This window comes from Phalaenopsis equestris, unplaced genomic scaffold, assembly GCF_001263595.1.
Source record: "Phalaenopsis equestris unplaced genomic scaffold, ASM126359v1 Scaffold001269, whole genome shotgun sequence".
NCBI classification, from domain to species: domain Eukaryota; kingdom Viridiplantae; phylum Streptophyta; class Magnoliopsida; order Asparagales; family Orchidaceae; genus Phalaenopsis; species Phalaenopsis equestris.
This window is the reverse complement of record NW_018165708.1, coordinates 70,267-140,256: the sequence shown is the minus strand read 5'-3', so window position 1 is coordinate 140,256 and position 69,990 is coordinate 70,267. Positions and strand designations below refer to the sequence as shown.

General features: G+C 31.5%; 1 protein-coding gene across 1 annotated transcript; it reads left to right on the top strand.

Moving 5' to 3' along the window:
- Positions 1 to 27,424: 27,424 nt before the first annotated feature.
- Positions 27,425 to 56,266, top strand: LOC110033731 (ubiquitin-conjugating enzyme E2 36-like). Its single transcript, XM_020737792.1, has 8 exons — positions 27,425 to 27,549; positions 27,717 to 27,744; positions 27,901 to 27,987; positions 37,801 to 37,859; positions 54,751 to 54,792; positions 54,872 to 54,945; positions 55,731 to 55,828; positions 55,984 to 56,266. Exons 1-8 carry the CDS (start codon positions 27,514 to 27,516, stop codon positions 56,019 to 56,021), a joined length of 462 nt encoding a protein of 153 aa, XP_020593451.1. The 5' UTR covers positions 27,425 to 27,513; the 3' UTR covers positions 56,022 to 56,266.
- The last annotated feature ends 13,724 nt before the right edge of the window (positions 56,267 to 69,990 follow it).

The window sequence follows — 69,990 nt, the reverse complement described above, 5'->3', positions numbered from 1 at the left end:
ATATATATATATATATATATATATATATATATATAATTTCATTAACATAATGATTGTTTTGGGGGTGATTGCTGTGGCAAAATTGCCCCCACTTAATAACTATTATTGCTTGCTTAATGATTGGACGTGTTTTAGTTTTCAGAAAAAAAAAATGGGCTTAATTCACTCAGGTAGCAAATGAGCTGAATGTGAGCTTGTTGGGTATTTTTTGTACTTGGTTTGTTGACTTTCTAAACAGGTCTTCTATCAACGAGCTAAGAAATTTTGTTCGAATTAGTTACTTTTTATCAGACTTGAATCTGAGCAAGATAGAATTAGGTCATTTGATTGTTAGTAAATGAAACAAATTTTCAATTGTTGGCTCTAATGGTTTGAAAAAGTTGCTCTAATTTTACTGTTGTTATTTAAAGTTTAGATAATATTAATGTACGTTTTTGAAAGTATATTTGGTAGCTCTAGGGGTGTAAACGAGCTGAACACGAGCGAGCCATGCTCAGTTGTGTTTGGCACGTATATATTTCGAGCTCAAAAAATGTGTGTTCGGCTCGTTTGTTTAACGAGCTGAACACGAGCCGTTCACGAATAGAGTACTTTTAACGGCCTTAATTATGTAGCCAGACAATAAGAGTTTGAGCAATATTTAAATATTATTATTTATATTAAAACATAATTTGAATTTAATTTAATAATTTTTATTCTATTTTCTTAATCATCATAAATTTTTGTAGTCTTGTAGTCAATTAGATTTTTTTTAAAATATTACTTTTATATATATAATATATATATATATATATATATATATATTAAAATATCATTCGAGCTGTTTTGATAACCCTAGGTAGTTTTAATGATAAAAATAAAGTTACAAAATAGTATAATTTACATTTATTTACCTTTTACAGAATGAATGAATTGAATATAAATAATTGTCGATTAGTGCATTAGCCTGGTAACAACAATTTTTTTCACAACAAAAAGTTCATGTGTCACAGCCTGAACTTTTCGAATTTTCCATATATTTGTTTGGGGCATTTATGTTCGTACGACATAATTTTTTATGTATTTACATGTCTAACACCTAAACTTTACGATCTATAACATCATCACTCATTGATTTATGACATCCGTGGTATAATTGCAAATATTAAATTTTAGGTGTTGGGCATGTAATTATTCCCAATTAGTTTCTTTGTTCTTTTTTGCGTTATGGATATGTAGACTCTTCAATTATATGGTTGTAAAGCTCAATAAAAATCCCCATCGATCAATTTAAGTTTTTATGATAAATATTATGTTCCTCTTATTTGTTAAGGATCAGAATCACGTTGTTTCAAAGAAAATAAGACCACAACTCGATAACCCTAAACAGATAAATAAAACAAAAGTTTTAACTCAAAGAAAGCATCAATAACTCAAAAAATTAACGCTCAAAAAAGAAACAAACCTATAACAAAAGCATGCTTCCAAACAAAAAAAAGCCCAAACAAGAAAGGCAAACCATGCTCTTACAATTGCTCCAAGAAAAAGAAGGAAAAACCAATTCGAAAGTCATCAGCCAACAAGGGATGAAGCAGCACAACAGCAGAGGAAGAACTGTAAATCCGCCAACCACTGTGGAGGAGGAATAATAAGAGACGGCAGACGAAAAATAGCAGTAGAAGTTTCAACCCAATTAGAGAAAACAAAACAAGAAAAAGCTATAACAAGGAACGTCCCAGGAAAAACTAAACCGGAGCCCCAACGCAAAACAACATTAGAAGAAATATACATAAAAAGCTTATTGCTCAAACTCACAGAGCTTAAAACTTACTTGCAAGAAAAATTATTAAAATTCCCTCAAACTATAATGAATGTGCTATACAAATATAATTGTTCAAATATACTATTCAATTATAATAAATAGCTGGATAAAATCATAGCTCATTTTAAAACGACAAAAAGGGAAAAAAAATGAGTAATATTGTTCATATCAAATGAATACCCAAAAAATTAGAAACCACAAAACAAGTGTCCGCAGAAGAAAAGGAGCTTACAATCAAGAAGGAAGGCTAAACAAGAAAGACAAACCAAACTTTTAACACAACTTCAAGAATAAGCAAATTCCAATTCGAGAAACACAAGTAACAACAGAAGAGGAACCACAAAAATAGAAGAATAATAGCATGACATTGACATATAACAAGAAAAAAAAAACATCAAAAGACAATAATCTTAAATCAGCAGAAGGTAGAGTAAACAACCAACCTAAATCAAACAAGAAAGTCAATTCCTCCTTTGACATAGAAGTTAATAAAATTCTCTCTAACTATGATAAATATCATATAAAAATATAAATATTCAAACATATGCTTGAATTTTAATAAATAGATGGAAAACATCATACCTCAACAGAAAAATGATAAAAAAGAAATGAATAACATGAACAATAGTACTCATATTAGAAGAATACCCAAAAATCAATAATCCACAAAACAAGAGTCCTTAGAAGCAAAGAAGCTCCCAACTAAGAAGGAAACCCAAATAAGAAAGGCAAATCAAGGTACCAACACTGCTTCAAGAATAATAAGAAGATCCCAACTCGAGAAACGCAAGACAACAGTAGAAGAGGAACCACTACAACAAAGAAGAACAATAATGAGAAAAAAAAAAGAGAAAGCAGTTTAATACAAGTAGAAGACAAGGGCAGACATCCAACCTAAATCAAAATAGGAAGATAAATTCCACCTTGATAGCAAAAAAGCCAAATCAAAGAACACAAAGCAAATGAAAGTAACAAAAAGAGAAAATCCAGGAAACTCTAAACCTAAGAAAACAACTGACCGACTTCTTTTTGTAATCGACAAATTCTTTTTGTAATCGAAAAATAGCAGTAGAAGTTTCAACCCAATTAGAGAAAACAAAACAAGAAAAAGCTATAACAAGGAACGTCCCAGGAAAAACTAAACCGGAGATAACTCAACCCCAACACAAAACAACATTAGAAGAAATATACATAAAAAGAAATTGAGTAAAAAACCAAGATAGTGCAAGCTTATTGCTCAAACTCACAGAGCTCAAAACTTACTTGCAAGAAAAATTATTAAAATTCCCTCAAACTATAATGAATGTGCTATACAAATATAATTGTTCAAATATACTATTCAATTATAATAAATAGCTGGATAAAATCATAGCTCATTTTAAAACGACAAAAAGGGAAAAAAAATGAGTAATATTGTTCATATCAAATGAATACCCAAAAACCCAGAAACCACAAAACAAGTGTCCACATAAGAAAAGGAGCTTCCAATCAAGAAGGAAGGCTAAACAAGACAGACAAACCGAACTCTTAACACAACTTCATGAATAAGAAGCAAATTCCAATTAGAGAAACACAAGTAACAACATAAGAGGAACCACAAAAACAGAAGAATAATAGCATGACATTGACATATAACAAGAAAAAAAAAACATCAAAAGACAACAATCTTAAACCAGCAGAAAGTAGAGTAGACAACCAACCTAAATCAAACAAGAAAGTAAATTCCTCCTTTGACATAGCTCAGAACTTACTTGAAATAAAAGTTATTAAAATTCTCTCCAAGTATGATAAATATCATATAAAAATATAAATATTCAAACATATGCTTGAATTTTAATAAATAGATGGAAAAAATCACACCTCAACAGAAAAATGATAAAAAAGAAAAGAATAACATGAACAATACTACTCATATCAGAAGAATACCCAAAAATCAATAATCCACAAAACAAGAGTCCTTAGAAGCAAAGAAGCTCCCAACTAAGAAGGAAACCCAAATAAGAAAGGCAAATCAAGGTACCAACACTGCTTCAAGAATAATAAGAAGATCCCAACTCGAGAAACGCAAGACAACAGTAGAAGAGGAACCACTACAACAAAGAAGAACAATAATGAGAAAAAAAACAAGAGAAAGCAGTTTAAAACAAGTAGAAGACAATGACAGACATCCAACCTAAATCAAGATAGGAAGATAAATTCCACCTTGGTAGCAAAAAAGCCAAATCAGAGAACACAAACAAATGAAAGTAACAAAAAGAGAAAATCTAGGAAACTCTAAACCTAAGAACACAACCCTCAACAAAAGACAACAAAGGAAGAAAAATAAGCTTGAAAGAAAAAAAAATCAATCAAAAATAAATAAATAAAACAGAAAACTCAAACCCAAATAGAGCATAACTAACCAGAAAGAAAAATTTTTGAGATTCCATCCTACTATGATGGCTATCAAACTATGATGACTATCAAAATAAATATCCAAACATGTGGTTGAATTTTAATAAAGGCTAGGAATTTCAACTTAAAAACAACAAAAAGGGAAAATAACAAGAAAAGCAAAAGGACAAACATAAAATAAAATTTTAAAAATAAATATAATAAAGTAAGAAAATATTAAAGAATAAATATAGTCAAGAAAATATTTCAAAAATACCAAATCAAAAGACACAACAATCTAAAGAGAAAAAAGAAAACAACAACCAAACAAAAATAAAACAAAGAAAACAAAAAGGAAAAAGTAAATAAGGAAAAACCCTAAAAGACCCTCTATAGGAATAAAACCACAAATAGGGACAAAAAGAGAAAACCAAAACCAGAAAAAACACTAGAAGCACAAAAAAAAGGAAAAAAAGTCATAGAGGAGCAAACCATTCTACCAAATGAAAGCAAAAAAAAAAAAAAAAAAAAAAAAAGAAAAAAAAACAATAACCAATAACCAATCAAAAGATAAAACCGAAAACAAAACCCTAAAACAAATAAACAAATAGTCACAATTATAAAGATCTTTAATATATAAAGAAATATAAATTTAAACTTTAATCTCCTAGTCTTCCATCTAATTATCACATGAATATTGCAAATCAATGTATCAATAGAATAACTTTTTTTTTTTAAATTCTATCATTCCTCTCTTTCCAAATATGATAAGCAATAACATGAACTGCTAACAAGCAAACTTCTTGATAATAATAGAAACTAATGAATTTGCTTGAGAGAGAGAGAATATGTAACATATTAGCACTTAAAGATAAAAATTCTCATTAAGAATACAAATTTTTAATAAAAAGTGAGCAAAATCACAATAAAAAAGAGATGATTATGATTTTCATTATGATTGAAGCATAAACATAAAAATTATTAATTATAATAGCTATAGCAGTCAAACCATCATTAGTTTTGAGACTATGATGTAAAATTCTCCGAGTGTTGATTACAAATTTGTTGGAATAATCTTTAAAACAAACAATTTTTTTTCCAACTAACTTAAGAAGAGCTATAAAAAATAAGACAAAAAATGAATTTATTGGCATGCTTATCATGGCCATTCTAAAGGCAGTTATTAAAACCCATTTTAATAAGAATCTCTTGAGTATAACTTAAATAAACATCAGGAATAATATAATGAGAAGAGAAATTTCAATTTTTTTTAAGGGTAACAACAACTGCTTTAGTAAGAGTAAGAAGATAAAAGCAATTAAAAATCTCATTACCAAACTCTTATAAAGAGAAGTGTCATTCAACAAATGATAAAAAAAAATTAAAAAAAAATAGAGAGAACTATTAGAAGTAAGTTGAAATTGCAGGAAAATCCTAATTTTAGAAGTCATTTTAACAAGATTTTTCCAAAAAGAGTATGAAATGCTCCTATGTTTAATCCAAAAGATCCATAATGATTAAAACACTAAGTATCTAAAAGAGAAGTAGAATTAAAGTTCCTCCAAGTAATTTTAGAATCTCACGGTAAATTAATCATATCAAGATAGGGCAAACCAAGACCACTATAAATCTTAGGTTTAGAAGCTTTAAGCCTTGCAATCGTATGAAGTTTAGAGTTAGAATAGTTATTAAACAAAAAATTATGACACAAGACAAAAATTTTCTTTCTTAAAACTTTAGGAATATTAATGGCACAAAACTTATAATGAATATAACTCTATATAGCATGTTTCAATAGTTCAATCTACTACAAAGCTTCCAACCAAGAAGCCAATTTTCTAATTTATCTAGTGACTTAGAACAATTAGAAGCGAGCAACTTAGAAGAAATAAAAAGCACACCTAAATAATACCAAGGTAAATGTTTTAGCGAGAAACCACTTAACTCACAAAAATAGTTTTGAAGATTAGAGTCAACAAACTTAGTAAAATAATTTATGTTGTTGTTTTTATTAATTCTAAAATGGGTATATTCATAAAAATTATCAATAGTACTATTGAGATTGTTAATAGCAATAAATTAGCTTTATCAAAAACTAGTAAATCATTAATATAAATAAGATAATATATACTATAGTTATCAATTATGTGATTAGAAGTAATAAAATTAGAATGTCGAGCTTCCATAAAGCAAGTAAAAACATCCATCATAATGGTAAAATAATAAGGTAAAATAGAACGACCTTGTTTAATTTCATTAGAAGAAGTAAAATAATCTGTCAATTCATTAATAATGATAACAAAAAATCAGGTCTAATTTTTCACTTAATATGAACTCGACTCTATTAATTTTTTGAAATAAACACAAAGAAGTTTGTTGAGTTTTTTTTTTTATGTTAAGCTCATTTATTGGAGGGTTATGTGGGCACAAACATGTACAAAGGTTGGTTGATGATTCTCAAATATATTAACTTCTCCTTTAAATATCATTGCTTTAAAAAGATTTTTTTTTATTTTAATACTATAATGTTATTACTGTTTTTTAAAATTTAAAATTTATTTTTTCATGATTTAAATTTATTTAGCAAATTTTAGTAAATATATGGACATTTATTTAGTTTATTTGAATGAGTTGTTTGATAGATTTATTAGAGTGATTAAATTTAATCAAAATGTTTTATTGAATCAAATTGGTCTATGAAGATTTTTTTTAATTTTTTTAATTAAAATGTGCTCTTTATTTTGACACTGATGTCAAGTTTTTTTATTAAGAAGCATTGTTTGTTCATGAGATTTGAAGACGTCATAGGTTTGAGAATATATTAATGGTGTAAACTAAATTAAGAGAAGGTTTTTTTTTAATTTTGGCATTTGATTGGATGAAAACAATATGTAATGTAAAATTTACCTTGTAATTTAAAGTTGGTGTATTTCAACTTCATTAGTTTTGAATTATTTTTAAATACAATGTAAATTGCATGCTATCAACGTTGTAGCACGCCAGTCGCTCGTTGTAGCCTGTCAGTCTGCTTTCTTATCTTCATTGTGTGCAACAATTTGTAATCTTTGTTGAATAATTACTAACCACAAGTTGATAATTAATAAACTTTTTAATTATCCTTAAAGTTTATTTAAAAATTACTTAATTAAAGATTATCAACTAGAAGCCTGGATTATCTTCATTTAAAGGATAATTAAAAAGTTTCCTTTAATTATTTACATCATAGGTAATTAATCATAACAGTTTATTACACCAATTAATTAAGAAGTTTATTTCCTTTAAATAACCCCAGAACAGTGCTTAACGTTGGAAGCCTACCATTGCAATCACAAGCTATAGTTGTCGGTCGTAAAAGTTACAACCACCAGTCATCACCACCACTATGGTTGAGCATGTTTCACATTGAATTTTTTTCAAAATAAATACAAAAATATAAATTCCTATGTTTTCTTTAAACCAAATTAAAAGATTTCTAAGTATTTAAAAGATATTGTATCAATTACACTGTATTCATTTCACATTGAATTTCTTTTTATCAATCTAAACAATCCCTTAAATTAAATTAAAAAAAAAATACATATACAATATGAAATAATAATAAAGTATGAACCTCCATATTATAAGTTTGAATTTTGTGCAAACTTTATTTGAATCTAATTCAAGCATTTAGATTTGAACCTAGGGCTCAACAACTGCTATGAAACAAATTTGAAATATATGTAAAAATTAGGTTTGAACAATGCTAAAACATTAATTTTTTTTTTTAATTTGAACCTTATTTCAATGAAGGTTTGAAGTGGGTAAAATTTTATACTATTTGGTTTAAATTTTGTTCAAACTACCTTTTTAAATTTATATGTCCATTATTAGCTTCAAAATAAGGATTGAAATTAGATTCAAATCTTGTTGGAATCTAATTCGAACTTAGTTCAGACTTTATTAACACTTAATTTTTAATAATATTCATAATGGAGGTTAAAAATTTGATATGAGCTAGAAGATCTAAACCTATTCTCCCTTGATTTTTCTATATAGAATTGATTCATTCATCTTGTTGAACAACTTATATAGTCAAAGTCTTCTTGTGAAGGGGGATTACATTCCAAGAATATTATATAAAGTTGAGTGGTATGGAGAAAATGATCAAAATGTTTGAAGCATACGATCTTTGTGAGAAGGTTAAGTAATGTCCCCTCACGTAGTGTTTCATTCTTCAGAACCTAACAATTTTTTGAGACCTTAATCCCTTAGGTTCTCTTAACTCCATCATGCTCTTCTAATTATTTTGAATTTAATTCTATTGATTGGCTAAGGTTTGGTGAATTTGTTTTTAATAAGAAGTTTGAGGAGATCATTACAGGGAAAAGATTTATCGACAATTGTCTAAATACTATTTGTAACTTCAAGAATGGCAATGATGAAAAAGCTTTTACGGTGTTCATAAGAAATATGTTTGAAATCTTGATCTTTGCTTCGTTGTTCATGTGCTTCTCCTCAATCTTGAGGATTAATGCTGACATTAAGTTTCTACCAATGGTTGAAAAAAGAGCTTTTTTTTTTGCATATCTATTAGGAAGATTATCATAAGAGAAGACACCAAGGGGTTGAATATGAACATAATTTTCACTCAAGGGAATGCAATAAAGGTGGAGAAGACAGTAGAAAAAAAAACTTGGAAGTTCATATGTGGCCAACTAATTTGTCATATTATTGTAATACTAAACTTGTATAAAATTTCAAAGCCTAGGAAGAAGTGAAAAAATATTTGGAGAGGAAGCTCTTTGGATGTTTAGCTGAAAAAGAAATGAAATGTTCAAAAGAAAAATGTTTTCTCGCGTCTTTTTAATATGTTTTAAATGTTAATTTTGATTAGTTATTAATGGGAATTACATCGAATGCTTTATTATTATTTTCTTTTTCATATGATTGTTAACCCTACACTAATACAAAGATATTATGTGGAAGACTTTTTTTTTTTTTATATATACCACTAATTAAAGTTATAAATGAGAAGGAACCATTACAAATTTTACTAGAAGCCTGGTGGTCAAGGTGGGATAAGCTAGTTGATCCATATGTCATTGGTCTTCTTTATTAAATAATTGGAGAACACTTACTTTTTTTAAAGTTTTGATCATAAGGGTTATATATGACTCGAATAAATGTGAGATTAAAGTAGGAAGTGATAGCACAAAATGATTGCAATGGATGAGTACATATTACTATGTTAGAAGATAAGCTAATAATTCTTATTATAAGAATACATGATTGTAGTGATTCAATATTCTTTAATGATATAATTGTTTATTATAAGATTTATTACCTTATAGTACATATGCAGTTTACTTTATAATAAAAGAGCAGTTTTAGCTTGACCTCAAGATGTTTTGATCAAATATTTCTGAAATTATAAAAGAGAAAATGTCAAAGAATATCTTCATATGACATGAGTCAGTGTTGATATTATTGGTGATAAAAAGTGATAATTGAGTTGTTGGATTGATATAGAATTCATATATTACAATGAATTGCAATAACATCCATTGGATAATATATGTAATTTTATTGTTTTAGAAGTCGTGACATTTTATGATTATAATCTCTCAATTATTGTAACTCTTGTGTCCTCTTCAAATGTTTCAATGTATTATTGGAATTTTTTGGGTTATTTGAACCTAAGATATTCTCTCATCACTGTGAAAATATAGGAGAGACATCATAGGTGAAGTATCTGTAGCAAGCGTTAGATACTAAACCTTTAGATTATGAAAGCTTACTCTTTTATGATCATGTATTATACACTATTTCAAAATCTTAAGTACCTGTAATACAATTATTTTATTATTTTACAGTGGAGATTTGATCCCGATTTTGATATGTAAGGATTTATGAAGTTGACACCACTACAGCGCCAAAAACTTGATCCTTATATGAAAAGTAAGTTAATCAGGGCTTCTAAAAGGCTGGCGCCTAGGCACCTTAATCGGTTTTTTCTCAAAATTCAATGTATTTTGATGAATTTTGAAGGGGAATTTGAAGTGACTCTTAGGGATTTTGAAGTTTATATTAAATGAGGCTTAGTGTCTCTTGAAGAAGAGGGAGGAGTGTGAGAGAGGCAAGTGTGTGTGTGTGTGTGTGTGTAAGGGGGAAAGTGTCTTTTAGAGTCTTGGTGACTTTTCGGACTTTGGAGAGAAGTGTAAGGGATGGTTATTTGCTATGTAAAGAGGGCATAAATCTTCTATAAATAAAATTTTTAGACTCTTTTTGTTTTTTTTTTAATTATTGCAATATAATTATATGATTTTAATGTCATTTGCAATGAAGAATCCATGTGTTTTCTCTATGTTTAGTAAGTAGTTTTCCTTACTCTTTCTCCTTGCAATAAAAAATAATCATGTGTAGGATTAGAATTGTTTAAGACTTCTCTTATTCATACTTGTGATGATTCATTACTTCGTACTTAATTTACATAATCATTATGATCAATTGGTATGCTAAAACTTATTGTGAATTCACAATGATCTGAGAGGGTTATGCATTCCTCAACTAGTAAGAATCACATTAATCTGGTGCATGATAAGGTAGCCCATTGTTTAGTGCAAATAGATAAGGAGATAAGTTTTGATGGGTGTAAATTAGTAATTCTAGGGTGACAGGCTAGAACCTTAACCAATTTGTTCTAGAGTTTGGAACTTAAGGACAAGTTAGTCCAAAAAAGAGAGCACAGTGTGTAATCTAGAGTGACAGGCTAGAACCTACCCAACATAACCTAAGATTTAGGAACTTAAATCTTGGTTAGCTAATGTTCTTTATGCACTCAGAAGAGAGTAAAGAATAGGATTGCTCCTATTTGTCACAATGCTACATTTAAACCTCTAAACATTTGATTATTACACTGATTATGATCTCAATGCAAAGAGAAAAAGGGGTTTTGATTATATAAGAACTTTTCAAAATTTAACTAGCCTACGTAGATTTGGTTTTTATTTAATTTAGTTAATTTTAATTTTAGAATAAAGTTGTAAATTTAGGAAAATTAAACTTTTCAAAAATTCTAAACTAAAACCTGATAGTAGTAGACTAGAACTTAGCCTAAGGGATTTCTTACCTTGCTTTTACGTGGGATCAATACTCTGCGTTTTTAAAAAAAAATTTATATTACTTGAACAATATATGCACTTGCATAGAACCCCTACTGCATAAACTATAAATCAAACTCTAAATTCTATAACATAATCAATATGGTCTATTCGATACTCTGGGTCAAGTTTTAAGCCATGAAACTTAAATAGTTGTGTAATTGCGGGTCGCGCCATTGACTAAATGAATTTCATAAATTATTTAGTTTATATAATCAAGTTCATTGCCAAGTAGTGTGTCTATCTCTAGGGATAGTGTATTACTTATGTTGTCGTGCTCGATTACTTAAATTATTAAATAAATGAGATCTATCTAGTTTCATTTTTCAAAATTAAAATGCAATTTTTTCAAACTAAAATTATATACATATTAAATTAAATTATTTTCAAAATAACCAACAAATTATAAATGGAAATCGACAGTGCAGTGTCCCGGTGCATGCACGCTAGAATAAAGGTCTGGGTGCACTTGGTAAAAAGCTGCCTTAATTCACTTTAGTTCATCCTTATTCATTATAAAATAGCATCCATCCTATTTTCTACACAAATCATATAAAATACATTTCTCACGCATAACACCATTATAAAATATACAAAAAGTAAGGGTAAATATGCCAAAAATTCATCACACATTTCATCAATTTAACGTGTTGTAATAAGGTTGTTCATCCAATTATCTGTGACATTTAGAGTCTCTAAGGTGGTGGTACTAGGATTTCCTACTAATACATAACTCATCTACTCTCTTAATAGGGATCTTGACATTGAATTTATCTCAAAGCTGTCTAACTATCTAGAAATGGGGGCTACATGAGAGGCTCGGATATTCAAAGCATCAGAATCATGCACACTAGCCTTTTTTTTTTGGTAACTCGCTCAGAGGGCCATTAGAAACTACTGGTGGCCATTTTCTCAATCAATTCATATGCCTTTTCAAAGCATTTGGATATCAGATATCCCTCAGTGGTAGCATTTATATTGCAATATAAAGAACCGCCGACAAATTGTAAAAAGTTTGGATAATAAGCAAGGTATGTGTTGACCTCACTTTTGGTTGTGGTTTAGTTTTTTCTGCTTTAGTAGCCTAAGTTCTAGCCATAGGACTTTCCTATTGACTATTCTTAGAAAACTAGAAAAGGAACCCTCACCATCAGAACTTCTACCCTCTTCTCTACTCAACTTGAAGTTCCACATATTGATCATAACCTTCAGCACTTAGTAGGTGGGGTCATTATGGGGGAACTCAAGATCAGTCACCCTTAGGACTGTTGAACCTTAGGGTGGACCCTGGGTGTTGGTCTAGGGCTTAAAGTGCATACTTGCACTCATAATCACTCACAATCCTAAACTTAAACTTCTAGGCTTTGGTCCCTTGATACTTTTAAGAGACTCATGTAAGTGGTCCCCTAAATCCACTAGCCCTAGACTAGAGTTTAGCTAAGACCACTACATAGAGGACCCAAAATAGGGTTTCCATTGGTTCATGGCTTATTGACGGTGATTGGCACTCCAACTCTACCAACATACCCAACCTAGCATTTTCCCCTAAACTCCCTCAAATTACCTAGATACCCTTGGGACTCCAAATTTGGCTAAAATTTTCAAATTTACCCAAAATACATAAATTGGTTCAAAAGTCATTTCAAACACCTTGAAAATGCCCAAACTACCCAAAATCACCAAAATTTGGGAAATTACCAAAATACCCCTCCTTACCCCAAAATTCCAAAAATTCTAAAAAATCCCAAAAATTCCCAAAACCTTTTAAATATTTCCAATTTCATTTTCTTTCCAATTTCATTTCTTTCAACTACCACATGACCCAATTTACATGGCCCAATTTGGCCAATTTGATCATCTTTCATCAAAAACCCCAAATTGCCCTTTAAAGGCCCATACTTTCCCCAAATCACCTCAAATGTTTGTCAAATTGGTCTCAATTTACCCCAATTCCAATTATAAACTCAAATTTTCTTTTCATATGCCTAATATAAACCAAATCCAAGCCCAATTGGTCCATGATTTGAACCTAATTTTGATTTAGATCAAAACCCCAACTTTGGCCTCATGACTTGGTTCCACCAAATTGAACTCATGGCCTACTCAACTTGCCACAATTTGTGTCGAAAAACCTTCATAATATTCCCATACATCAAACTTGACCCTCAATTAGCCTTGATGAGGACTCAATTTCATTTGATTTCAACCTAAGTCCAAAAAGCCCCAAATTTGCCCCAAATTGGTCATGGCCCAAAATCTCACCAAATTGATGGCCTTAGCCCCATGGCCTTAGCCCCAAAATGGCCTTAGCCCCAAAATTTCCACTCTATTCCTTCATGAAAAATCTTCACAACATCTCCCTTGACCATTTGGACCATTAAATTTTAACTTAACCCAATGCTAGCTCAACCTAGACCCATGTCTAGCCCAACATGCCCAAATTGACCAAATTTCAAAATCCTTCAAATTGACCCTCCAATTGAATCAAATTGACCAATCCTTCAAATTGACCCTCCAATTGAACTCAAAATAATTTCAATTCTTCACAAAAGGTATTCATAACAATACTTTACATAATGTTGATCAATCAATTGAGCCAATTTACATGTCTAGCCTAGCCCTAAGCCAAGTTTTGATCACTTGAACCCATGCACTAAAGATGACCTAACTAACCCAAAGTCACCAAATTAATGACTCTACCACCATTAGTTGAACCTTAGTGGCCAGCCTAAACCTCTTAAAACCACCTAAACTAATCCATGGACCAAAGGTCCCCTAAATTAAATGATTTCATTCCATATTTGCTTAAGCTTAGGATATTTTTGCCAAAACAAAGCCTAAACACATTAAATTGCTGTGACATATTCCCCTGGGTTCCCTGAGCTCCTAGCCACCTCCCCCTATCATGGCCGGCTGGCCTAGTGGCTGGAAAATGGCCAAACAGAGAGCCACCCCCATGGGATTAAACTCAATTCAAATCTTGAGGCCACCTCATGCAAATTAAATGTTGCAGCCCCTCTGCCCCCCACCTAGGCAGCACATTTCACCCCCCAATTGGTCATGGCAGCAAGCCTTAAGACATTTTCTATAAAAGCTCCCCTCCACGGCCATGGAGGTAGAGCTGAAAATTTCTTAGAGAGAGCCCCCCAAACTCTCTAAGACCTCCCAGTGCAATCCAACCACCACATTGCCCTGAATCCCCTTGCCGGAGCCTACTTTTGAACCCTAATTTTGAGCTTGAATCTCTACGTCAAACCAGGACAGAGCTCATTACACTCCTAAACTCCACAAAAATTAAATTAACTCTACCCAGACCTTCACAACCAATAAAGAAGCCAAAGCCCCATAAAATCACCCTTCCACAGATCCTCTACCATAGCTCTAGACTAACACCCAAATCTTTGGTCGAATTCCTATTTAGGCTTTGTACCACAGCCAGAGGCTTAATACCTACCCTCCTTGGACCCCAATGAACATGCCGAGCACCTCTGATCAAAGCTTCACTTCTCATAGCCAATGTACTGATCTCCTCTTCCTCTCGAGCCTATTTTGATTCTCCATTTGATTAGGCTTGATTTAATTGTATGATTACCATATGGATATGTTCTTCTCACTTAGACGAGTCCATAGGATCAAACCATAAGTGATTTGGTTGAGTTTAAGCTGAGATCTTATGGTTTTAGTGTGGACGGTCACGAGATCACTCTATCAGGGACGATGACCAGGAACCGTCCGATCGCGCTTGTATTGGATGGACGGAGGAGATCGAGCCGGACAACACTTCCTTACATGAACCGCGGGCCGAGTCAGCAGCTACGCGGATGACGGTGTCCAACCATAGCGCGTCACGCGTGCCTTCGGAGATGTCTAGGATCCAGTCAGTGTCGCGCGTTTAAATAGATATATAGGGAATTTTAAAAATCAGAAAATGATCCCTATTTAAAAATTCATATCTTGGTGTAGAAAAATCATAAAAATAAAATAAAAATACCCTATTGCTCGGTGAACAGAGGAGAATAATGTGAAAATAATTTATAATGTGAAAATAATTTTAAATGTGAAAATAATTTTAAGTCCACATAATGCATATTTTTTTTTTAATTAATTAAACACTAATTTCAATGTTTTGATTCTCCATGCATATAGGCATATCACCATGGCTTGAAATTTTAGCATGTTGTTGCCTCTATCTTAGGGAACATCCTCTGATTTTTCCAAAATCAGAGGAGGTCCCTAGACAGAGATCCATATTTTTTCAAGTTTATGTCTATTATTTGTATAAATTAATCATGATAATTAACATGTTACTTAGAAAATTTTAAGAAAATTTTGGAAGGTTCACTATGACTAGAGGACCCTATGAAAATAATTTCATGAGTTAAGCCATTAAGAATGCACTTAATCTTCACCAACCCTAAAACACTAAGGTAATTAATTTTGGAAAATAAAAATATTTAAATGACTTGATTTTTGAGCTCCACTGTTGTAAAAAACATAACTCCAGAGAACTCGCCATAAAAATTTCAAAACATTTGGAGTTCATTTTATATCTCAAATTGATTTTTCAAGTTAATTAACATTTTTGTCATTAAAATGATTTTTAATAATTAAAATATAACTTAAAAAATTATAAAACTTGGTTTTCAGAGTTCTCTGTGATTAGATGAATTTTATAAAAATAAATTTGAAGTGAAAATAAAAATTTTATTTTTAGCCTATTTTAAATATTTAAATAATTAAAAATCCATAAAAATCACAAAGATAATAAAATTCATGAAAATGTTCTAAATTTCTTCCTATGCGCTTAGGAATAATTAAAATATTTTTCCTGATTTTCTAAATAAAGATATTGAATTTTGAAGCTTAAAATAATTTTTAAAGACTAAAAATGTTCTTTTACTAAAATAATTTTAATAATTAAAAGAAAAATAAAAAAAAATATATGAAGTTTCTTTCTCTGTGTCTATTGACATCAGAGAGATTTCATAAAAATATAAAACTTAATTTTCCAAATTTAAAATATTTTACAATTAATAAACACTCCAAAAATTAAAATAATTCTTAAAATTCACATATAATTCCTTAAATCATGAAATTTGGTCCTCATGCTTCTCTGGCCTAATTCTATGGTTTCTCTAGTTTAAGCATACCTCCAGTAAAAATTTCAAGGGATTAGGATTTACCTTGGTTAAGTTAGGAATTTTCTTTGAAAAATCCTATTTTTGAATTAAAAATAATTATATAAATAAATTAAATTTTGAAAAAAATCACACTTTCTCCTCTGATGTCTCAATTGACCCATGAGTGAGGTGGGATAAAAATTTCAAAAGTCATTTGGATTAAATTTGATGAATTATGAAGTGATAGAGCCTTAGGGGCAAATGTGTAATTTTGGAAATTTAGCCTTAATTAACATTTAGGCCTAATTTTAGAAAGGGAAATGAGAAATCTTTGATTTTAATTAACATATTTGGATGTTTGAAACACAAGGAGTTAACTGGTAGAAATTAGGCTCACTTGTCCTAATTAAAAAAGGATAAATTTGCAATTTCCTTAAATTACATAAATTTGGGAGTCTAGCCGATTAAATGATCCTAGATTTAGGGGTATGATTTTGGGTGTTAATAACTCACTAATTTAATACCCCTATTTGATGAACAAAAAAAAATATATGAATCATCACTATCACTTATAAGTAAATTTCATTTGCAATGACTAAGACACTCACCAAAGTCTTAAGGGCTTAGTAGTGACTTTGGTTAAATCAACTTTCATTTAGATAAGGATTAGAAAAGTAAACATCATTAAAACATCTTTTAAACACTATAAACCCAAGTCAAAATTTGGCTAAGTCTCTTAAACTTGTCTCTTTAAGGTTCTTCACCCACATAATTCTTAAATAAAACAACTCAAAAGTTAATCACAAACATCATTTTTAGGGATAATTGAGATATCAATGCTCACTGTGCACTAAGGGTATTTACATGATGAATTATTAAGCCACATAATTCTTTTTTATCAAATACTGACAATTTGGCAGCGAGAGAGTGGCACAGACCTGCTTCTTTCTCTAGATCTGTTGGATACCTCGGAGATCTACTAAACTTAATATGTTTTGCTTGACAAAATCATTCTTAATTAAACTCCTAAGGACCCACCAAGATATGACCTAGGGTTAGGAAAACTACCAAAACCTTACTTTTTTTATTCATATAAATTGCCCTGACATGCATTTTGAGTTTTGGGTGATGAAATGAGAAGACTCGCCAGGTACACTTTTATAGTTTTCAGCGTCGTCTTTTTTGTACTTTCATGCTTACACAAATTTTTATGCTAAACAAAAATGTCACCCTGCATGAAAACTAAAACTATCAGGATAACCACAAAATCAAAACCAAAACTAAAACTAAAATCAACCAAGATAAAATTCACCTCCACAACATTTAAAATATAAAAGAACTCAAAATTTAATCACAAACTTCACACAAAACTACAATTGCAACTAAATTAAGATGTCTCTATCGAATGATCGGGAATCCCTTAGAGGAGATAACCTACGGTTGCTAACGAGGCTTCTCACGATATAAATAAAATTATGGAACTCATTAAGTTGAGTTTCATAAGTTCATTTGGACTGAGTGAATCCAATAGAAAATAGTGGTGTCGGAACGAGAGAACCATAGAATCTTAATCGGTGTCGCTTTAATCAACTTTAACATGCCCTCATAAAATTTAACAAACTTCAACCATAGGGCCACCTGATTTGACATCATAACGAGACATACTAGAAAACTCAAACTCGTTACAGTGAGGAGCTTGGAGTTAGGATGGTGGGCAGCACGACCATCTTCAATAGTAAAACCTGTCTTCCCCAGCTAAATCAAAATTCCTTCCTTAGACTTAAAAAACAAATCCATAGGACTTTGAGGTTGCTTGCTTATGCAACGTAAATCCTCACCTTATTTTTAGGCCTTTGTATAGTCTTGTTATACAATATAAGCCCTAACTCGTCTTAGGATTTCGAGGTTATTGTCCGTCACGACCCAAACCCTCACATCTTCCCCGCTAATTCATGGAGAGATTTTTTCACATGAATATAAGCTCTAACTAATAAAATTGGCAGCATGAAACACATAAATATTTATCCTTAGAAACGAAGCCAAACATTAGGATAGCTTAGGAAGTCACTAGGGTTCTCCTCTGGATCCATGACATCCCCTAGTTCTTCCTCCTTTGGACTCTACAACAACATGTTTCAAATTTGAACCAATCCTCTTCACACCTCTACGTTCGATCTCATTGAAAAGTTCTACCATTTAAAACTCCTTGAAGATAGTATTTTCTGATTTTTATCAAGAGTCTTCTTAGGTAACTTTGATCATTTAAGATGTAATTAACTATAGGGGCTTGCCCTTATAGGAAGCATGTCCAAACTCAGCTTAATATAAACCCTATTTAATTCTTTATATTAAATAGGGGAACTTGTCTACAAATACAAAGGTTTCGCAAACCAAACAAATGTCATATATTCCTTAGTTTATTTGATCGAGCCTCATCCTCAAGTCTTGTGTTTATCCTTCGTAAATTTGAGGTACAACGCTCTTTCATTTAAATTATGAAAAATATGGGGTCAGTTTGATTTCATATTTTTCTAAAACTAAATATATATGTAAATTAAAACGTCCTTCCGAAGCGGGCGACGAGATTTTGATTTTGGTGATCGATAGCTTCTTACGGGAAACTCCTTCAACCAAAAATAGATAAGACAGCATGTTGTGGGCACCTTTAAGCAACTCCTTAAACCTCTCCCAAGGCTCATAAATTGACTCTTCATTTATCTGGGTGAATGCGGTGATGGCATTCCTAAGCATGATAATTTTAGATGAAGGGAAGAATTTATCCAGGAACTTTTATGCTAGGTTAGTCCAATTGATAAGGGATCCTCAAACTTGGGAGTTCAATGGCATCTTAGTTTTATCCCTCAAAGGAGACGAGAAAAACCTAAGTATAATGACATCACTAAGGATATCAATATACCTAAACATTACATATAGTTCTAGAAAGTTTGCTAAGTGAATGTTATGGTCCTATGTGGGTAATCTCCTAAACTGGTTGGTTTGTACCATTTGGATTATGAAAGGTCTTAACTCAAAGGTATTTGCCTCTAAATGAGTTAATTAATGCCCATATTGATCTCCTCCACTGATGGGTTTGCATATTCCTTAAAAAGCTTTATGGTGTTATCCTGAGGGTTAAAAATGACCATCTCTAAAGGTCTTTCTTACAGTGTTTGTGCTTTCCTAAGTCTTCTAAGGATTCACTCATTTTTTTGGATCATAGGGTACTAAACTGGGTGCTCAAGTCCTACACATACACTAAATGTTGATGAATAAGTGATCCAAGGCTAAGTTCAAACACAGACACATAAGTCTTTCAACAAGCAACACATACTCAACAAGCAAAATAAAAATAAAAAATGGAATGTTTTTTGTTTTTCTTGGCTTTTTAATTATTTTTTGCTTTTTGACATATATATGCACTTGTAAAAAAAAATGTAAAGCAACAATGCAAGTGTAATATAATAAAACACAAAGCAAAAATAGGGATAGAAAATAGAAAATATCAAACCTAGACTCTCAGCTATTCAACTACAATTCTTTCAGAGTCTGAATATTTCTTAATGCCTTTTTCCGACAACGATGCAAAAAACTTGATGGCCAAAAAATTATTATGAGGCAATTTAGCCAAGCACATAAGTATACATGTTAATTATATACAGATTTTTGAGTCTACGTCTCAATCCCACGAGGAAATGGTTTAAAAAAATTTCTGTAAGGTGAGTCTTTAATTTACTAGCCAAAAAATCCAAATTCAATGTGATCACAATTACATGAATAAAATTGCATAATCCTATGTGAAACAGTAAGTAAATCAAAGAGCAAGATCAGTAAATAACTAGAAGCGTGAGTTTTTTTTTGTCCTTCAAAGGGGATGAGGCTCGTGCTTTCGTGACTCAGGCATAGTGTGTTTTGGTGGTTCTCATAAGGTTTTTCCTATGTGATAATTTCCAACTAGAGAAAGAGTTCTTCTTGGTGTATGTTGAAAACCATAATATGTAAGCGGGACTTAACTATGTAGCCTTTTCCAAGACTCTTCATATTCCTTATCTAGGATACACAACCTTACTGGCAATATACCTATTCCATAAGATTCTCGTGTGTTAACCTAATTATTCCACTAGCTGACGGTCAGAAGTTCTTGATCATAAGTGTTTTTAACATTATAACTAACTAAATTAAGAGTAAACTAATTGCAAAAGGTTAACATAAACACATACATGCATGACATCACCCAAAATGTATCTGAGGAAATCACTTACATAGAGTCATTGAAAAACAATCTAATCTTACATCATAGAAGCATAAAAGAGGTTAGCTGTGAGACATTTAATGAAACAAAGAGAAATGATTCATCAAAATTGTTAAAGAAAGTCAAACACATGAAAGTAGAATATTACAAGCATAGATTTTGCTCTCCACACCACAACAATCCTCACTGTATAATGAATTTGCTCAGCAATCTTTCTCTCACACAAGTCACACATCTCTCTCACAAACTCCCTCTCAAAGTATTAAAAAAATCACCCCAAAAGCTTTCTTCCTCAAGGATGAAGGAGAGTAAACTCTAGGGCCTCTTTCTGTAGAAAATTCTAGGCTCCATCCATCAAAAGATACCTCACATCATCCTAAGAGATGTATTTATAGCCAAAGCTCCTTTAAAAATAAGAAATCTTCCTTAATTTGCATTTTACATATTGGGCTCGCCGACACATGTGCCCAAGCCCAATGCGGATGTTTTGGATTCCAAAGAAGTGGGGCATGGATCTGTCGATGAAGCTGTGTGGGTGCACAAACCCTTATCAGACGCAGGGCATGGGGGTGTTGGCCTATGGGAACTAGAGTGTTGGGATCACTTTCTAGTATTCCACTCACTCTGTTTCACAAACTGGTAATGTAGATGAGTGTGGAACTAGCATGGGCTTATTCTGGTATAGAAGGAGGTGATGGGACCCCATGTCTGGTCCAAGTGAGCCCGAAGACAACTATACCACTTTGGCTCCCAATTTGCCTCCTTTTCTTCCCTGAGAGGTTAAACCCTGTAACCTATGCAACATGTCAAAAATACATTTCTAAGTGTCATGTGATCATAAAATATGCAATAAGCAAAGATTAACATACAAAAAAATAACTCATATTTTATTCACATCAATTAAATCTCTTAGAAGGCAATTGATAATTATTATTTTTCATCTCTTCTATAAGTGTGTAGGCCTCCTCAAAAGATTTTATCAGTAAAGACCCCCTACTGTAACATCTACTATAGACCTCAATGATCCCACTAGCCCATTATAAAAAAAATTTGTATAATTAACCAATCAAGTAGAGAATGGTATGGACATTATTTATTAAGTTCCTAAAAATTTTGTCAGGCTTCATATATTGACTAACTATCCATCTGGGTGAAAGATGTAATGTAATTACTAAGCCTTGTAGTTTTGGATGGAGGAAAGTTTTAGCTAGGAATTTCTATGCCAAATCATTCCAACTTGTGATAGACATAGGTTATGAATTAAGCCACATCTCAGTCGTATCTCTAAGGAAAATGCGAACAAGCTAAGTCTAAGCATAATTTGATACACGGTTATATCCAAATGTTGCACATAACTCTAAGAAACTAGCTAGATGTAGGTTTGGGTCTTCAGTTGCTAAATCTCCAAATTACTTATTTTGGACCATTTGAATAATTGCAATTTTGAGTTTAAAGGTGTTGGCTTCAATGATAGCATTATTAATATCAAGATGAATTTCATCTACTATATAGTTATGTAATTTTCTATTTTTTTTTGACAATTTTCTCAAATTTAGGTTCAACTCGGACTAGTTCAATAGATTTAGTCATGCACATACAACCTAGCCATTAATAATATATATCACAACAGATAACACAAAATATCACAATATACATAAGAAGTGAATAACATACTTGTTTTTTTTTATTTTTAAAGAAAAAATTACAACAAATCTACACAAGTGAAACATAATTCGACTAACTAGTAACCTTAAACTAACCATTAATAATATATATCACAACAGATAACACAAAATATCACAATATACATAAAAAGTGTATAACATACTTGTTTTTTTTTTAATTTTTAAAGAAAAAATTACAACAAATCTACACAAGTGAAACATAATTCATAACAACTTTTATAATATAAATAAAATAAAAATCAAAATAAAGGTGTTGAAAAGTGTTGGCTTCAATGCTAGGATTATTAATATCAAGATGAATTTCATCTATTGTAGGGTTGGTAAAATCCCAAAGTGGTGTAAGTTGAATATTTCATTCCTTAGGGATTGCCATATATATATATATATATAAACTTCTCATAATGATATTTCTATATTTATGTTGTCTAGCATTTAGCAAGCCCATTCTGGGAGACCTCTAGGTTCCTTGTCGTAAGCTAACTCATCCCATTCGACAATATTTTGAGATTAAGCCAAATTGATAATTCAATTGACAATAGGACATCTATGTTCTTCAATTAAAGTATAGCATTGAGCAATGATTCAAGGATCAGAAGGAATATCATGCTAAATATACTTATCATAGGTTCAAAAATAGATTCCCTGCCCCATCACTTTAACAAATGTTATTCCTTCTCTAACACTGTCATAAGTGGTTGCATAATATAAATAAAATAAAAATAATAAATGACATGATTTTTAAACCTAAATTTCAAATCCTCAATTATTATTAACTTAAATTAAATATTAATGTTGTTTCCTAGCAACGATACCAAGAGCTTGATTTGCAGTGTGGTGAAGCACTTTTTATCATGTAATTATACATGTTGATTATTTAGTAAAATGAATTTTAAGTCTATGTATCAATCCCACGAGGAATGAGTTAATATTCAAATTATTGAACTACTAGTTTACTAACTTTAAGTTTAGTTCAAAGTGATTTAAATTTTCAAAAATTATTACAAGTAGTCCTAATTTACTAAAGTATGTACCCTTAACTCTAAAAGGCTATCAGGATTCATATTCTTCTATATGGTTGCAATCATCTAATGGTAATATTAACCAAATTTTTCTTCATCTCTACTGTCATTTCTCCGAAATCACAATCCGTTTTAACTTTTCTAGTGGCTATCAACAAAGTAAATGAAGTCCTAAAGGGTAACACATCAAAATATCAAATAATAGTTTTAGAAAATTTACATGAGATAAATAAACATTTCATAATACCATTCCAATAAAGTGAAAAATGTAGTTCCAAAACATTTGAATAGAAAATACATGAGATTCGTTGAAAGAAAATCGAAGCCTTACAAATGATAAAGAAAATATCACACCTGGTTTGAATCTCCTTTCACTCTAAGATGATTCTCCCTTCATTACAAAATTATTTCTTGATTCACACTCATACAAATGGACATTCATACACTAAAGCATACACATAGTTGCTTCCAAGTCTTCCTTAATGTTCCTCCAATGTCCAAGCCTATTTTACAATATCAGGGACTTTATACAAACAAGTGCTTTCATTTCCCCCAACGACTCTATAAAGTTGTTAAGCCTTTTTTTCCCAAATCATCAACAAATTGTGAAAAATTCTCTAAATCAATGGAAAGAAATGGGGTGTTAGTCAGGAGGCGTTGGTGCGCTGACAATAAGCATGACGATGTTGGTTTTGGGCGCCACATTTCACGGATCTGATTTGTTAATCTCAATTGTTAAGCACGATGACACTGGTTTAAGTGGTGCAACGATAGTAGTGTTTAACATTATGGTGCTTGGACCCTAGCGTTTTGGTATTCCGCTCTTTGTTTTTTAGACAAAAAATGAGCTGCTTTAGGCATTGAGGTGCTTATTGTAGGCGTTGGGCCGCTAGTCCATGCTAATCCTATTTTCTACTAAATAATTCTTTCATATTTATATATTACACAAATACACAACATATACCCACAAAAAGTATAAAAATAACACAAACTTGTATTAAACACAATTTAATACTACATCATATTTTAAACGTATCAGGTCTCTTCTATTAAACTCTTAGAATCTAACAGGTTGACCTTAATTATAATAGGTATACCCTAAACATTAAAGATAGTGGCACCAATATTAGAAAATAATTTGATATCTTTGTTAATTTCATTAAAAATATCTAATTTTTTTTAGAATTATTTTTGCTCTTATCATTATTATTGTTATTAAAGTTATCTATGATATTCATATTATAAATAAATTAGACATACACATAATATGGCATTCATTCCTAAGATAATAAAATAAAATTTATATGAAGTAAGTATAAGTTGGGATTAAACCATCATTTGTAGTGCTATATTATTATTTTTTGCATTTTTTTTCTCTTAGCAATGAACTTTTTGGACTTTGGCTTCCACTTGCTTAATGGTTGGTTTCTTTCTCTTATTTTCTTTATAAAGTAGTAGATAACCTAGATGATGGGTCTCCAAGCATTATTATGCAACTAAGGGAAAGCTATTTAATATTCTTAAATATTGTTTAGAGGTACTAGATAAATAAATATACATACCCTCTTAAAATTGATAATATTTAACGAAACAAAGAGTTCACTAGCGATATTATTCATTAATCTTTGCTAGAATCCACTATATAATTCTTAATAATCACCATTACTCTACCTTTATGATTTTCTTTTTGAGCTAAACCTTCTAGGTGAAGCATTCATCTATCATATTTTGAAGAATGTGATGGTATGGGCACAAATTAGGTTCACCACTACTATTCATTTCATTTAAATTTTTGTAAGCCTTGTTAGCTAAAAATAAACCTTCTTCGTCAAATTCCTCTTTATTTTTTAAATTATCTCTATCCTAAAAAAATAAGTCTATTTCATTCTTTCATTTAAAGTGGTTTAAAATTCTATTTTGATAATTAGCTTTGGTTGATGTTGTTATTTTATATTATTGTTGATATTGTAAGAGTTTCTCTAATTAAATTTTAATAAGTTATTTCGCCTTAACAAATATTTAAATTAACCCATGTTTTTCTTTCATGCCCTTTTAGATCTATTACATCCTATACTTTACTATAAGCTACTTCTCTAAGAATGATAATGCCAAATCTTCATATTGTTGTGCCACTAAAATCTAACTCTAGCTAGATTGGAAATGATCCCTTTTTTACTTTTCTCTATATTAAATATTAACTCAACTATTTGCCTAAGCTAGTATTACAACCATTGTGCTAAGTTTGACGCATCATCTTCCTAAGGAAAAAATTCTAAGTACCATCAATTTATTAATAATCCCTTCACCATGATCATCTAGTCTCAAAAGGTAGTATCTCATGAACAATTAAATCATTTTCCTTTGCATCAAACACAACCAGTGCCTCTACCATGAGATTATCCTAGAGTTTATTTACTTATTTAACATCTTATTCTCCCTATTTGATTTTTTTTTGGGGCTTACTTATAATTTTTCCAACCAGTGTATTAACTTGGGTATACTAATCTGCCAAAGCTAGTGGTGTTGGTTACAAATAAATCTCTTTTTAGATTTGCGGGACAACAGGTTTAGTACCCAAACATTTGATTAATTATTTTTTAAAATTTTCTTTCAACATTTTAATATCATTACTTCAGTTCTTCTAAAGATTTCTACTTTAGACAAACTGACCACATCAACCATTCTTTAGTAAGAAAAACTCTAAGAAAATGTTTTTTCCCTTGAGCGTCTTATTGTTGACAATAGTCAAAGGTTCATGATGATGAGAAGGTAATCTTGCAAGCATCCGTCTTTCTCTGATCTATAGAGATAGGATAAAACATGCTATCATTAAATAGTTAAGAAATCACACGAATTATTTATTCATGAACAATCTGAGTAGCTTCCATATCTCTCAATTTAATTCTCTCTCCTCTTATTTAGTGCCTCTTTTTGATTCTATGATTCTTATTACAATTTTAGGTCTTAGTGATAGCAGTAATAATAAAAGTTGAATCAATTTTAATAGTAAGGGTACAAATAAATCAAATAGACTTTAGACTATAAACTTATTCAATTTCTTTTCTTATGTATGAAAGATCCTGGAAAGCATAAGGGACCTAGAGATTGGAGCCAAAAGGGGGACATTCATTAAAATTTTCTTATTTAAAGTTAGGAAGCAAATGTTGCATCCTAATTAAGTTAAATTCTAGAATCATCTTCTTGCAAATTGCAACTTTATGGTAGTGAAAATAGTACCATCGGGCATCATGCTCCTGTTATTAAAGCCCATGTCTAATTTAATCATGTTGTCATCTATAAGGTTGGAATGGTCAATGGCAAAGTTGAGGCCACTTCCAAAAATGAAAATTAGCTTTTATGACATTTTTCTATAGTTGAATTATTATTATAATGCCAAACTCCTCGAAATGTTCTCTAAATCTTGTTTTGGTTTTATTTTTGATTGGTGGTTTTTTGTGATTTTAAATTAAATGATTCAGATCCTATCCTAACATACCCATCAAGCTGTAAATAGATATATAACTTCTACATATGTTAGGATAAGTGATGTTTAATGGACTCGGTGAGATTTGAATTTTGTATTATTTTTTATTATATTATGTCTAGATTGTTTAGGATTCTTTTTTTGATAAATCAAATGATCATTAGAAGGTATAATCACTTACTTTAAAAATTAAATTAAAAAACTAATGAGCCATAATTTTATTAAATTTTAGTGAGCCGAACACATCCCAAAATGTTCCTGAAGGCAAATTCTTGGAATGCTTACATATATCACTTAATTTTTATGTATTTCTATATTTAACACCCAATTAATTTCCGCACATATGCCATCTTACCTATATATGAAAAATTATATTTCACTGTTAAAAAAGTTAAGGTACTGTTATTTTTGACGTGATAAGAGAGATTTAAGTGATACAAATGTAGCAAGCAAAGTTTAGGTGTTAGATATGTAAATATATAAATTTGATTGGTATGTATGTAAATGTACAATTTTTCTTTTTGTTTTTAATAAATGTGTCAGCCTGCATTCATCTGCAGTTTTATTCGACGTATAAGCTTCCGGAGTCCTTCCTGCCCCCTCTCTCCCTCTCTCTCAACCCTTCACTTGCAGAGGAACAAGGATGGCAAACAGCAATTTGCCCCGCCGGATCATCAAGGTAATAAAATATTTTCCGATCTAACAAAATCTTCCGGTAATTGAGCGCATAACACCGGCAACTCTGCGTCTGCCTATTGCTATGACTTAGTTTTGTTTCTTTTGTTGCTTCCACCTTTTTTTCCGGATTATGACGTTTCCTGGTTCATCGATCTTGTATTTTGATAGGAAACGCAGCGTCTCCTTAGTGAGCCAGGTAACTTGTCTTCCCTTTTTATTTTTTATTTGTCTTCCCTCTTGCTTTATGTAGTTTTGGCGGTATTGAAGTCCTTTATTAGGGCTGTTGATGGATTTTAATAGATATGGTTTTTCTCCTCTTTTTTCTGTTTTTTGGTTTTCCAATATGCTGCAGCTCCAGGGATCAGTGCGTCGCCCTCGGAGGATAACATGCGCTACTTCAATGTTATGATCCTTGGTCCGTCACAATCTCCATATGAAGGTAGCTTACTGGTTCAGTTTTATTGATTACTTGTATGTTTATTTTGTAATGGAATGCTAGTCGAACTTGTTTCTGGTTTCTCTAATATGCTTTATTAGCGTAAACTCGGGCAATTAATCATCCAAGATTCATTAAAATCTTTTTGGCTCTTAAGTGAACTATATCTGTTTCAGCGTTTCCTTTTCTGATTGAATTGGAGTCCTTTTTTCCTGCAGAGCTAACTTTGCTTTTGAACAGTTAATTGTTTTTATACGAAATAATGTTAAATATCTTGTTTATGACTCATTCATCATATCCTCTTGCCCTCGTAATTGTTTTTATCGTTGAGTGGTTAAGTTGAATTATTTATGTTTTACAATGTACGCCTTAAGAAGAAATAATTTTTATTGAAGGCAACTTGAATGAATGGATATTTATGTACTTTTAGGTTAGGCTATGATCATTGCGGGAATTAGCTATGAAAGGATTCATGGCAGGGATAAAATAGGACTTAAAATGGCAGTGGGATAATGTATACTTGATTTCATCATAGAATAAGATATTTCAATAAAAAATTATGTATAAGGGAAAATCGTGGAATTATAAAAATATCAAATCAAATATTTCTTCTGTCATTGCCTATCAGGATATATATTCATGAATGCTAAGTACATTGAATTTTTGTAGTTAACCAAACCTTTTGTTTTATAAAAAATCTGGTTCCATTAAAAAGTCAGATAAAATCTTAAATTGTGGAAGTTTTGGGATATTCTAGAAACATATTGTTAGTTAGCAAGGACATTTGCTGTTAGAGTGTAGAGGCATGAAAGATTTTAAAGGAACAGATTGTGTATTTTTTAAGTGTTGCTGAATGCAAATACTATTGAGGTTAATAATGAATATAAACAACCTAAAAGCCCTACAAAAAAGGTTGCGAGTAAAACTAAATTTACAATTTTTAATAATTATGTCATATGTTTGGTAATGAAGAAGAAGAAAATGAGATATATTAAACATCCAGGGTGAGAGATGATATATATTATTTTTATCAAGTTAGTTACTTAAAAGCAAAGATATTAAGATCTTGGTTAAAGGCGAGGAAATTAGGGAAATATTAAATTGTTATTTTGAGATATTATTAAATGATAATTTTAATGAAGCAATTATTTCTGGAAAAAATGTTCAGTAAAATAAAGCGGTACGTGATGGATTGATCCCAAAAACATGAAGTAGAGTTTTCTCTATAGAATATTTATAGTAGAAGGTTTTAGGTTCAAACAATGTATCCAAAGATTTATAAGGAATTCCATACTGGTTTGGTTAACAAAAATAATTTAATATAATTATGATGTCTAAGAGGATACCAATTAATTTAATAAGAAGCATTTTGTTACCAAAATTTTAGAATAAAGGATATTTTAAAGGATATGTTAATCATGGCTGAATCAAACTTATGAGTCATGAAATGTAAGCATGATAAAGAGAGAGAGAGAGAGAGAGAGAGAGACTAATGGAACATAAAATTATAAAAAATACATTATTTTTGGCTAACTAGTTTAGTTATGTTAAGAAAATTCATTATGGAAGTTCATTTTTTTAATTGGACAATTAATAGATTAATATATAGAGCAAATAAAGGATTTTTGTATGGTTATTATTTGTAAAAAAATATGGTCAAGTATCACGTGGTTGATTTGGTACACATTGTGGAAAACTTTTATTTCTAGGCATGTTGAAGCTTTCAATATATATGATATGGCACTTATTAGTTTTTTAAATAGTTGTTGAGTGTCCCAATAGTTATTGGTTATAGTAAGATTGCATCAAAGATTATTTTGATCCTGCATCATTTTTTATTTGTTGTGAAGATACTAATGAAGGATTTCCAAGGTGACGTTCCTTGGTGAATGTTTTTATAGGTGATATCATTTTAATTGAGATACAACTATTGGAATAAGTGAAAAGTAGTAAAAAAAAAGAATATATACTTACAATATATTAATCCTGAGAGTAGAAAAATAAATATTAATTATAGGATTTGTAATTTTAGTGGATGTGATACTAATGATTATTACTCAATAATATTAGAAGATAAGTGATATATGCTATGATGGGTATAAGTATTATGAAATTATTATATGGAAGGCTATCAAAATAGATCGATGGGAATATAATGGGGGATGTCTAAAACGGAGAATTGTCTTGAGAGTATTTTACAATGCAACTATATCATGGAGACCTAAAGGTCTATTTTATAAATTGCATTTTGGATGGATTTTCTTATGGATACCAGTTTTGATGGTAAAAATGACATTGTTAGCAAGTGTAACATGATACTAAATAAATGTTAATATAGATGTGTGGCAAAATTATGAAGGATAAGATACATTGTTTATATTAATGAAATAGTCGGAATAGTATTTGCTGAATATAAGATAGTTGAAAAATAAAATTAGACTTAGTTAGTTTGCATTTCTACAGTGAAGGTTTAAAGATGCATCCATTAGACATGTAGATAAAATTACCACTGAAGGTGGCATAGAGCTGCACAATTTAATTAAATAAAAAGATGTGACTGGGTGTTAAAACAGAGAGACTCAAGGGAATAGAAGTGTAGAGGCATCTTAAAGAGAGAGCTAAGAAAAAGAAGAAACCATAATTTATGGAGTAGAAAGAGACAATCAGCAACTATTGTTGAGATGAAAATTCATCTAATTATCAATTATAGTAATCCATCATTTAAAAGATAGGATTGTATTTATATAAAAAAAGACCGTGAGAGTAATATCTATAAATAAGCTTAAGGGAAAATTATATGCAGGCCATTTAGATCATGCATATTTGCAAATCTAAAACCTGTATAAAAGATAAACTATAAAACCTATGTATTTTTGCAAGTTGCAAATCCATTGGAAATTTGATGGAACTGAAAATATTGTGTGTTTATTTGTGAATTTGATGAATGTAGGAATGTGGGTGTTAGTTTTGTAAATAAACCAGATTTTGAGTGGTATGTTTGAAATTGCTCCTGAACTTAAATAAATGAACTCTTAAACTTATAAAATTGATAATTTCAAATATATTAAAGAAGAGTCTAATATTTCCTACCACTAATAAAGGTAGAAAATGATTAATCAATCTTGTGGCGTTGATGTTTATTTGAAGTCGTGATTGGATGGCATTATCAACTCCCACGGGGTATGCAGAACTCTCTCCTTCAGGGAGTTATGATAAAGGTTCCATGTGAAAGATTGTGAGAGATGGGTTATAGCTTTTCATTGGCCATCCAAGAATTTTATGATGGTAGATGAAATTGGAACTGAAGTTGCGACTCTGGAAAATAGAGGGGGCTTTGCTAGTGGGAATACTGAACTTGACTTGCACAGATGCAAGAAGGAAACTTTGGAACCTTGAAAGTACTATATATGATAAGATATCTCAACATAGAAAACTAGATTAACATTATTGACAAATTAAGTACAAAATTATTAGATAAATTTTTTATTCTTATGTGATGAGGTTTGATGTTGCTTTAGATATTCTGTTACAGGTAGAATGCAAAATGCATACATGATAAATATCTATTAAAATATAATTTTTCCCACTATTACCTTAGACTTTAGAATGGACATACGCTATAGTTATAAATTTTTCTTTATACACGGTGAAGAAATATGGAAAACTTGTACTCTTATTTCTTAATCATGAAATTACATCTCTTCTCCTTATGTAATAAGGCTAGGGAAAACTTAATTCCTATCATTACAACTTACTAAATACACAATAACTAACAAAAATAAAGAAATGCAACATGAATAAAAGAGAATAAATCTAAAATAGAAAACTTAGAATTCCACACTTCCCTTAAGATATGCCATAGATGATGTAAAGACCTAGTTTGGTATTCAAATTAGTGAAGCTGCCTGAAATTAAAGATTTAGTGAAGATATCAATTACTTGAAGATGAGTTAGAATGTAGTTTAAGTGAATAATGTCTCCATTAATCTTCTCAGAGATAAACTGTTTATTAATCTCAATGTACTTGGTTCTGACATGATGCACTAGAGTTTGTACAATACTAATGAGAGCTTGGATGTCACATAACATCTTTATCCCAACTAATAAAGTAATTTTTGAATCCACATTCCATCATAAATTCCCAAAACGAGTACCCGGTACTCAGATTCTACACTACTTTTAGAGATCACAACTTGCTTCTTGCTTCTCGAAGTGACAAGATTTTCCCAGACATATGAACAATACTTAGATGTGGACCTTCTGTTTGTGAGTTCTCGCGACAACTATTTTCAATATAAACCTCTAACTCCTTGTTATCAAATTTCTTAAATAGTAACCCTTTGTTAGGGGTCTTCTTAGAAAATCTCAATATTCTGCAAACCATTTCTAAATGTTCTTCATTCAAACTATTCATATGTTGACTTACAATGCCAACAGAATAAGTAATATCAAGTCGAGTGTGTGATAGCTTGATAATATCCACCCTTTTCCACTAGTTTCTTTTCTCCCCCTGAATGCAACTTTTTTTGTTAAATTAATAGAATTCTTAGTAGGTTTGCACCACAAAATTACTTTCTCTTTTAGTAGGTCTAGAATATAATTTTGTTGGTATATAACAATACTCATATAGGACCTGACCACTTCCATGCCCATAAAGTATCTCGTCACTCATAAATCCTTAATTTCAAACTCAATTTCAAGGATTTTCTTAATCTTCCCAATCTTTTTTTCATCATCACCTGTCAGGATCATATTATCTATATATATTATAAGTGTATCCTTCCTATATACTTAAAAAATAAAAAAATAAAAAAATAATGTAAAATAACCACAGCCTTCTTTTATCCGTGTATGCTTTATGAATAACATTATTCTGCTTGGCATTGGATGTACCCATTAGATTTCATAGCTTTGACAAACTTGTCAAACCAAACCCTTGGAGATTGTTTGAGGCCATAAAATGACTTTTTTTAGTTTACAAATTAGATGTTTATTTGAGTCTTTTTTTAGTCCTGGCGGGATTGCCGTATAAACTTCTTAAGGTCTCCGTTCAAAACTGCATTATTGATAGTAAGTTGATGTAGTTCTCATTATTTGTTCACTGCCAAAGAAAGAAGAACTCTTACAGTGTTTAACTTAACCATTTGAGCAATTGTCTCTCGATAGTCTATCCTATAAGATTGAGTGAAACCTTTGGCCACCAACTTAGCCTTGAATCTCTTAATTCTCTCATGTGCTTTGTACTTGACATTAAGCATGTATTTGCTCCCAACATGCTTTTTATTTGGAGGAAGTTTTGTAAAGGTCTACGTGCCAGTTAGGTCAAGAGCTTGGATCTTCATTTCAACTGCATTTTTCTATTATGAACTTTGAAGTGCTTTATGAATAGAGTTGTATATCAACACAATATCCATATTAGATACAAAAGCTTTATAAGTTGAGATAACTTCCCATATACAACATAATATTGGATATGATACTTTGTGCACCTTTCTCTATCTTCTCCACCGGATTCCTCCTCCTCTGAAACTTTAGGGATGTGTAGATTCAGGTTTGTTTGTAAGCATTCATGTGTTTGCATATTGGTTTTGTCCTACTTAGTGGATTTCTTTCTCCTAGTATACACATGAAGTTCCTTGTTGTCACTCTCAGGTTGGATGTTCTCAATTGGCGAAACTTAGGAGACAAGATGGATAAAGGAAAGTAAAGTAAATTGTTGACTCTTGATCAATGTGGGTATGCAGAGTAGCGTAGAGAAGTGGGATAACTTGTAATGACTTTAGAGTAGTATCCCAAGTCTGATATTGACCTAAACTCCCTCTGAATATCAGATTTGGGGTGGTAGGATTGGTTTTAAAAAAAGGTATTATCTATGGTTGATATCATTCTTTGCAAGCTAGGATTCAATGTTAGAGTTGAAGTATTTATTCTCCTTTTAAGTTTTGAGAATTTGAAGTTTGCATTGGAATTAATTGAAAATCATGTTATGAAAATATTGAAAAATTTGTGCAGTTTCAATTTTCCTGCATGAGGAATATCCAACTAGTTGTAATGTTGTCATCAATAAAGAAGACACCATATGGTTCCATTGGTTTTCTTTTCATTTTGCTGGTCCCGAAATGTCACTGTAGATGCTAGAGAAAAGTTTTGAGGGTTTGTATTGAGATAAAAGATAAACATGAGTATCGTTAGCCAATTAGTTGTTTCACACTAATAAAACTCTGACTTTTTATTAATAATTAGATGTTAGAATTTTGCAACATAATGGAAATTGAGATGGCTCAGTCAACAATGTTATAACAAAATTTGACTTTCAACAGGCTCAGACACAACAGTCTCAGAACATGGGAGGAGGACGATGAAGAAAACATGTGTTAAAAGATTATCTTTCTTTGAGTAGGTATAAACCTTGATGCAATTTAACACTGTCAATCACATTTCTCGAATTCACCACTTGAAATTCATAAGAGTAAGAGTGAAATTTAGTAACATGGTCATGAGTAAGCTTGTTAATGGAAAGTAAGTTGCAATCTAATTGGAGAAAATATATGATAGAAGAAAGTTGAATATCTGTGGAGACTTTTACTTCTTTCCTAATTATTCTGGAGAGAGATTCATCATTAAGTCTAATAAATTTGGAGTTGGCGAGCTCTGGGTAGTGGGTAAGGGCATAAATATCTCTAATCATTTGATCCTAAGCACTTGAATCTATTATCCAAGGTTGAAATCAATCATTGTTAGCAATACATGATATGATACATTGGTGTATTATCAAGCTAGTAGATCGCTCAGTTGTGCCTAAAATAAGTTCCTTTAATATTACCAGTTGTTTCTTGGTTAAGAGGCTATGGTCAACTGTCCCTTCGGAAGGGTTAGTAGCATTGGCATTGCAGTTTTGGTCTTTTCTCCCTTGCCCAAGTTTCCAATATGCAGGTTTTTTATATAGTGTATAGCACTTGTTATTTGTGTGATCAAGTTTCTTACAATGTTCACTCATGGAACAATTCTTATTTGGCTTTGACTAATGAGATGAGTATGTAAAAGGCGGAGCTTTCAATATTAGATGAATCCACACTTCCTCCTATCATGAGCTTCTTTCTACTTTCTTGTCTTATAACTTCAGCAAAGGCTTCCTTAGTGGCAGGGAGAGCCTTCATTCCCATAGTTCTTCCTCTGACTTCATCCCAATTATTATTTAGGCTCAATAAAAACTTGATCATTCTCTTCTTCTCCGCTATTATTTTATACAACATAGCATCTTAAGGGCACTTTCATACATAAGTCTCATACATATCTAATTGTAACGAGTACTTTAAAAGTTAGTTAATGTATTAAAAGTTAGTTAATGTATTAAGTCACACTTGACTCTTCTTGTCAGAGCTCATACATTTGTCTCAATCTTAAACAATTCTATAGTGTTTGGTGTTAGAATAAGTTTCACAAGCTACTTTCTAAATTTCTCGTGTTGTTTTATAAAACAAGAAATTTTCTCAAATCTTTGTTTTCATAGAATTGATCAACTAAGATATTATCATATGATTCTGTATCTTCCATGAACGATGGTTAGGATCAATGAGCTCAAGAACTGTGTCCTCTCTGGTGAGATGTTCCTCTTTTCCTTTACCGCAAATGAACGTTAACACAAACTGTGACCATTGAAGGAACTTACGCCTAATGAATTTATGGTTTGTGATAAAGTGAGAGTTTTGGGGCCGTTTGGGTAGAAATTATGGTCTGTGATTCAAAAGTAACTTCCAAATTAGAACAACTGTCTTCATCTTGTACCTAGTCATCAACCTTAGCATGTTTAGGGATGGAAACAATTCTTGGATGTCGTGCTGCTGCTAGTTGAAACAGCGAATGACTTGAAGAATCACACGATGAGAGACTTCTGAAAGGTTGACCGGTGAGAAATGTCTAGAAGGTCGACAAAATTCTTGCGGCTCTTCTGTTTGCTTGGGAAGTAGTTTTGGTTGCTTGTCGGTGGGAAGGCAGGAAGAAATTTTTGGAAGGCTGGATGGAACGAGTTTTTACTCTTTTGCTTGCTACTTGAGGTGACTTTGGTACAAGAGGTGGCGATCGTCTACTGCAGAAGGAATTTCGACTACAGAAGGTGTGATAGGTTTGATGCTCTAGAAGGAACGTCTGTTGCAGGAAGTGATGATCCTCTGCTGTAGAAAGATTGTCAGTTGCATGTGGCGCGATAGGTTTGCTGCTTTAGAAGAAACTTCTGCTCCAAAAGGTATGTCTGCATCTAAAAGAAAAGCTTGGCTGCAAGAACGTTTGCAGGTGATGATCTGGATACAACAGACAATCTTGATGCAGAAATAAACGCTTGTTGGAATAACATCTGGTTGCAGGAATAAACGCTCTGCTGGTAGGGAGGATCCCAATACTGGTTGCAAGGAGAGGCTCCGACGGAGGGCCTGCTGGGAGACATGCAGCTTTTGGAGGGGGAAGGAATGTTAGGTTTTTTTTTTTTTGCTCTGATTCCATGAAGAAAGATGGAGAAATTTGTATTCTCTTATTTCTTAATCATCCAATTACATCTCTTCTCATTAAGTAAAGCTAGAGCAAACATAATTGCTTCCATTACAACTTACCAAATACATAATAGCCCACAAAATAAAAGAAATGTAGCATAATAATTTTATTAGTATAAGATTGTGAGAACTAGTGATAAGGGCCTGTCTTTCAAAAAACTTCCCCTGACCATTTGTTTTATATAAGTAAGCATTTTAGAATGGAATACAAGAGAACAAAGTGAAGGGTTATTAGACAAGATGATCAACCAACTTTATTGTTAAAAGCATCTTCAACCTAGGTTTTTATGGACAAAGCCGTCAATATAAAAGCCATAGATACATTATTTTAATTATCTTGCATTTTATAAATATAATAGATAATTCCTTGTGGATTGGAGTGCGAAGGAACTAGTAAACTAGCAATTTTTCAAGCATGAGTGGATTAGATTTAATTTTAGGATGAAGTTTGGTAGTTCACAAGAAAATTCAGGTTCGAAGTTGGGAAATCATTATTGTGCTATTTATCTTACACGTGAGAACGCTTAACATGCACTTCTATGAGAGTTTGAGAATGAGAAGAAACAACTAACAATTTTAGGAATTATGAAGTAATCATGCTCAAGGGAAAATTCAGTTTCCGTATTAAGTTTGGAGACTTGTTTTGATTTAGAAATAAATTTAAACCGGGATCTAGACGTTGTCATTCATGCAGACTATGATTCATTCCTAGATTTAGGTTAATATTCAAGTTGAGATTCAATTGTAAAATCATTCTGTAATGGGAAATCTTTCTCCGAGGAGAGTTTGAAGGTCAGAGTAATAGTAGAGCAAAAATTATTTAGATTTAACCCTAGATTGAAGTTCTATGCAGGTTTTTGTACTTTTCATTATTTAAAAATTGTTTGTGTTAGTGGAATGAATATAATAGAAAATTGTAGAGCAAAAATAACAAGGCTTACCACAAAAGAAAATAAAAATATTTGCATAATTGCATTAGAATTAACAACCCAAGCAATATCTGGAAGGTATAACAGAGTAAATTGAGTTTTGAAATCTGACTTCAAATATGAATGATAAAGCTAATGATAATGGTGATGATTGTTTAGTGATGGATATAATTAGGTTGAAGTTCCTAGTGTTTACCTTGTTAAATATTAACTTGTTCTATACCGAGAAAAGATGAGTACACACACAGTCGTGCACGTGCACGCACACACAGGCACACACACATACACATGCATCTTCTAACTTAAAGCTGATGTCCTTTTCCTTGTTCTTTACTTTTTGTTAGGAGGAGTTTTTAAGCTTGAACTTTTTCTCCCCGAAGAATATCCAATGGCTGCTCCAAAGGTAAGAATACTTTTGATGAAAATGTATTCACAATTTTTTATTTGATTTCTAGAAGATTTTTGTGATTTTCCTTCCTGTTAATGTCATGAATGTGCAAGTCTACATGCATTCTTAAGTAAGAAGTAGAAATATATTGGTTTTAAAGAAGTGATTCTGATAGGTTACAATTAGAATTTTTAACCGTTTCAATCCATTTTGGCATAACTGAGGCTGTCTTTTTATTTATGAGATTAATGTGGGAAACTATTTGTAACCATGGAGATCTTGATTTTGAGCCTCTTGGGAAAGCTCTGTCTTTTTATTTATGAGATTAATGTGGGAAACTATTTGTAACCATGTAGATCTTGATTTTGAGCCTCTTGGGAAAGCTTTCATAATCACCAACCCTGCTCCACCCTACCCCACCCTACCCCACCATCACCTCATGTTGGTTGAATTAATCAGTTTATAAGTTTTGCTTGATAATTTGCATTTTCTGTAGTATTTCATACATGAACTTGTGAGAAAAAAAAATATTTATTCCCTACAACATCAAGCATTTTTATTGGCATGGTATATGAGCAATTTGTGTGGATACTTTGGGAGAGTGTTTGAGATGCCATGTGGGAGAGTGTTTGAGCTTGGAAAAAATATAGTTGTTGAGCTTGCATCACTAATTCTAAAACGCACTAACTTTGGGAGAGTGTTTGAGATGCCATGTGGTGCCATTGGTGTTAGTTTAGGACATGTTCTTAGTTAGAAAAGTTACCTAGTTGTCTATTTTAGTGAGAAGTTGAATGAGGCTAAATAGATATACTCAGGATCGAGACTTTTATACTCAATTAAGCTTTAAGATATTTGTAACCAAAAAAAATTATTATCATTTATGCTTACTTTGCCTTATAATATCCAAATACTTAAAATAAATCAGGTAGTAGTCGTGTCTAGTTTAGTAGCTTCGGGAATACATACATCTCTTTTCTTAAATTGTTCTGAAATTCATAATGAACCAACAAATTACTATTTTGATTAACTTCGGGAAATATCGATACTAAAACAATTTATTATCATTTATGCTTACTTTGCCTCTATTTAGACTAAGTCTTCTTTTTAAAGACTAATTGGCCATAGGTCAATTTGAAAGAATCAAACTAAAGCCCAAGAAAATTGAATCAGAGCCTTTTTCAAAGCCATCTTAGTCCCATTTTTATTAAGGATCTAATTCCTATTATTTCTAATATTTGTTTATTTTATGTGTTTAAATTATTGGTTGTTGGATAATATGAAATTTGAATTTTAACATAAGATTGAAAGGGATTTGATGTTGTTTCAAATGTTTGACATTATCATTATAACTCATTATATCTAAACAGTTGCACTTGATAATTATTGGTTGATGAATGAGTGAAATATTATTCTTTGGGTAGCTAACTGAGTGCTCTTAAGCTACAAAGATGTATTTGCTGAGTTCTTTTATATGCGTGGTCATGGTACTCACAGACACATAATGATTCATGCATTAGTGTAATTTTGACCATTTGAGTAGCCTAATCAAATCTATTTGATCTTTCTCTGCTATCAAAGTTAAATTGTATAAATTTCAATTAAAATTGATGTGTTATTTGGACCCAAGTGTTGGCTGATAAAAAACCACTAATTACTATGTTGGTTGTGACAAATGAGAATGTTAAGATTGATGCACAAAAAAATAAAAAAAATTAGAAAAAAAAAGAAAGTTACAAATGAGAATGTTAAGATTGATGCACAAAAAAATAAAAAAAGTTAGAAAAAAAAAGAAAGTTAGATTAAGGAATGATATTGTTAGAGGGATTGTGGGAGTAATATTCCATTGAAGATATTTTAGTAACAAAAAATACATACTTTGCATATGTACTATGGAGAGTTGAAGATGCACAAATATGGGGGTAGGTAAAATTCAATGTTAAACTTTTGAGAATAGAGGTTCATACTTTCATTGATAAAAAAGAGGTGTATAAATACACATTACAAGTCCCACATTAAAAGGAAAGACATAAATTTACAAATACATAAATATAGAAAATGTTGAAAATAAAGAAAGCAAATAAAGCCAAATAATAATTGCAACACTAATTAAGCTACTAATTTTAGTACTCCCTCTTAAGTTGAAACATAGATGTCCCTTAAATTCAACTTGGAATTGAAGTTGTCAAATAACGACCGAGAAAGTTTGTTTGTGAGGATATCTGTTAATTGATCATTTGATAGAACAAATGGAATATAAATTTCCCCTGAATCAAGCTTTTTTTTTAATGAAGTGTCGGTCAATCTCTACATGCTTGGTGCGATCATGCTAGATCGAATTACAGGTGATGCTAATGACGGCTTTATTATCACAAAACAGCTAGAGAGGAGCAGAGACCGGTAAGCGTAATTCATGGAGAATGATGTGTAACTAGAGAACTTCATGGATACCTAAGGACATGGAGCGAAACTAGGCTTCAGCATGCTCCAGGCCACAACCAACTATTTTTTGTTTTTCCAAGTGACAAGATTTCTCTACACGAATGAGCAATATCCTGAGGTTGTTTGTCGATCATGAATATAAGTGGCCTAATCTGCATCTGTATACACATTAATAGAACGAAAGGTGTGACGCGAAAAGGTAGACCTGAGCCCGGTGTGCTTAAGTAGTGCAGGATCCTATGGACAGCTCTTGATGGTGCTCATAGAGATCACGCATGAATTGACTTACAATACCTACTACATGACAAATGTCAAGGCGAGCATGGGCGACATAAATGAGTTTCTCCACAAGAAGTACCGAAACAGTATTAGGATCATCGACTAATTTCTCATTGGGATATATTGGAACTGTCACTGGTTTCCATAGGAGTAGGTTATTCTCTATAAATAGATCAAACACATATTTGCGTTGAGACAGACAAATGCCTCAAGATAACTAGTAACTTCCATGTCTAAGAAGTACCGGAGTGATCCTAAGTTCTTCATTTCAAATGAAGTAACAAGAATATTTTTCAGAGACTCCAATGTTGTTAAATCATCACCGGTGAGCATAATATCATCGATATAGATGATAATACTAACAATGGTTCCACTGGAGGAATTCCCTCATTGTGTCACTTCTCTGAAGAAATTATGAGAAATGCATTTTCTATTCTAGAAGAATTGATATCCATTAGATCTATGATACTGCTCATCCGACATCTCCTGACACTTGATCTAAATATCCTAAAAATCCTCATTAGTCGCATACAAGTCCTTCAACACTTCAAAACAAATATTGTAATGGGTAATAGGTGGTGATGGCCCAATGCATCCATGCTTTATGTTTGACCACAGTGGAATGCAGAAAATAATTTTACCAATGAGGCGTGCCTACCCTTTAGCTTGTTTTGACTATTAAAAAATTCCAGGGTTTTATGTCAGTGTTGAGAATAATTTTTTTGCCAGCAAGTAATGACTTCAGTGACTTATTGCTCTCATAGTAACATATAATTTCTTATATGTAGAGTACTTTATCCTGTAATCATTCAACTTTTCACTGAAGAAAGCAACGAGTTTCCTCCTTGACTTGACATAGCTCCAATTCTCACATTCGAGGCATCATACTCTACCTCGAATACTTGATTGAAATCTGGAAGTGCGGTAGTGGGGGCTTGAGTCACCTGCCTCTTCAACATTAAAATTAGCTCGAGCATCATGTGACCACGCAAATTTATTTGACTTGAGAAGCTTTGTACAAGGTTGTGCAATCGAGATGGAATTTCTGATAAAGTTCCTGTAAAAAGAAGTCAGACCATGAAATTGTTGCACTTGAGTAAATGACCGGGGTCTGGGTCAAGGCTATAATAGCCTTGATCTATGCTAGGTCCATTTCAATGTCAACTGCTAAAATAATGTATACTGGAAAATGCGTCTGCAGTGTAAGAGAACAATACTTCATTGGATGATCATATAATTGTTTGAACCTTAAATACTGTTGTAAATGCTTTAAGTGTCCTTCCTTTGAACTATTTTACAGTATGATGCACAAGCACAATTATCCATTGAAGGATCAAAAGATTGGGCTCATCAATTGCATGAAAGTACTCGGGGCGTTCGACTTACCAAAAGGCATGACCATCCACTCATGTAATCCATCTCGTACCTCAAAATGCCGTCTTCCGCTCATTTCTTGGTCTTATCTTAATCTGATGAATCATTGTGCAAATCAATCTTGGAGAAGACACTGGCTCCATGCAATTGATCAAGCATAATGCCCAACCTAGGAATAGGAAACATGTACTTGATTGTGATCTTGTTCACAACCCTCTTATCAATGCACATGCGTCACAATCTATACTTTCTTGGCATGATCAGAGATGACATAGCACTTGGACTAATGCTCTCACAAACTAATCTTCAAGCCATTAGATCGTCAACCTGCTTTTGTAGCTTCTCATACTCTGCTAGTCGCATCTGATATGTTGGCCGGTTTGGAAGCATTGATCCTGGGAAAAGGTCGATAGCATGTTGAATCTCTCACAATGGTGGTAATCCATGTGGCATATTGTCCGTCAAGACATCTTGAAGCTCTTTTAATAATGGTCACACTACCTTAGGTGTTAGTTCATCTCACTGCCTTCTAGCATTATCAAGGTCAGTCCCATCTAGCATTATCAAGGTCAGTCCCACTGGCGTCTCTCTCATAGCTTTTAGAAAGGTCGCATGAGGCACGATTGCTCCAATCTTAATCTAAGTGCTCACTACTGATTCTTTTAATAACAAAAGTACAATACACCTCCCATCCTTGTTAAATCTGTAGGTATTTTGTGGTCATCATGAAGTGTACCTCTGTTGTACTATCACAGTCGGTTCAATAGAATATGATATGTATCCATAGGAACGACATCACACCAAACTTGATCCTGGAGTTTGTCTCTAGTTGAAAATTCCACCAAACATCTTTTGTCGACACAAATCTTTTCTTTTCGTCAACCAAGTTAGGTAGCATGATTGGGAATGTTTTTGGTAGAGAGGCTCAATTTATCCATCATCTGCGTAGATACCACATTTTCGCAACTGTCGTCATGTATGATGATGCTGCACACCTTTTTCTTCACAATACAAAGGGTATGGAAGATGTTATGCCTAAGCCACTATTGATCCTTTTTAGGCTTGGTCTGAAGAATTCATCTAAGCACATGGTACACCTCTCTATTCTACCCCTTTAGGTTTTTCCTCTCTGTTTCCTCCACTGCACCCTGCTGGTTGAAAGAAATCACCCTCCTATTCGGACAGTTAGATGCAACATGTCCATAGCGTTGACATTTGAAATACTTTATGATGGGAAATGCTTTGTAGTGCTGGTTTGATCAGCCTTTTCCTGCTGTACCGATTTCTCTTTACAAGTCTTGGGTCTAGATACTCTGATTGGTGTGTTATTGCTATTTGATCTAAAGATTGAATCCAGTTTGAAAGGTGTTGTGAACTTGATGCTGTGTTGAGCCAAGGGTTGGCTATTCTGTAAGGTCCAATAGGGTTGCAATTATATAATGTTGCCAAAAGACGGTCTCATCCCCCTAGCTATGGTGTTCTCCTCGAACTCTTCTAGTTTATACTTCAACATAAGCTACTCGAACTCAGTGGTGTACTCTTCTACTACAAGATCTTTCTGCATATGTCATGAAGCCTGAAGAACACTTGTCTATAATGAACTGGCAAATACTTATGCTACATCTCTCTTTTCATCGTTAGATCATATAGTGATTTTACTTTTTTTCCTTATTGCTGAGTAGGCGCTTTAAGTTTTCCAACCACAAAGACGCATTGTTTTTCAACTTGATGGTGGCAAGCTTTATCCTTATGTTAGGTGGAACAACCTTGTATTCAAAGAAGACCCGTTCTTTTGTTTGGAGTCACTCAATGAATTCTTCAATATCCATGCGACGATCGAAGTCCGGTAAATCCACCTACTCCAAAATCAGCCTCTTTCCTCCTATACTCAATACTGAATTGATGTCAGTATCGACTTTGTCATTTGAACTTCTTGGTGAAAAAGGTTTTCTTCATCTCCTTCATTTGAGTGATCACTGTTGTTGTTGTGGGTGATTCCCATTTTGTCTTTTTTTTTTAAAATAAGAGAGCCTCTGTTGCAATTGGATGATCTTTCACTACATTTCTTTAATGGTAATTTCCCGAGCACATTTTGAGGGTTTCTCCTTAGCGTCATAGCGTCTCATTGTCCCAACCGAAATTTTGGCTACCTTTAGTACCAAATGATACCGTTAGAAGTTGATTTTGAGGGGAGGTGGTTTTGGAGTAGCATGGATGTGATAATAGCCGTTGTTGGCAGTGTTGGGAAGGATGTAAGGAGCAAGATCTGCTGTAGGATGGTAGCTGACTAAGTGCAGCGGCTGTTCGGACTGAAAACACCAACCCAATGGAATTTGGCGAGATACGGGCATCTGGACAGCGCACTGGAAGAAATAAAATGGTGGTTCCTGCATTAACCAGCTGGAGGCAGTGGCTTCGACGGTTGCTCGGCTGAAAATCAGCGGACAGACAGCAAGACGACGAATCAGGGACAGCGAGGGGGATCCACCACTTGTTCCTAGGCAAGCTACAGTCACATCACTTCGAATGGAAGATGTCATTGCACTCTGGAGAACAAAATTAAGCGAAAACGTTCTGAATTCATAAAATAAAAAACCGAAATCTGAACAGCCCAGAAGAAATATATAAAAGCTCCGTAATAAGAAATAACTTAAATCAGAAAATAAAGAGAAATGACAGGAACAAGAAAAGAATAAAACAAAGAAGGAAATGGCTGAAAATAGTCATGCTGCTCGGCTTTCAATCCCGCCTTCACAGGAATCCTGTATTCACAGGATTGGAGCGAACACGGCTCTGGCTTGTGGAAGAATGCGTCCCATGTCAAATGGCTGGCCTTCTTGATGTGGTTATAGATAACTAGGATAAAAGTAAGCAGTGCGGTATAGCAATGAAGACTGTAGGATTATAATAATGCACAATGAAGGTTGGTGCAATGAAAATTCTTGGGAGAGAAAAGGTCTAGGGCTCTTATGTCATGCCAAGAATTGAAGAGAATTTGTTGTGAATTTTATTTCTACATTTGTGTAGTTTTTATATAATCCTAAGACAGCTTTTATAGGGAACATAACATGTCAAATAATATTAATTATAATGTCCAAGACTTGATGAGTTAGATAAAAATAGTTAAAGAGTAATTTTGATAATTCTCCGATTGGCCAGTAGGTAGAAGGAATATCAAGGAACTATGAGGTGGCAATAAAAAAGAAAGAAAAGGGAGCTTAGGTTATGGTGTGTGTGCATGTCCTAGCTAGCTGAAATTTTGTAAATGTTTCACAATAATCATGCATTTAGTTCTTATTTTTGAAATAAAAGAGGATATAAACATTATGAGTGTTTGCACCTGTTTTTAAAAGATTCCAAGTGTGTTTAGCGAACTAATGGTTATTTGTAGTTAGTGTCATTAAGTTTTTTTTAGTAGTTTAATATTGCAATCAGACTTAGAGTGATTAATTATTCAAAAATAATTTATCCTTTAATATGCATTGGTACCAGAGTTAACCCAAATCATGACCAAATAAGAAGTGTTTTTTTTTTCTTAATTCAAACGGTTATAACAACGATAAACAATAACAACATGCAACTGGCAAGAGACTAACGACTCTGCAGAAAATAAGGAAGAAACAATGCAATACACATAAATGGCTTTCCCTAGAGAGGAGTGTGGTAGATCTGAACGGTGGAAAGGAAGCTGTTGTAGGTTTGATAGGTAGTTAGCTGTAGGGAGTGGTGGTGATGGAGGGACAATAGGCGGCGATTGGCGGCCTGCAGGAAGGGTAGAGATTGTTGGTTGCTTGTTGGAAGGAGCAGGAGGATCGGCGGCAGTGACCTATTGGGAGTAAGGATGGGCAGTGGCCTGCTGCAAGGTGCAGGGGATGGTGGACCGCAACTAGAAGGTGACGATGGCGGTCTGGACAACAAGTTGAAGGGTGGACATCGAGCAGAAGATGACTACAGTGGTTTGGACAACTTGAAGGGTGGACAACAAATTGAAGGGTGGATAGCTACCAGAAGGTGATGGTGATTTGAACAGCAATCTGAAGGGTGGACAGAGGCCGTAAGATGACAACACTGGTTCACATAGCAACTTGATGGGTGAACAACAGTCGGAAGTTGACGACGCGGTCTGGACAACAACCGGAAGATGATGACGATGGTCTGGACAACAACTTGAAGGGTGGACAGTGACCGGAAGATGACAATGGCGTGGTCTGGATAAACTGAAGGGTGGACAATGACCGCAAGAGGACAACGACAACTTGGACAACAACCAGAAGGGTGGACAACGACCGAAAGAGAGGGGAGGAGCGGAGATAATCACCACCTTGAACGAGTTATAGTCGGAGCATGTTCTCGCTGCCAAGATACTAGGGAAAAACGTCTTAGAGGTCACAAGCTGAAATCAGAAATCATCAAAATCTGAATTCTAAATAAGCACACAATGCATATATGTAATAGAAGCTAGTAGATAAAAATAGAAGGTCATTGGAAAGGAAAGAAAATAAGAAGGAAAGGTAATATAATAGGAAAAAGGCTAGGACAGGAAAGGGAGGTGGGCAAGGAAAGTGATAGAAAGGGCAAGGAATCAAAAAGGAAACAATGGTCTTCGGTACCGTGTCAGCTACAGTACCGCGACCCAAGCTCTTAAAATAATCAATTATTCCTTATTTTATTTAGTACACTTTTTATGCGATAATAAATTAATGATAGGCTAATTAAGGGTTAATTTCAGCAGTGTTTTCATTATTAATTATTATTACTAACAACCTGAGATAATTAATTAACTCTTAAATCACTAGTCACCTATAAAGAACTATTTTTTTCTCGCTCGGAGGTTCTTAATGTTCGCGAGTTAGTTATTATGATAAGTAACTGTTTACTTAGGGAAATAATGTAGAATTAGTTTTTTAGTGAGATCATTGAATGTTATATTAAGGTTTATGTGTATTAATTAGGTACTGATAATTAACTAATAAATTAGTTTTCAAGTATAATTATTAACAGTATTTTGAATCTATGGCTTTGGTTTCGTTTATTTGTGGTTATTTGAGGCTGATATGCCAATAATTAATTAATTTAGTTTGTAAAAATATTTATTTATGTAATTTATTAAAATATTTTTGAATTCAAGAATTTATTAATTTATATGTGCTTTTTTATGTAACCTAGATTGTGTAAATCTTAAATAAGATTAAATATAACTAGGTCTTTCATGGTATTAATTACTTTCATGGTATTAATTATAAGGTCTTTCATGGTATTAATTATAATTTAAAGTTGCTTATTTATGATGATTAAATCAAAATTAATATAATTTTGTTTTTTAGTTTCAAATATGTTTCTTGTCTCTATTCTTTTGCGAACAGTGAATGAACTAGACCCTTCAAGTATTTTTTTTTAGTGAAAGCAATAACAATAAAAAAATAAAGACTAGTGAAAAAAGGAAAATTCAATCATGGAGTTAACTGAATCTGGTCCTGTGCTTTTAACGCTATTATCGTATTCACTACAAATGCTAGACCTGCCTGTTGATTCATCTCCATTTAGTTTTTACGGCATAAGGTATTTACATCAAGGATGCAAAAACATTTACAATGATTCATGTATTTAGATCATATATAGGTTAGTCTTATGTGGCTTTTAATACTTCTTCCCATTTGTTTTGTTGTTGTGCATCAGTCGGAATATAACCTTTACGAGGTACATTTTGATGTGTGCCTAGATCACTTGAATTTGCACTTGCATGTTATTTTTATGTTTCCTATCAGGGCTATCGGACAGTTTTTATTTTTTAAATTTAATATTTTTTTAATTATATAAATATGATGACTCATGAACCTATATGATCATTGTTAATTTCTTAAAGATAAAACACGAAAATTGTAGATAGTTTGAACTTTAGCGACCTCATTTTAAATCAGATATGCATGTATTGCGACTGCGGGGAGGTGAAGGAATTTAATAGTTATGGGAAGATGAATGGTTATGGGAAGATGAATGGTGTTGCGACTGCGGGGTTGTGAAGGAATTTAATAGCTAAAGGAGAGTTTGTATTTGCTTTGAGGGTAATTGGCTAGGTGGAGGGTATGTGGATGGAGTGGCTGATGGGATAGTGTTTGTGGCTATAGTATTTGTGTGAGTATGGTGACAAGATGTGTAAGTGCAACAAGCTGGAATGAAGGTTAGAGCATAGGTGTGGATGAGTGGCTTGCTGTGATCGGAGGTTGGGTTGAGTTGTATAGGTAAGGGGTATTTGGTGATAGATTTATGATCTTGTTTGTGATTGAGTTGGAGAATTTTGATCATGTATGTGAGGATGCTTATCCAATGAAGATAGAATTGGTGTGGTGCTAGGCGCATTTATGAGGTGAATATGGTTGGAGCCATGGGAAGTATTAAAATCTTATTACTTGGAGATGGGCATTGGACATTTGCTTTGGATAGAGTAGTTGGCTAGGGGATTTCATATTGGTTGCCTTGGATGGAGTCCAATTTATTAAATATACCGCCATAAGATCTCAATCCATGGGTTATAGGGAAAAACAAGCTTCGGACCTATTTGGGGCAGTTGCAACTATTTGAAGCAGCAATTGTGAAGTTGTTGTTCAAAAAAATGCAGTGGCTATTACAATTTTTTTTTTTTTTTGAAAAAGTCAAATCACAGATTTCTAGCGGTCAACACAGGTAGTTAGGTTTGGTAGGAAAACACAGCTTTCAGCTACAGTTTTTTGAGAAAGCTGGCGACAAAAAAAATTGCGGTGCGATGCTGCATCGCCGTCGCAAACGCACTCGAATGTATAGTTGTTTTAATGAGCTGATTTTTGCATGCAACCACTCCATTTTGCTCCGGCTTATATGGAGAACTATATTAATTTCATTTTGTCGGAGCATGGAGAAAACGATGAAGAAATATGTTTTATTTGCTTCCTCTCAACTATGATTTTGAAGTGAAGAATTCTGTGAGGCATGTTGGACTTGGTAACATAGGAAAAACTAGATAAAGATGAGAGAAATTATTTTTAATAAGAAATACTTTTAGCCTTGAATAGCAATAACCAGAGAAGGTCGTCATACATTATAATATACAAGTCCTAATGTTTTGTAAACATCCTTTTTGGACACGTAGAATGATTGATGATGACTTTTAGTGGAGTTACTAACATTACAAAATGTAGTATTAGGAGGAGCGCATCATAACTTTTGATGTTTGGAGATTGTCAAGAGAAAAGCATTGTTGGGTTGGCCAAGTCCTAGTGATAGATGTCTACGGTGGAAAGTACAAATTTGAAGTTGTGGATGGTGAGGAAGAGGTATCGGTTACCAGCCATTATTATGATAGGGTCATTTTAGATTGCTTTGGTCTGTCTTTAATCTGTAATATGCTAACTATGAGCATCAAAAGATGTAGCAACATTATTTTCAGCTATAAGCTTATGAACATTACAGAGCATATCGACTATTGTGTCAAAACTGCAACAATTTATTTGATTTTCAAAGACCTATTTGATTTATTTTAATAATATTAATGAACACAATTTTTTTTAGATCATCAAAGAAATTATAAAAGAATAACATCTTTTCATTTATATTACCAAACTATGCAACAACTTTGGTCATATAACAATTATGATCCCTAAATAAATAATTCGTCACCATAATTATAACAAAAATCAAGTCTACAATGGTACGCATTTCTAAGATTCGAAATTTTTTGAGTTGGTACTACCTTACAAACTGACTTTATAGAACAACACATAATAATTGTTGATATATATTTTAACATTAATTAAGGTTGACAAATATATAGTAGAATTTAGTTTACATTTATTCATAAATATTTAATTTATAAAATACATGCCACAAAGTATCATGAGATAATAGAAAGGTCTATTATATAACTAGGAGTGGAACCAACCTTTGTTTTTAGGATGGATGAACTTATTATATAAACAAATTACAAAAATAAAAATAATAACACATAATTCAAACTAAAGCCTTGTATATCATTATTATTGATGAATATCACAAGCTTTTCATTATTTTTTAGTTATTGCCCAATTTTAAAGTAAGGACTCGTCGTTGCTAATTTTTAATATTAAAGGCACACTTTGGACAATTTTAAAAATAAATTGTTTTTTGTCATCATATATGAAACTAATTTTATCTCAAATTACTGTCGCTCCTTAAATTAGGATTGATTTTCATCGAAGAATAATAATTCTGCAAAATAATAAGTTATACAAATTAGATTCCAAATGTAAAAAAAAAATAGAATATAATACTAATCACTTTACCCGAAGTTTTGCCCGATCTCTGCTAATCCCTACTCTGTCGAGAACTTTTCCGGCTAACTTGACATATAACATCTATTACAAATTAAAAATATTTAACCCGAAGCTTTGCCCGATCTCTGCTAATCCTTACTCCTCTGTCAAGAACTTTTCCGGCTAACTTGACATATAACATCTATTACAAATTAAAAACATAAATATAAATGTTAGACATATACACAATTATATTATTCTATATGAAGTTAAAACTAATGTTTTCTCTGACTGGAATATGGAGAGAGAAGAGAAGCTTCAGGAAGCATGGGGATGAATTTGACACTTCGAGTAGATGATTGGGAGTTATTTTGATGGACGCTTCTAAGACCTTCACAATGAAGAGCAAGATGGGATGAATTAGCATGCTAAAAAGGTAGAGAGCGATGTGTCCATCTTGCCCATTATGAATTATAACTAAAATTTTAATTTAATTTAAGTAAGCTAAGATTAAAATAAATTTAACATTAAATTATTTTTTATATTATTAACTACAACATAATTTAAATGGTAATCAAAAATAAATTTTAAAAATTAATTTCATATTTTAGTGTAAAGCTGCACTTTAAATATATTTTAATGAAATTGCAAGTTTCGTATGAATCTCACACTAATTAGAAAATAATTATTAGAAAGATTAATAAAGAAATACATACAAGAAATTAATAAATAAATCTAGAGCTGCAAAAACTATAGTTATTTATTTATTTTATTATTTTCTATTTTGCTTCACTCAAATATCACAAAAAAATAATACCAACATTCATTGAGAATATGCAAAACTATTTTTTTTAAAACAAAACAAAACTACCATAACATTGAAATGTTGGTATTTTTTTTCTTAAGATTTACATATTAGATCATTCAATTCCTATGTATTTACATATCTAACACCTAAACTTCAATTTTTACATACATAGTAGCTTACGTTCGAATGAAAATGTGTATTTAACTTCGTAAAAGTTAAAATAGTGATATTTTCAATTTCAATGTGATAAATACACATAAATTAGGTGGTATGTATGGGGGGAGTAACAACAAGACAAACAATAGCAAGCTCACAGTCACTAGCAACAACAACATCAACCTCAACATCAAATCTATAAATCTTCAAGCCTGCAAGAAAATATTAAAATTCCATCCAATATTTAGAATTCATAATTCTGATGAATTCTGAATCTGGTTGAATTCTATTAACGACTAGAACTCATCAATGCTCATAACCAATCTCAGCAATCAGTAAACATTAAAGAAGAAATATAATATTGGAAGCATCAACCTTAAAATCAAAAGGAAAAACTAATACCAAAATCAAAAGTAATAGGAGCATCAACCTTAAAATCACAAAGACAAAACAAAAAAACTTGAAATAGCTAATACCAAAATAGGAACTGCTAAAGGATCCACAGTGATAGTTAAAGAGAAATACTTGATATAACAGAACAAAAATAGATAAACAAAAGCAACACAGAGAGCCAATTAGTAACAAACACATAAGGACAAAAATAGAGCACCAAACAATCAATATCAACCAGTAGTCAAAGAAAAAACTATTACAAGCAACAACATCACCAAATAAAACTCTTCATAAACCAAAATGTCCATCCAAATTTAGTGAAATAAAAATCTTGTTAAAAAGGAGTAAGAAAATGCTAGCAAAGCACAAAGAGAGCCAAAACAACATCTTTGACATATGTAGCATCCATCACAAAATAAAAGTAGCTATCACAGAATCTCAACTACTTTTGAGATAAATTCATTAAATAGTTGAACTATTTCTATCCAAGTTTATTGAATCAAAACAAAATAAATGAGAAAACCACTTTAATGTTTCAAAGGATGGTTAGAGTTAAAGTAAGGAACAGGTGCAACAAAGCTCAACCAAAACCACCAAACAACTAAAAACAAATGAAAATTCCTACAAATAAAATAGAGGCGGAGGATTAGAACTTATAAAAATTTCTAATAGAAGTAGGAATAGGCATATTTAACTTCCACTTCCTATTTTTAAAAATAATCATCCAATGAATATAATAAATAAGTCTTTCCAAAGAGCAATGATTTTTTCTAAAATTAAGTAGTAACTTGTATAGCCAAAAGATGAGACCTTTTCTAAATTTTGCAAGGAATATTATTAGAATGATATAAAACTGAAAAAATGTCGGTAAGGGATCTAAAGAAATTCTTATTAGGCACACATTTGTTTAGAAGATAATGAGAAAAATAACATTCAAAATAAAGATAATCATGAGCCTCAAACACATTATCACATAAATAAATATTATTAATATTCATTTTTCTACGAGAAAGGGTATCTCAAGTTTTCAAATCTTCATGAGTAATTTTCCCATTGTGATAGGCAAATTTCATAAAATATCCTTCAAACCAAAAAAGTTTAAACCAATCAACACAAGGAACAGAATCATAAAGAGAATAATAATCAATTTTATGAGAGTAAGAAATTTTATGATTCTAAAGACAAGCATAACCCAAAAAATTGTTAATATTAATTAAATTTCACCAACCTTCGATATTGACATTTTAAGCAAAACATACTCAGGATAATTACTCCAAGTAAAAATAATATCACCAAAATGATCTTTAAAAGATAAATCGTAATCAAGGATCAGAAAAGAAAATATAAAATATTATTATTAGTAACTTTAATATTTAAATAAATTCTTATCTTAGAGGCAATTTTAGTAAAATTTTAAAAAAGGAGAAGACAAAACATGAGAATTATTCCAAATAAAGCCATAATGATTAACACACTATTTAGAAAGCTAAGAACTATCATTGTATAAATTCCATAATTTTTTTGACTTACACTACACATTAATATTATCCAAGGAAGGGATATCAAGACCTCCAGTATGTTTTTGTATCTTAATGATATTGCAACTAATAGTATGAAGCTTTTTATTGTTATTATTATTCAAAGAAAATTGAAAATCATAAAATATTTTTCTTCTTCAAACTTTTTGGTAAAATAGTAGGCCAGTGAAACATGTAATTTGAAATATTAAACTTTATGAGTTGCGATCTACTAGCAGCCCATAAGAGTTTTTGCTTCCAACCAGCCAACCAATAATATAATTTAAAGTAAGAGGATGATAATCAATCATAATCAATTTGGAAAGCTTAATAGTAACCGCCAATTTAACCGTAAAGCCACATATACTACAAATTTGACCTTGAATATAACCATCTATGGATTTAGAGAAAGCAATAATAATTAATTAACTCTTAAATCACTAGAGTCACCTATAATTAACTATTTTTTTCTCGCTCGGAGGTTCTTAATGTTCGCGAGTTAGTTATTATGATAAGTAACTGTTTACTTAGGGAAATAATGTAGAATTAGTTTTTTAGTGAGATCATTGAATGTTATATTAAGGTTTATGTGTATTAATTAGGTACTGATAATTAGCTAATAAATTAGTTATCAAGTATAATTAATAACAGTATTTTGAATCTATGGCTTTGGTTTCATTTATTTGTGGTTATTTGAGGTTGATATGCCAACAATTAATTAATTTAGTTTGAAAAAATATTTATTTATGTAATTGATTAAAATATTTTTGAATTCAAGAATTTATTAATTCATATGTGCTTTTTGACGTAACCTGGATCGTGTAAATCTTAAATAAGATTAAATATAACTAGGTCTTTCATGGTATTAATTATAATTCTAGGTCTTTCATGGTATTAATTATAATTTAAAGATGCTTATTTATGATGATTAAATCAAAATTAATCTGATTTTGTTTTTTAATTTCAAATATGTTTTTTGTCTCTATTTTTTGCGAACAGTGAATAAATTAGACCCTTCAAGTATTTTTTTTATTGAAAGCAATAACAATAAAAAAAAATAAAGACTAGTGAAAAAAGGAAAATTCAATCATGGAGTCAACTGAATATGGTCCTGTGCTTTTAACACTATTATCGTATTCACTACAAATGCTAGACCTGCCTGTTGATTCATCTCCATTTAGTTTTTACGGCATAAGGTATTTACATCAAGGATGCAAAAACGCTTACAATGATTCATGTATTTAGATCATATATAGGTTAGTTTTATGTGGCTTTTAATACTTCTTCCCATTTGTTTTGTTGTTGTGCATCAGTCGGAATATAACCTTTACGAGGTACATTTTGATGTGTGCCTAGATCACTTGAATTTGCGCTTGCATGTTATATTTATGTTTCCTATCAGGGCTATCGGACAGTTTTTATTTTTTAAATTTAATATTTTTTTTATTATATAAATTTGATGACTCATGAACCTATATGATCATTGTTAATTTCTTAAAGATAAAACATGATTATTTTCTTCAATTTTTTACCATTTTACTAATCCTTTCATATTCACGGACGCATTCAGTTGTTTTTTTAATATGCTGGAAGAATCTTTTCATCCTTTCATCTTCTTTTCATGCACATCAGAATCTTTGACATATGAACTGTAAATGTTTAAGTCATTGTTGCAACAGGTCCGTTTTCTTACTAAAATATACCATCCCAACATTGACAAGGCAAGTACAGACACCTTTATTGGTTTATATGATTTTTTTTCCGTTATTTTTTCTTGATGGAAGACATTTACAAATGCAGCTTGGAAGGATTTGTCTTGATATTCTGAAAGATAAGTGGAGTCCTGCTCTGCAAATTAGGACAGTTCTGTTGAGGTGACGAGCTCTTAATTCTCTTGTCTAGCAAGCATCTGTTGTCATGCACAAATCGAAATATGACCCCCTTAAGAAGTTTGTTTTTAACATAATCAACTAATTTTATTCTTTCTTGTTAATTGGCTGCAACAAATGTTAATAAAGTTGAAAAATATTAACTGCCTGACTCATACTTCAACGCGGACAGAAAGCATGCTAGCAATTACCTATAGAACTTTCCATACAATAATACCTTGTCACCGCTCATTTTCATCTTGACTTGTGTGTTCATAATTGTTCATAGGTTTCTCTCAATTCTGGAGACTTATATCAACAAGAACATAAATCTCAATGTAGCTTAAGTGGTGATAAACCATTACCTTTGGAATTGCAGGTCCGTTCAACACCATAGCTATGTGAAAAATTAAATGTGAAAAATTAAAGTTCCTGCTAATGTGTCATCTGCACATGAGAGAGAATTTAGAAGCTTTTATTCAAATAAATTTAGGATTCCTTTATTATCTTTGAACATTTTCACCACTCTCGGCAAATATGAACTAGCGTTTATTATATAAGCAGCTCCGCGATAGACATTGTGAATGCAAGATGTTGCTTTCTTTTCCTGTGCATCTATTTAATTTTGCATTTACCACTTTATAAATTGCAAATTTGAGTCATTTTATTTAATGCCACATATTACACTTTATTTAGATAATTTCTTGCTGATTAAAAGTACTATTCTTGAAAATGACCCATCATTTTTCATAATGATACTAAGAATGCTTATTTACTTTTCTCTTTTTTAGCATCCAAGCCCTTCTGAGTGCTCCAAACCCAGACGACCCACTTTCTGACAACATTGCTAAACATTGGAAAACAAACGAAGCCGAAGCTGTTGAGACAGGTTTGCCCATTTTTTGTAGAGTATATGTTCATTCTTGGTTTCCTTTTTGCTGGAACCAAGCTGTCAACTTTTGATTTTCTTTAGGGGACGGAATTTATGCCATTCTAATTTTTTATTTTGTTTGTATTTTTATTCATTTACCTGGAATGGTACAGCTAAGGAATGGACTCGTTTATATGCAAGTGGTCCGTAGCCGCATTTTCAGCATGAGAAATTATACCATTCTCATATACCCGAGTATGATTTGAAGGCAATGATGACTGGGAAGTTTGATAGCTTTTCCATCAATGAGATGGTGGCTTGAAATCTGCATAATGTAAACTAGCTTATAATTTCAGAACGACTAAGTATCTTTATCAAGAGATGTTTCCAATACACTTGCAAGTCTACCGTCCAAATTGTTATTATCATGCAACTACATGTTTTTTTCCAATCTTATTTAGTGAGCTTTCGGTGGATTTTGGAGTGTTCATTTAAAATGTTCTTTTATTGCTTTGATGTTCGGTACGTTTGATTGCTGCTTCATGATAAAAGTCCTTCAAAATGCAAGCATTTTTTATATTTCCTGAGAAGTCTATGTGAAAACGTGAATATTTTTTTATTACTTTCCATTTTTTAAAGTTTTACTTGATAGAGATTGCAAGCTTGCATGTGTATTATTAGAATAAATTAGTCTAGAAAATTCAGGTGTGTGTTGAGTGCGATGGAAAAGGGTGATTCCAATGTCTGGAGCTATAGGAGTGTTTTGCTAGTTGGGAATATTTTCTCTTCACTGGAAGGTTTGCGAGCAAAGCTTGTGAGGGAGCTGTTTCCCTACTAAGATATCTTGGAGCAGACTGCTTTCTCGCACTTATTACAAATATTTGGAAAAATTACATTTTGCTAGATTTTGAAGAAATGCTATCATTTTTCTTACACCTATTTCGATCTTACCTCCAAGTATGCCTTAAACATTTTTGGGGCTTGATTCATGTTTCTATTCAACCTGCGGAGGCAAATTAAAAATAGGTATAATTGTATGTATTTTTTTGTCTTTCTGTGTTTCTGACAATAGAATTAGATTAAAAAAATGTTTTTTAAAGGTGCTTCATTAGCATAGAGGATGATTGGATTAATTTCTATCACATCTATGAGATTGTCCTTTGTCAAATTCAATTTCTTGATTGTCGTATGAATTAAAACTGTCAAGCTGCATAAAACTCAGTGGATTCATTGTTATGATCTGAAAAGGAGATTGGAGTACTGGTAACTTCCATTCCAGGAAATTCTGTCATGTTTTGATAGGTATTCATATTTTTCTTTTTTTTTTTTTTTTTTTTGAGATTGAATTGCGATTGGTTTTCACGTAATTTTAATTTTTGTCGTTTCTAAGGCTTATTTGCATGTATGAGTTTACCTTTTCTAATGCTCTCTTTGGGATGCTCTAATTTTTTTATGGAAGTTAGAAGATCTTTCTCGTATTCTTGGCTGGTTAAAGATTCATTCGAAGAAGTTTATTTATATTTATCATTATAACATATTACGGTAACAATGGGAATAAGACTACATACATGATCAAAGAAGACCGAGGAGAAGAAACCATTTTTCCAGTGATTTAAGGCATAGTGAAATATTGTAGTATTATATTTTATAGACTAAGGCAGAGTATGAGTACAACAGAGAGGAAAGAGATTTGCTATTTGTAAACGTTGAGAATCATGGTAGTTGTTATCGTCGGTTGTTGACAATTGATTTGGGAACACTAGTGCCTGCTCTATATGCTTGATTTCGGGGTTGTTTGTTAGAGTTGTTGCCTCAAGTTGATAGTCCAAAATTAGTGTGTTAAACTTATCATACTTCTTGTTGAACATTGTCATAGGAAATTTTCTAGTAATCATTTCTGCCGATTGATGTTCTGTATTGACATGTGGTACTTGGATTTCCTTAGAATATGATTTTGAATGAAGTGATGGTTAATTTCAATTAGTTTTTTGTGGGCATGAAATACAGGATTGTTTGTTGCGCCATGACCGAAATATTACTCCATAGTGATGTGTGGGATGAGTTGTTGATGCATCAAATTTCTGTAGAAGACAAGGAAGCTAGAATATATGTTGTAGCAACAAGAGTTTGATATTTTGCTTCAGTCAATGTTCATGCTATGGTACTTTTTTTTTTCTGATAATCTAGTAGATTGGAGTGTTTCCGAGCTATGTATAAAGACCTATTGATTATCTATATTTTAGGTGACTAGCCCAATGGGAATTTAAGTAGGTGTGTAAAGTTAGATCCTTTTTTTGAATTGGTAAGCCAGAAGTGGACGTTCCTTTGATGTAATAATGATTTGCTATTGTAGTGAGTTTGTTAGATTTCTATAAATTTAAGGATTACCAAATTCTGTGCTTGAGGTTGGGTTGGTTGACTGTTTTGCAGGTATGAGATTAAGCATAGGTTTGTGATCAGCCATGCCTGGTTTTTTAAGGTCATTAATATATCTTTCTTGATCAGGGAAGAAGCCATGTGGTGTCAACAAGACTTGAATATCGAGAAAGCATGATTTATTACTGAATGGACTCATGTTGAAGGCTGAATGCATGTTTTGTATGAGATTTGAAATGGCTTTCCGTTTACTGTCTATACGAAGTATATCGTCAATATATTTGCAGATGAATGCTGATTTGATTTTGTAGGTAGATGAGTAATGATCAGCTTTGCTGAAAAGAAACCACCTCACGGTAGTTTGCCAGGAAAGGTAGAAAGCCATTGAAAAGGTTCTTGTTTAAGCCTAGAAATGGCTTCCATGGCATCTATACGTAGTTAGAATGTTGCTGATTTTGAAAACTTGGAGGTTGATGCATGCATATAGGATCGGCAAGTTTATCATTGAGGAACGCATTTGAGACCTTGAGTTGAGGATTTGTCCGATTGCGCTGTAGAGTAATGGTGAGGAGAAATCTGAAATGATGTATTTTTTTGGCTGGGCTGGATGTTTTACTAGTGCCCAATATCTTGTTCTTGCTTGTATCTTTGAGCAATTACAATCTGGTTATGACGAGCAATGTTGTCATCAAGATTGAGTTTTCTGAGGGGAACCGTACAAGAAGTTGCGTAATTTGTTTTTGAAGGGTATTAAATTCCTGAGATATGACTTGTTTCCATTTTAACTCTCAGACCACTTGGTCATAGCTTGTGGGGTTGTTGTTGCATGGTGATCATAAGACAAATTGTAGATAGTTTGAATTTTAGCGACCTCATTTTAAATTAGGTATGCATGTTATGGTTATGGAAAGATGAATGGTGTTGCGACTGCGGGGAGGTAAAGGAACTTATTTGAGAGGTAATTGGGTGGGTGGAGGGTATGTGGATGGAGTGGGTGATGGGATATTGTTTGTGGCTATAGTATTTGTGTGATTATGGTGAAGAGATGTGGAAGTACAACAAGCTGGAACGAATGTTAGAGGCATAGGTGTCAATGTCTGGGTTGCTGTGATAGGAGGTTGGGTTGAGTTCTAGAGTGAAGGTATTTGGTGATAGATTTATGATCTTGTTAGTGATTGAGTTGGAGAATGATGATAAATTTATAGTCTTGTTTGTGATTGAGTTTGTGAATTTTGATCATGTGTGTGAGGATGATTATCCAATGAAGATAGAATTGGTGTGGTGCTACGCCCATTTATAAGGTGAATATGGTTGGAGCCATGGGAAGAATTAAAATCTTAGTACTTGGAGATGGGAATAGGCATTCTTTGGATAGAGTAGTTGATTGGAGGATTTCATATTGGTTGCCTGGGATGGAATACAATTTATTAAATATACCACCATAAGATCTCAATCCATGGATTATTGGGAAAAACAAGTTTTGGGCCTATTTGGGGCTGTTGCGGCTATTTGAAGAAGTAATTGTCAAGCTAAAGAAGAAGTTTTTCAAAAAATTGTGGTGGTTATTATATTTCTTCTTAAAAAAAAAAAAAAAAGTAAAATCACAGCTTTCTAACAGCCATCACAGGTAGTCAGGTTTGGTGGGAAAACACAGTTTTCAGTTACAATTTTTTGAGAATGCAAGCGAATAGAAAAATTGTTATGCAATGCCGCACCGCCATTGCCCTAAACCCACCCTTCGTGTATAAGCGTGCAAGTTGTTTTAATGAGGTGACTTTTGCATGCGACTACTCCATTTTGCTCCGACTTATGTGGAGAATTATATTAATTTTATTTTGTCGGGAGCACGGAGAAATTGTTGAAGATATATGTTTTTTTTCGTTGCCTCTCAACCATGATTTTGAAGTGAAGAAATTTGTGAGGCATGTTGGATTTGGTAACATAGGAAAAACTAGATAAAGATGAGAGAAATTATTTTTAATGATAAATACTTTTAGCCTTGAATAGCAATAAGCAGAGAAGGTCGTCATACATTATAGTATACAAGTCCTAATATTTTGTAAACACCTTTTTGGACACGTAGAATGATTAATGATGACTTTTAATGGAGTTACTAAACATTATATCATGTAGTATTAGGAGGAGCGCATAATAACTTTTGATGTTTGGAGATTGTCAAGAGAATAGCATTGTTGGGGTGGCCAAGTCCTAGTGATAGATGCTGCGGTGGAAAGTACAAATTTGAAAGTTGTGAATGGTGAGGAATAAAGATCGGTTACCAGCCATTACTATGATAGGGCCATTTTAGACTGCTTTGGTCTGTCTTTAATTTGTAATATGCTAACTATGAGCATCAAAAGATGTAGCAACATTATTTTCAGCTATAAGCTTATGAACATTACAGAGCATATCGACTATTGTGTCAAAACTGCAACAATTTATTTGATTTTCAAAGACCTATTTGATTTATTTTAATAATATTAATGAACACAATTTTTTTTAGATCATCAAAGAAATTATAAAAGAATAACATCTTTTCATTTATATTACCAAACTATGCAACAACTTTGGTCATATAACAATTATGATCCCTAAATAAATCATTCGTCATCATAATATCTAAGATCCGGGACTTTTTGAGTGGGTACTACCTTACAAACTAACTTTATAGAACAACACATTATAATTGGTGATATATATTTTAATATTTATTAAGGTTGACAAATATATATTAGAATTTAGTTTACATTTATTTATAAATATTTAATTTATAAAATACATGAAGTATCATGGAAATACTGCAAAGGTCTGTTTTATAACTAGGGGTGGAACCAAAATCTGTTTTTAGGATGGACAAACTTATTCTATAAATAAATTACAAAAATAAAAGTAATAACAGATGATTAAAACCAAAGCCTTGTATTTCATTATTATTGATGAACATTACAAGTTTCTCAATATTTTTTAGTCATTGCCGAATTTTAAAGTCAAGACTTTTTAATATTAAAGGGGCATACTTTAGACAATTTTAAAAATAAATTATTTTTTGTTATCATATATGAACTAATTATATCTCAAATTACTATCAATCCTTAAATTAGGACCGATTTTCATTGAAGAATAATAATTCATACAAATTAGATTCCAAATGTAAAAGAAAATAGAAAATAATACTAATCACTTTACTTGAAGTTTTGCCCTATCTCTGCTAATCCCTACTCCCTTGTCAAGAACTTTTCCGGCTAACTTTACATATACCATCAATCACAAAGTAAGAACATAAATATAAATGTTAGGCATATACACAATGAAGAGCAGGACGAGACGAATTCAGCATGCTAGAAAGGCAAAGAACGATGCATACATCTCGCTCTGAGAGCGAGGCCGAGTAGTAGAGTTGTAAATCAACTGAGCGATCCAAAAACTACTCGTGACTTAGACTAGATTATAGCCTTTTTATGTTTATTTAATTAAGTAATTTAATAAGCTTGAATATTTTCTTAAATACTCAATTAATAAATGAACAAGCATGAAAATATTTTGTTTGATATATTTATGAACGTGAATAAAATCATTTAAAACTCGTTAACAAGTTTGACAAAATGCTCGATATTGACTTCAAACCCATTATAAATTATAACTAAAATTTTAATTTAATTTAAATAGGCTAAGATTAAAGTAAATTTAATATTAAATTATTTTTTTATATTATTAACTAAAACATAATTAAAAAGGCAATTAAAAATAAATTAAAAAAATAATTTCATATTTTAGCATAATACTGCACATTAAATATATTTCAATGAAATTGTAAGTTTCATATGAATCTCACACTAATTAGAGAAGAATTATTAGAAAAATTAATAAATAAATACATAAAAGAAATTAATAAATAAATCTAGAACTTCAAAGACTATCACAAAAAAATTAAAGTTAGTTTTGTATAAATAAATTAATAATATACACTCAAATATCACAAAAAAAATAAATAATAATACAAACATGCATTGAGAGTACACAAAACTAACTTCCAAAAAAAAAATAAAAAAATAAAAAAAAATCATAACATTGAAATGTTGGTATTTTTTACTTAAGATCTGCATATTATATCATTCAATTCCTATGTATTTAAATATCCAACACCTAAACTTCAATTTTTACATACATACCCAGCTTGCTTACGAATGAAAATTTGTATTTCACTTTATAAAAGTTAAAATGGTGATATTTTTAATTTTAATGTGATAAATACACAAGAATTTGGTGGTATGTATGAAAATGCTCCAAAAACTTAAACATGGGAGAAAAGGGCATTAGTCCGGGATGCAATGTGAAGCATTTTTATTTAATACTTTATTTCTGGAGTTACACAAGCAAACCTAGAATACAACTCACTCAAGCAGAAAATTAACAAGAACACCAAATAAAGAAACAAATAAACAACACAACCACCATCAACAAGATAAAAACATCTCAATACAACTCTGCCAACAGCAGCAACCTCACAGTCACTAACAACAACAACTATAACATCAACCTCAACATCAAATTCATAAATTTTCAAGCCTGCAAGAAAATATCAAAATTTCATCCAAGATTTAGAATTCATAATTCTGAATCTTGTTGAATTCTATTAACAACTAGAATTCATTAATACTCATAACCAATCTCAGTAATCAGTAAAGATCAAAAAAGAAATATAATCTTATTAAAAAGATAATACAGAAACATCTAAGCACTATGAGCAAGAACCTACCACTATAATAGAAACAACCAACACTCATACCAATAACAGCACAAAACCCAACAATCACTAAAAGAGCACACAAAGAAAGAGATCACTAAAGAAAAAAAAAACATAAACATAATAAAAAAAAAGACATAATAGCAAGACTAAAAGGAACAACTAATGCTAAAATCAAAAGTACTAAGCATCAACCTTAAAATCACGAAGACAAAACAAAAAAAACTCGAAATAGCTAATACCAAAATAGGAACTGCTGAAGGATGCACAAAGATATTTAAAGAGAAATACTCAATACAACAGAACAAAAATAGATAAACAAAACTAACATAGAGAGCCAATTAGTAACAACCGTATAAGAGAAAAAATAGAGCACTAAAGAACAAATAACAACCAAAAGTCAAAGAAAAAATTATTACAAGCAACAATATCACCAAATAAAACTCGTCATAAACCAAAATGTCCATCCAAATTCAGTGAAAGAAAAATCTGGTTAAAAAGGAGTAAGAAAAGGCTAGCAAAGCACAAAGAGAGCCAAAGAAACATCTCTGACATATGTAGCATCTATCACCAAATAAAAGTAGCTATCATAGAGTCTTAACTACTTTTGAGATCAATTCATTAAATAGTTGAATTACGTCTATCCAAGTTTAATGAATCAAAACAAAATAAATGAGAAAAGCATGTTAATGTTTCAAAGTGGTTAGAGTCAAAGTAAAGAACACGTACAGCAAAGCTCAACCAAAACCACCAAAAAAACTAAGAATAAATGGAGAATCCTACAAATAAAATAAAGGCAGAGAATTAGAAATTATAAAAATTTCTAATATAATTAGGAATAGGCCTATTTAACTTTCGCTTTCTACTTTTAAAAATAATCATCCAATGAATATAATAAATAAATATTTCCAAAGAGCGAGGATTTTTCCTAAAATTTCTAGATTCCTTTCAAACCGAATAAAATAAGTAGTAGGTTGTATAGCCAAAGAATGAAACCTTTTCTAAATTTTGTAAGGAATATTATTTGAATGATATAAAACTTTAAAAATATTGGTAGGGGATCTAAAGAAATTCCTTTTAAGCGCACATTTGTTTAGAAGATAATGAGAAAAAGAACATTCAAAATAAAGATCATCATGAGTTTCAAACACATTATCACATAAAACATAAATATTATTAATATTCATAAAGTATCTTAGTTTTTCAAATCTTCATGAGTGATTTTCCCATTGTGATGGGCAAATTTCATAAAATATCCTTCGAACCAAAAAGGTTTAAACCAATCAACACAAGGAACATAATTATAAAGAGAATAATAATCAGTTTTATGAGAGTAAAAAATTTTATAATTCTAAGAGAAGCATAACTCAAACCAATCAAATTGTTATTAATAACATTAAAACAATGATCAGGAACAATGTTAATATTAATTAAATTTCATCTACCATCGATATTGACATCTTTAAGCAAAACATACTCATGATACATAAACCAAGTAAAAATAATATCACCAACATGATCTTTAAGAGATAAATCGTTAAATCAAGGATAGTAAAAAAGAAAGATAAATTATTATTATTAGTAACTTTAATATTTAAATAAATCCTTATCATAGAGACAATTTTAGTAAAATTTTCAAAAAGGAGAAGAAACATGAGATTATTTCAAATGAAGCCATAATGATTAAAATACTATTTAGAAAGCTAAGAACTGTCATTGTATAACTTCCATAAAACTTTTGACTTACACTACACATTAATATTATCCAAGGAAGGTATATCAAGACCTCCAGTTTGTTTATACATTTTAATGATATTCAAAGTAATAGTATGAAGCTTATTTTAAAATAAAATTGAAAATCATAAAAGTAATTTTCTTCTTCAAACTTTTTGGTAAAATAGTAGACCAATGAAACATCTAATTTGAAATAGTAAACTTTATAAGTTGTGCTACTAGCAGTTGATAAGAGTTTCTCCTTCCAACCAGCCAACCAATAATACAATTAAAATAAGAGGATGATAATCAATCATAATCAATCTGGAAAGCTTAATAGTAACCGCTAGTTTAACCGTAAAGCCATAGATATTACAAATTTGAGCTTGAATATAACCATCTACGAATTTAGAGAAATAAACAATAATTTTAAAAAAAATTAACAAAGATTATAAATTTTACTAAAACTATCCAAAATCCTAATAAAAAGAAAAATGTCATATAATTTTTTTTCCCAAAAAGGAGAATTTCATCTGTTTAAAATAAATGAGAAATAATTTCATCAAAATTTTCACCATTAAAATAAGAATCAATAGTAACAGAAGGAGCATCAATAATAATAGCAAAGAAGTCAAGAGACTCCGCCTTAAATCAAATGATGAAGAAAAGTAACATTTAAGTTCACTATTAATAATGACAGAAAATATAACTTCCTCAGTACAATAATTAATCTAATTAATAAGTATAAGAGGAAAAACAATTTTATTATTTTTCATGAAGAAAGAATCTATTAACTTTATCAGAATACTTAGAACAAAAAGTTTTAGCAAAATTACTAGAGTTAAAATCATAAACTAATTCATTGGCAAAAAATATATCATCAATAATATTATGACATTTAATAAAAACAGTTTGAGCAGAACGGATGAGATCGGGAGAATCACTTTAAGTCTTTTAGTTAAAAGAAAAGCAATGACCTTATAGAAATTATTACATAAAAAAAATGGTTTATAATAAGAAAAAGTTTTAACATCAGAATTATTAGGGATACTATAATAACAATGTGTTTAACTCTATGAGAAAGACTATAAGTAGTAAAAAAATGGTTAATAGAAGCAAGACAATCTATACCAACAATATGCCAGCAATCTTTAAAAAATTTTGTGAAAAAATCATGCTTAGGAGATTTATCAGATCCAATAGAATAAAAAATATTTTTAATATCAACATTAGTGAAACTTTGAATCAAAAAAAAGAGTCATCATCAAAGACAAAATGCTTTATATGAAAAGAGAATCCGTAATAATATCATTAGTCTCATTATGATAATTCAAAAGACCAGAATAATAAGAGATAGCTTCACTAACAATATCTTGCCTATGAATTTACTTACCATTAACAAATATTTTCTTAATAAAATTAGTATTATGTCTAATCTTAGTCTTTTGATAAAGATATAATATCATCTTCACATTTAGAAATCCAAGTAAATTTCCTCTTTGTTTATCAACATTTATAATCACAAATGATAGCATTAGTAACATCTTTTTTTAATAGAAGAAGCTTGAAGAAGTAAATCAATAGAAAGATGTTGATGTTCCAAATTATTCATAACAAAATTTTGTTTAATCTTATGCTTGAAAAAATGCATAAAAAGTGCATTATAAGAATCCAATTCCAACCTTTGAGAGAAATTTTAATATTATGAAGCTTGCTACAACAAATAAAACTAGTATCTCCCTTAACTTGGATGTTCCAAGTATCATTAGTGATAAAAAAAGAAATTTGGACATAAACTTCAAAATTTCTTATACATAAATATGTAATGTAATTTATTAGAATTCCCTAAGAAAATAACAATATGATGATGATCAAAAGAATAAGCATTTAAAATTTTATAAAATGAGAGGAAGAGTATTAATCCAATGAGAAATACAAAGAGCTCTATTAAGAAGACATTTTATGGGATTCTTCAATTAATTTTTTAACCAGCTATAAGAAAATCCATAATTTTGAGGCTCTAAAGGACTAGTACAAGAAATGCAATTATTAAAGTCTACAAGCTTATTAGGTAAAGGAGGCAATCCCCACATCTTCTCATCAGTTCTGAGAATACAATTAAAATCTCCTAGAATGAACCAAGGAGCAGAAAAATTATCAGAAACAACAGTAATATAATTCCAAAAAGATTTTCTATTAGCAACACTATCATCAACATAAATGATAGCAACATAAAAATTATACAAGTATAGAAAACAACATACCCATGAACATATTGAGGATCAATATTAATAATAGTAAAATTATCGGTTATCATATTCGATTTAATCTATATCATGCCTTGACTGACAACAATAAAATTATCATAAATTCTTTCAATAAGAAAAACTTAAATCGATTCCAAGAAAAAGGAACATTTAAAATGTATTTAGAAATTTTGGTTTTCAAAAAGCAAAGAAAATCAAATTTATAATCATTTAAGAGATACAATCTACAATACCAGTATCACTATTAAGCCCTATAACATTTCAAGAAAGTAATTTTGGAAAAAAAATATATAGAACAAAAACATGAAAACTGAAAAAAGAAAACCACAAAATCAAGAAACCCAAAATTACTTACCCTTTCCTTTCAAAGATCGAGACTGAGGAGGAATGGAAGGGATGGGATTAGGAAGAGGTGAGTTTGCATTAATTTTAATATTGTTATGAGTAAAGGTAAGCCTAGTTTTTTTAGCAATTAAAGGATCCACATCAAGAGAGATACCAATCTCACTAGCAACTTCTTAAATACCAAACTCTGACGAACAAAATAAAAGAAGATTAAGAAGCTTAACCCAAATATGGATTTCTTTAAAATCTTCTCTTATGGGTTTAAAGTCATGAGTCCAACATTTAAAAGAGAAAGGCTTCCCACCAATAAACCGTGGTGCACCAGAAAGAGCCATTTCAAAATCTTCAAGGCAAACAAATTTAAGGAGAAAGAAACCTTCAGTCAATGAAATAAGCTCATCATAACCCATTAATTTCTAAATCTTATCAATAGATTGTTATAGACTATTGTAAAAAATTCTTTTACCAAGTGCATAACCTACAAGAGTGATATTCCATCTGATTGAACCTTCCTCCACTTCAAGATCTAGAAAGAAATCTTGTCTTCTATGCATGGCAAATAAGAAAGATGAAAATCATAAGTAGAACTGTGAGAGAAAATTAGCCATTTCCAATTTAAAGAAGGGCAGCCCCAAAAGGGAACGAAAAGAAAGAGATGAAAAAATAACAAAAAGAAAAGAAAACACCAAATAGCCGATCAACAGTAAAGATCCAAGCAAACTTTCGAAGAGAAAGGGAAGTGGAAGGAAAACCTGTCATCTAGAAAAGATGTTAGAATACTCCAAAAAAAGAAGCCTTAACTTAGCTCTTGTGGAGAGAAGCGTCATTTAATGAAACCCTAAAAACACACTACAGTAGTGGAAAAACTGTAAAAAAAAAAACATAATAAAAGAATAAGAGAAAGAAAGAGCTAGGGTATAACATCCTAATAAAAGGAAGGCAAAGCCTCATCGAAACCCTATAATCGCTTCTGAATCGCTTCCAAAGCCCCTTTTCCACCAAAGCTCCTTTTCATCCAGTTCTTAGGCTTTTCGCTATGTGAAGCATTCAAATATTGAAAAACTTTTAATCCCACTGAAAGGGATTGTCTAAATACAAAAAATAACATTGTAATGCAATTATCTCTAGCAAGTTGCGGCATGTAGCTCATGTGCAAATCTTTTTTTCTAAAAAATAAAAAGTGAAAATATTTAATATGTAATCATATATAAATTATTTTGATTTATTAAGGTTTAATAAATTAACATTTATGCGATTTTAATGAAATTTTTAATATCAGTTGATGTTGTGATAAAGTTAAACAAGAGTCTGTTCAACTCATATTGGGTTGGTGTACAACTCTAAAGGGGCAACGCAGCAAATTGGTACATGAGGGGCAAATGAATAAATTGACACCTTCTAATTAATAAAATCCTAAAAGTCAGGGTGGGCAGTTGCCTCCCTCTTAATAAAAAAATTTTAAAATTCAGAATGACAGTGAGTCTACCCCATTAAATAACTTTACAAAGGTGTATGCATATTTTTTATTTTCAATAATAATTTATGCATCATGTTTAATGATTTATTCTGTTATGAAAAATAGTAAATGATAAAAATCAAAATGCAATTGGTCTTAATTCAACAAATTATTTGGAGAGATGATGTTTTTCACCCATGATTGCAAAATAATTAACATATAAATTCTTATTAAATGCATAAACATCTTAGATTAATCCTATATTATGAACTATGAGGTTTTTGTGCATTTGCATATAGCTTTACTATGTACAGACCTTACGATGTACAATATACAAGTATATACAAATTCTAAACATAATAAGATAAGATCAAAGGAAGACTCAGCAACTTATCAATTCTTTTCATTATTGCTAGAGCCATAGGCTGAATTATGGATCCTTGGGATTGGATTGGTGAATCATTTTAGATTCCTTAGTTTCAGACCATAGATCAAGCCAAGGGAAGGATATGTTCTACTCATATCTTGTATATTATCGTTTTCATTCCCTGTTGTAATAGAAACTCATTTTCTTATTTGACTATATGACGCGAGATTCTACGAGACGAGAAATTATTTTGAATTTATGGGAAGATACAACTATGTATCTTTTTGGTGAGAATTAAAAGTTTTACATGAGAGAAAACTGTCTATATATATCTTTTTTTGAGGAAAAGATTCTCTCATAATCACTATCATAATATTGAAATGATTCATTGGATTCCTCAAAAGTCTAATTCTTTCTTTACAAGACTCACTCATTTTTCATTAATAATTTGAATTATTAGATCATATGCTTCATTTGAATTCTGATGAGAAAGAAAGCAAAAAAAGAGTAAAATGATTTTTTTCTTCATCGAATGACTAATCATATATTAGTACCAGGTTTGGCTAAAATAGGGGGCATAAAGAAATTATGGAAAAATGTTGGCTTAATTTGATATTATCTAACAAGAAGTTAGAAGATAAGTGTGGATCAAGTAAACAATGGACAATTTAACCCTAACCTGTTCCTTTTCTTTTTGAACAATCAAACTACCGCATTTTCTTTTAAACACCCTTGTTTAGTGAAAAGATGGTCTATTTGCTATATAGATATCATTTTGTATAGGATCTCTTGTCTTCTAATTGTTTGAGTTTGAGAAAACTTTCTCAAATGAGTCAGTATGTTTCGCGGTTAAAGACGAATCCAATCTTTCTCATTCCTTCTAACATTCAAGCATCAGTTTCTCATTCAAAA

Bases quoted from the DNA above. Each gene is read 5' to 3' on its own strand.
- LOC110033731 (XM_020737792.1), top strand. From the start codon at position 27,514: ATGGCAAACAGCAATTTGCCCCGCCGGATCATCAAG. The intron at 27,745-27,900 runs GTAACTTGTCTT...AATATGCTGCAG, and splicing joins GCGTCTCCTTAGTGAGCCAG to CTCCAGGGATCAGTGCGTCG. The intron at 55,829-55,983 runs GTTTGCCCATTT...GGAATGGTACAG, and splicing joins AGCCGAAGCTGTTGAGACAG to CTAAGGAATGGACTCGTTTA.